Source organism: Eschrichtius robustus, chromosome 11 (assembly GCF_028021215.1).
Source record: "Eschrichtius robustus isolate mEscRob2 chromosome 11, mEscRob2.pri, whole genome shotgun sequence".
Taxonomy (NCBI): domain Eukaryota; kingdom Metazoa; phylum Chordata; class Mammalia; order Artiodactyla; family Eschrichtiidae; genus Eschrichtius; species Eschrichtius robustus.
This window is the reverse complement of record NC_090834.1, coordinates 21,661,165-21,733,253: the sequence shown is the minus strand read 5'-3', so window position 1 is coordinate 21,733,253 and position 72,089 is coordinate 21,661,165. Positions and strand designations below refer to the sequence as shown.

The 72,089-nt window shown below is 39.3% G+C and overlaps 1 protein-coding gene across 4 annotated transcripts; it reads right to left on the bottom strand.

Moving 5' to 3' along the window:
- Nucleotides 1-33,363: 33,363 nt before the first annotated feature.
- FDX1 (ferredoxin 1) lies at nt 33,364-68,647 on the bottom strand. Of its 4 annotated transcripts, none has more exons than XM_068555873.1 (6): nt 68,262-68,644; nt 63,477-63,601; nt 38,822-38,951; nt 38,206-38,251; nt 33,680-33,726; nt 33,426-33,572 (listed from the first exon to the last, which is right to left on the bottom strand). In XM_068555873.1, the coding sequence occupies exons 1-5, from the start codon at nt 68,459-68,461 to the stop codon at nt 33,694-33,696; spliced, it is 534 nt and encodes a 177-aa protein (XP_068411974.1). In that variant the 5' UTR covers nt 68,462-68,644; the 3' UTR covers nt 33,426-33,572; nt 33,680-33,693. The 4 variants fall into 4 exon arrangements, with proteins under 4 accessions (XP_068411973.1, XP_068411974.1, XP_068411975.1 ...); XM_068555874.1 differs by having other exon boundaries at nt 38,220-38,251; nt 68,262-68,643; XM_068555872.1 differs by lacking the exons at nt 33,680-33,726; nt 38,206-38,251 and having other exon boundaries at nt 33,364-33,572; nt 68,262-68,632.
- Between the last annotated feature and the right edge of the window lie 3,442 nt (nt 68,648-72,089).

Sequence of the window (72,089 nt, the reverse complement as noted above, 5' to 3'; positions counted from 1 at the left end):
ATGCAACAGATTTTGTGCTATGTGCTGAGATAGAGCGGTTGACAAAATTATGTGTGTCTGCTCTCATGGAGCTTGCATTCCAGAAGAGGGATGGGAGAAGAAAAAGTTCCCCAGGAATGAATGGTCTTACACCCACCCCTCTCCTCAACCCCTCTCCTCCCGCACACGGCACCACCACATCATACTCTTCTCTGACTGACTTTGTGGGTGTGGTAACCTGATCGTCAAGTGCCGGAACACTGCCTGTGTCGCTGCCTCGCCTCCAGCCTCTCCATCCACTGTGCCTCCCTGAGTGCCAATACTAGCCGGATTCTCTCCGAGTTTTCCAAGCCCTTTGGCACCCTGCTTGCTGTGTGAGCTAAGCCAGTGTCTCCCACCTCCATCCCACCATTTTCTCTGGAGCTATGATGAAGTTCACGCCCCAAGATGCTTCCTGCTTGAGCTTACATTAAAATAGTTCTGGCGCTTGAATATGCTTTATCAAGACTGGGCCATCTATTTCGTTTTCCTTTTCCTTTGGTCGTCCAAAAAAAAAATAAAATTAAAAAAAATAACTTGACTAGGATTTTCATTCCCAAGAATATTTCTCTCTCTAAATGCAACTTGAATCCAACCACCATCTCCCATGAGCTGATCACGCCCTCTTTGAAACATTACTATAAAACTTCTCACTACCCTCTCCAAGGGGGGACACAGTTTTTCGAGGCAGGAGCCCGATGACACACAGTTTTGAGTGCATTAGCCCGCTGTGGCCCCCTTTGCCTGGAAAAGCAATAAAGATATTCTTTTCTACTTCATCCAAAACTCTGTCTCCATGATTTGATTCAGCACCAGTGTACAGAGAAGCTGAACATTTGGCATCATTTTTGTAGAGATCCAGGTCTGATGAGGAATGATTGAGTTCTACAGCTTGAAGTCCTCACAGGGAGCAGAGCTGGACCAGTGTTCCCGCGAGCCAGGAAGCTCCAGAAGGTGTCCACAGGAGCAGGGAAGAGGGAAAGGGAATCTCTCCATCCCTCCCCCACAATCCTCAAACTCCACCAGCTGGATGGGTTTTTTTGTTTTGTTTTGTTTTTTTGGCTGTGTTGGGTCTTTGTTGCTGCACGCAGGCTTTCTCTAGTTGTGGCAAGCGGGGGCTACTCTTTGTTGTGGCACGCAGGCTTCTCATTGCGGTGGCTTCTCTTGTTGCGGAGCACGGTCTCTAGGAACGTGGGCTCAGTAGTTGTGGCACACGGGCTTAGTTGCTCCACAGCATGTGGGATTTTCCTGGACCAGGGCTCAAACCTGTGTCCCCTGCATTGGCAGGTGGATTCTTAACCACTGCGCCACCAGGGAATTCCTGGATGGGAGTTTTAACCTGGAGAGCTGCAGGCTCACAGATGTCATAAGGGGTTTCTCTTCAGATCTGGAGCTTAGAGGTAGAATGCGCTCAGGTCAGACAGCTCAATCATTCTCAAACCTGGCGGCGCAGTAAAACTTAAAAGACCAGAAAAGAGGGGAAAAAATTCCCAGTTCCCACTCCAGACCAACTGAAACAAACACTCTGGAATGAAGCCCAAACAACTATGTTTTTTAAAAGTGCCCCAGGTGATTCTAATGTGCAGTAAGGGTTGAGAACCACTTCTAATCCAACACGCTCATTTTGTAAATGAGAAAATCACGGCCCAGTGGAGTGGACAATAAAAGGCATTAGGCCAGTATAGGAGCCATTTTGGAAGAAATCAAATGAAATCCTCATCATGCACTACACAGCAAAATTAATTCCAGAAACTTAAATGTAAAAAACTCAATCCTTAAAAAAGAAAAGTAGAAAAAATATATGTGCATATTTATCTGCTAGAAAAATTATAAAGAAATGCTCAACTCCTTTAGTTAGAAAAAGAAATGTAAATTCAAGCAACACTGAAATGTCCTTTTCCATATAGTATATAAATAGGATTTTTAAAAGATGAATGCTGAATGGTGTGGGTGAGGCAGACACACACTATTTCTCCTCTTTTCTGAATGTCAGCTTGTGTCCTCTCACACATTGCTGCGAGGAATAGTCATTGTTAAGTCTTCTGAGAAGCAATTTGAAAATAGCTATCAAAAACTTTGAAAATATTCTAGTGAGAGTTAGGGTTTTCCAGAGAAACACAATTGATAGAATGTGCAAATCTATATATATATAGAAAGAGATATATTTTAGGGACTTGGCTCATGCAATTATGGAGGCTGAAAAGTCCAAAATCTATAGGGTGAGCTGGCAGGCTGGAGACACAGAAAAGCGCCAATGCTGCAGTTCAAGTTCAAAGGTCATTAAGCTGGAGACTCAGGAAAAAGCCAGGGGTTGCAGTTCGAGTCTGAAGACATCTGTTGCAAAATTACCTCTTGCTTGGGGGAGGATCAGTCTTCCCCCACCCCCAGGCCTTCAACTGATTGGATAAGACCCACCCACATTATGAAGGACAATCTGCTTTACTCAAAGTCTACCAATTTAAATGTAAATCTCATGCAAAAACACCCTCACAGAAACATCCAGAATAATGTTTGACCAAATATCTGGGCACTGTGGCCCAGCCAAGTTAACTCATTAAATTTGCCATCACAGATGTATTTTAGAATTAGACCAACCAGCATTTGAATCCCAATTTTGCCACTTAATAGCTGTGTGACTCTCTGAGCCTTCCTTTATCTGTAAAATATAAATAATAATACAGATCCTGCAGGATTATGAGAATTAAATTATGTAATGAATACAGAGTGCCTAGCATATAGTAAGTACTTAATAAATGGTAGACATTTTTATTACCTTTACTCATAGATTCCTCTTTTGGTACTCTATACTAAAAGAAATAACCTGATATGTGAAAAAGTTTTATCATCAAAGATGTTTATTGCTGTACTAGTTATAATACTGAAAAAATAAGAAATAGGAAATAACCTAAATGTCCACCCATTGAAGAATGGTTAAAGAAACTACAGTAGGAAAGAATATTAAGCAGCCATTAAAACTGATGAATGCAAAGTATCTTCAACACTACAGGAAAATACTCATGTCATATAAAGTAATAAAAGCAGGAAACAAAATTCATATACATTGTATGTGCTTAACTATATAAAAAAGGACAATGAAATATTAGTTATTAATTATTCAAATATTAGTGATTTCTTCTTTATTTTCTAATTCAACAATGAGCTTTCATGTTTTAATAATTAAGCAAAATTAAAATAATATAGCTTTACATTGCCCTCTGTGATGAACTCTCTTTGGTGTGGTGGCAGAGTGGTGACCAAGAACACCTTCTCCCTAGCCTGGACCTTCTCCTCTGAGCTGGGCTTGAGCTGTCCATGGGCAGACAAGGTAGGAACATCCCAGGCTGGCTGCCAGGTTCTTTGATGGTTTACAGCCAAGCTGCCCCATGGAAATTCTCCAAATATTTTTTCATTAGCTGGCTTTCTTGAAGAGTAAAGCCACATTTCTGACTCCGCAGGCGATATAGTAGTAGTTCCATTTTCTTAATTTCTTGAGAAAAAGTGCAAAGGTGCCCATAGGCATTAGGGCTGACTCCAGTCTCCTAACATTGGAGGTGCAGTTAGCAGATAAAGTTCCATACCCAGAGTCCCGGGCAGAACTCATGTGCTTGTGGCTTATGTCCAGCTGAAACTACCAACCCCTCCAGGCAACAAAGAGTTGGCTGACCAGAAACCCAGCACCCAAGAACTGAGAAAATGCCTTGCATTGCTTCACCTCATGAGCTCATGTGACCAGGAAAACAAATTCCTCACTGCAGAAATCACAAGGTAAGAGAAGCTCAGGAAAGGAGAAAAGAGGAAGGTTGTCTTCTCTCTGCAACTAAATACATATAACTAAAGCATAAACTAGGATCAAAATTCTGTCAGTGTGACCAAAACTGAATTTCTGCTGGGGATGGAAAGTCAGGAAATGATTTGTGTGTCATATTAATAATTTAATCATGGTATCTGTAATTATCATCATGAATGAGCAATGCCCTTTCCCACAGGCAAGGCCTCAAGCCAAAGAGAAATGTGTGAGTGGACACCATGGCATAACCCATGTCAACTACAAATTGGCATTTTCCATGGGCACTTGCCATCTAACTCTACAAAGATTAAATCAGGTGCTGCTGCAGCAGCCGACTTTCAACACCCTCTGAAAGGAGTTCAGGGTGGAGAGCAGAAATGAGGCGCTCTGTGCTCTGGAAAAAACTGGCAGAACAGGTCTTCAGATACTGATAGTTAGATATTTTCAGAAGCCAATTTTATGAGCCCAAGTCTTGTATCTCCTCATACCTAGAAAAGCTCTAAAATCCTTCATGGTGACGTCTGCTCCTTGTGACTAGCAGTAACCCTCATGAGACTAGAAAAAACCTTCAGCAAAAGAATATGTGCTTGATTGCACGTACTCCCCCTTCACCAAAATCACATACATCCTGACCACCCCCGCCCCTGCCACTTTGGAGCAGTTTCTCAGAGCTTTCTGAAATGCTGTCTCCTGGGCTACAGTCCTCATTTTGCCCCAAATAAAACACAACTCACAACTCTCACATCGTGCATTTTTTTAAAGTCGGCACCCCTAACTCTACCTTAGGGGTTTCGGCATAAGATGGCACCAGAGTGATTTTCAGGAATAGGCTGGCTGGACATGACCATGTGAGGGCAGGCAGGAGAGTGAATGCTTCTGGCTCCAGATGCAACAGGAAAGCATTTCCCACCTTCCTCACAGTATCCTCTTCCTCTTTCACACATCTCTTCTTTTATCCTCCCCCCTCCCGTTCTAACATATTCCTCCACCTTGGGTTGCACCATGCTGTTTCCTGCTAACAGCTTGTCTAGATAAGAGGTTAACCAGTAAAAGTGTATAGTGGCCACAGAGCTCCTACAGAGATTCACCAGTAATTAGACGATTGCTGTGAAAAAAAATTGTTTTTTCCATTATGAAAGATAACACTCAACATTTTGTTATAATTCCCTTCCTTCTTTACCCTGTGCATAATTTTCATTTGGACTTTTGAGTATAGCTGAGATGATTACGAAGCCTACTTTATTTTCATTTAACAAGCATTTTCCCCCAATTATTATAGACTCATAGGAAGAATCATTTTTTTCAGGTGCTTATAAATATTCCACTGAGTGGATAGGCCAGAAATCACTTAATTCCTTTTCTATTGTCATAATTCCTTTTTTCACATTAAAAAAATTATTGAGGTATAATTGACATATTACCTATTAGTTTCAGGTGTTCAACGTAATTATTTGATATTTGTATATATTGTGGAATGATTACCACAATAAGTCTATTTAACATCCATCACTGTACATAGTTATTAAAAAAATTTTAAGAGAAAGTTTAAGATTCACTTTTAGCAAATTTCAAATATTCATTATAGTATATTAACTATAGTAACCATGCTGTACATTACATTCCCATGAATTATTTATTTTATAACTAGAAGTTTGTACCTTTGACCCCCTTTACACACTTCTCCCACTCCCCACCCACTGCCTCTAGCAACTACCAATCTGTCCTCTATCTATAAGCTTGGTTTCTTTGTTTATTTTTACATTCCACATGTAAGTGAGATCATATGTTATTTGTCTTTCTCTGCCTGAATTGTTTCACTTAGCAGGTCCATCCATGTTATTACAAACAGCAAGATTTCTTCTTTTTTATGGCTGAATTGTATTCCATTGTGTATATATACCACAATCTCTAACCATTCACCCATCAATGGACATTTAGGTTTGGGGTGGGGGTATATATCTTTTTGAGTTACTATTTTCATTTTCCTCAGATAAATACCCAAAAGTGGAATTGCTGGATCATCTGGTAGTTTTATTTTTAATTTTTTGAATTAAAATAAAACTACTGCTTTCCAGAGTGGATGCTCCAATTTACATTCCCACCAACAGGGTATAAGGCATCTCTCTTCTCCACATCCTTGCCAACACTTGTTATTTCTTGTCTTTTTGATAATAGCCACTCTAAGAGGTGTGAGTTGAAAGCTCATTGTGCATTTCCTGATTTGATCAGTGATGTTGAGAATCTTTTCAGCTACCTATTGGCCATCTGTATGGCTGCTTTGGAAAAATATCTATTCATATCCTCTCCCCATTTTTTAATTGAATTCCTTAAGGAAGAACTGTCTGATCTTACAAAAATGCGTTTAAGTGCTAGAAGAAATAGTAACAGCTAACAAATATTGAATAGTGACATGCCCGGTATTCTACATTCATTAACTCATTTGACCCTCACAGCAAATCATGTAAGAATACTATTGATTTCACTGCCATTTGGTAGATAAGGAAACTTGAGCAGAGAGATGGTGAGTAACTTGCTGAAGCTTCCAGCTAGAAAGTGGAGAGCAGAGCTTCCAAACCCACGCACTTTGGCTCTGGAACTTGGGGACTGAACCACCATGAGAAGGATGGTAAAGGTCCAGGTTTGAACTGGAGTCAGAAGTTCAGAGTTCAGGGACAAGGGCAGAACTGCTCAGCATGAGACGAGGAAAGACATTTGTTGTTGAAGCAAGAGAAGGTGGTGGGGAGAAAGAATGGAGGCGAGGAGAGAAGAGCCAAAGGGTGATGTGGAAAAGGGCCGAGAGAAGAACTCCTCATGGTGGGGAAGCCTAAAACAGGTCTTCGGAGAACAGGAATGTTTACAATTTTTTTTTAACAACAGCTTTATTGAGGTATAATTGACATAAACTGTACATATTTAAAGTATACTATTTGATAACTTGAAACCATCACCACAATCTAGATAGTGAACACATCCATCACCCCCAAAGTTCCCTCATGTCCCCTTGTAATCCCCAACCCCCTGCCCTCCCAGGTAACCAATTATCTTCTCTCAGTCATTATAGGTTAATTGGCATTTTGTAGAATTTTATATAAATGAAATGATACAGTATGTACTCTTTTTCTGCCTGCTGTCTTTAACTCAGTGTAATTATTTTGAGATTCATTGTTGTTTTAATGTGTATCAATAGTTTATTTGTTTTTAACAGACATATGCTTTCATCCTACTAGGAGTGAAATGCCTGGGTCACATTTTAGGTTTATGTTTAACTTTTTAAGAAATTGTTTTCCAAAGTAGTTATACCAGCAGTGTATGAAAATTCTAATTCCTCCACATTCTTGAGGATACTTGGTATCATTAGTCTTTTTAATTTTAAACATTCTAAAGATGTGTATTTCATCTAGTAGTACCTCACTGTGATTTTAATTTGCATTTCTCTAATGACAAATGATGTTGAGCATCATTTCATGTGTTTACTTACCATCCACGTATCTTCCTTTATTAAATGTCCATGAAAATATTTCCCCATTTTTCTTATTGAGTTGTTTTATTGAGTTTTGAGAGTTATTTATATTTTTGGATACAAGTTCCTTATCAGATATGTAGTTTGCAAACATTTTCTTCCAGTCTGTGTCTTGACTTTTCATTCTATTAACAGTGTCTTTTGAAGCAGAAGTCCCCAATTTTAATGAAGTCCAATTAATTCATTTTTTTTTTCTTTCCTGGATCATGCTTTTGGTGTGATAGCTAAAAAATCTTTTCCTAACTCAAGGTCACAAAGATATTCTCTTATTTTTTCTTCTACAAGTTTTATACTTCTAGGTTTTACATTTAGATCCATGATCCATTTTGAATTCATTTTTTGACATGGAGCAATTATGGATCACAGATCATATTTTGCATATGGACATTAATTATTCCAGCACCATTTATTGAAGAACTATACTTCTTCCACTGAATTGCCTTTGTGCCTTTGTCAAAATCAATTGACCATTTATGTGTGACTCTATCTCTGAACTCTCTATTCTGTTCCATTGATCCATATATATCTATCTTTACACTAATATCACATTATCTTGATTACTGTAGGTTTATAATACATCTTTTTTTGTTTGTTTGTTTTGTTTTTTTGTTTTTTTATACTGCAGGTTCTTATTAGGCATCAATTTTATACACATCAGTGTATACATGTCAATCCCAATCGCCCAATTCAGCACAACACCATACCCACCCCACCACAGTTTTCCCCCCTTGGTGTCCATATGTCCGTTCTCTACATCTGTGTCTCAACCTCTGCCCTGCAAACTGGCTCATCTGTACCATTTTTCTAGGTTCCACATACATGCGTTAATATACGATATTTGTTTTTCTCTTTCTGACTTACTTCACTCTGTATGACAGTCTCTAGATCCATCCACGTCTCAACAAATGACTCAATTTCGTTCCTTTTTATGGCTGAGTAATATTCCATTGTATATATGTACCACATCTTCTTTATCCATTCGTCTGTTGATGGGCATTTAGGTTGCTTCCATGACCTGGCTATTGTAAATAGTGCTGCAATGAACATTCGGGTGCATGTGTCTTTTTGAATTACGGTTTTCTCTGGGTATATGCCCAGTAGTGGGATTGCTGGGTCATATGGTAATTCTATTTTTAGTTTTTTAAGGAACCACCATATTGTTCTCCATAGTGGCTGTATCAATTTACATTCCCACCAACAGTGCAAGAGGGTTCCCTTTTCTCCACACCCTCTCCAGCATTTGTTGTTTGTAGATTTTCTGATGATGCCCATTCTAACTGGTGTGAGGTGATACCTCATTGTAGTTTTGATTTGCATTTCTCTAATAATTAGTGATGTTGAGCATCTTTTCATGTGCTTCGTGGCCGTCTGTATGTCTTCTTTGGAGAAATGTCTATTTAGGTCTTCTGCCCATTTTTGGATTGGGTTGTTTGTTTCTTTAATATTGAGCTGAATGAGCTGTTTATATATTTTGGAGATTAATCCTTTGTCCGTTGATTCGTTTGCAAATATTTTCTCCCATTCTGAGGGTTGTCTTTTCGTCTTGTTTATGGTTTCCTTTGCTGTGCAAAAGCTTTTAAGTTTCATTAGGTCCCATTTGTTTATTTTTGTTTTTATTTCCATTACTCTAGGAGGTGGATCAAAAAAGATCTTGCTGTGATTTATGTCAAAGAGTGTTGTTCCTATGTTTTCCTCTAAGAGTTTTATAGTGTCCAGTCTTATATTTAGGTCTCTAATCCATTTTGAGTTTATTTTTGTGTATGGTGTTAGGGAGTATTCTAATTCCATTCTTTTACATGTAGCTGTCCAGTTTTCCCAGCACCACTTATTGAAGAGACTGTCTTTTCTCCATTGTATATCTTTGCCTCCTTTGTCATAGATTAGTTGACCATAGGTGTGTGGGTTTATCTCTGGGCTTTCTATCTTGTTCCATTGATCTATGTTTCTGTTTTTGTGCCAGTACCATATTGTCTTGATTACTGTAGCTTTGTAGTATAGTCTGAAGTCAGGGAGTCTGATTCCTCTAGCTCCGTTTTTTTCCTTCAAGACTGCTTTGGCTATTCGGGGTCTTTTGTGTCTCCATACAAATTTTAAGATGATTTGTTCTAGTTCCATAAAAAAATGCCATTGGTAATTTGATAGGGATTGCATTGAATCTGTAGATTGCTTTGGGTAGTATAGTCATTTTCACAATGTTGATTCTTCCAATCCAAGAACATGGTATATCTCTCCATCTGTTGGTATCATCTTTAATTTCTTTCATCAGTGTCTTATAGTTTTCTGCATACAGGTCTTTTGTCTCCCTAGGTAGGTTTATTCCTAGGTATTTTATTCTTTTTGTTGCAATGGTAAATGGGAGTGTTTCCATAATTTCTCTTTCAGATTTTTCATCATTAGTGTATAGGAATGCAAGAGATTTCTGTGCATTAATTTTGTATCCTGCAACTTTACCATATTCATTAATTAGCTCTAGCAGTTTTCTGGTGGCAGTTTTAGGATTCTCTATGTATAATATCATGTCATCCGCAAACAGTGACAGTTTTACTTCTTCTTTTCCAATTTGGATTTCTTTTATTTCTTTTTCTTCTCTGATTGCTGTGGCTAGGACTTCCAGAGCTATGTTGAATAATAGTGGTGAGAGTGGACATCCTTGTCTCGTTCCTGATCTTAGAGGAAATGCTTTCAGTTTTTCACCATTGAGAATGATGTTTGCTGTGGGTTTGTCATATATGGCCTTTATTATGTTGAGGTAGGTTCCCTCTATGCCCACTTTCTGGAGAGTTTTTATCGTAAATGGGTGTTGAATTTTGTCAAAAGCTTTTTCTGCATCTATTGAGATGATCATATGGTTTTTCTTCTTCAGTTTGTTAATATGGTGTATCACATTGATTGATTTGCATATATTGAAGAATCCTTGCATCCCTGGGATAAATCCCACTTGATCGTGGTGTATGATCCTTTTAATGTGTTGTTGGATTCTGTTTGCTAGTATTTTGTTGAGGATTTTTGCATCTATATTCATCAGTGATATCGGTCTGTAATTTTCTTTCTTTGTAGTGTCTTTGTCCGGTTTTGGTATCAGGGTGATGGTGGCCTCATAGAATGAGTTTGGGAGTGTTCCTTCCTCTGCAATTTTTTGGAAGAGTTTGAGAAGGATAGGTGTTAGCTCTTCTCTAAATGTTTGATAGAATTCACCTGTGAAGCCATCTGGTCCTGGACTTTGTTTGTTGGAAGATTTTTAATCACAGTTTCAATTTCATTGCTTGTGATTGGTCTGTTCATATTTTTTGTTTCTTCCTGGTTCAGTCTTGGAAGGTTATACCTTTCTAAGAATTTGTCCATTTCTTCCAGGTTGTCCATTTTATTGGCATAAAGTTGCTTGTAGTAGTCTCTTAGGATGCTTTGTATTTCTGCAGTGTCTGTTGTAACTTCTCCTTTTTCATTTCTGATTTTATTGATTTGAGTCCTCTCCCTCTTTTTCTTGATGAGTCTGGCTAATGGCTTATCGATTTTGTGTATCTTCTCAAAGAACCAACTTTTAGTTTTATTGATCTTTGCTATTGTTTTCTTTGTTTCTATTTCATTTATTTCTGCTCTGATCTTTATGATTTCTTTCCTTCTGCTAACCTTGGGTTTTGTTTTTTCTTCTTTCTCTAGTTTCTTTAGGTGTAAGGTTAGATTGTTTACTTGAGATTTTTCTTGTTTCTTTAGGTAGGCTTGTATAGCTATAAACTTCCCTCTTAGAACTGCTTTTGCTGCATCCCATAGGTTTTGGGTTGTCGTGTTTTCATTGTCATTTGTCTTTAGGTATTTTTTGATTTCTTCTTTGATTTCTTCAGTGATTCTTGGTTATTTAGTAACGTATTGTTTAGCCTCCATGTGTTTGTCTTTTTTACGTTTTTTTTCCTGTAATTCATTTCTAATCTCATAGCATTGTGGTCAGAAAAGACGCTTGATATGATTTCAATTTTCTTAAATTTACTGAGGCTTGATTTGTGACCCAAGATGTGATCTATCCTGGAGAATGTTCCGTGCACACTTGAGAAGACCGTGTAATCTGCTGTTTTTGGATGGAATGTCCTATAAATATCAATTAAATCTATCTGGTCTATTGTGTCATTTAAAGCTTCTGTTTCCTTATTTATTTTCATTTTGGATGATCTGTCCATTGGTGTAAGTGAGGTGTTAAAGTCCCCCACTATTATTGTGTTACTGTCAATTTCCTCTTTTATGGCTGTTAGCAGTTGCCTTATGTATTGATGTGCTCCTATGTTGGGTGCATATATATTTATAATTGTTATATCTTCTTCTTGGATTGATCCCTTGATCATTATGTAGTGTCCTTCTTTGTCTCTTGTAACATTCTTTACTTTAAAGTCTATTTTATCTGATATGAGTATAGCTACTCCAGCTTTCTTTTGATTTCCATTTGCATGGAATATCTTTTTCCATCCCCTCACTTTCAGTCTGTATGTGTCCCTAGGTCTAAAGTGGGTCTCTTGTAGACAGCATATATATGGGTCTTGTTTTTGTATCTATTCAGCAAGCCTGTGTCTTTTGGTTGGAGCATTTAATCCATTCACGTTTAAGGTAATTATCGATATGTATGTTCCTATGACCATTTTCTTAATTGTTTTGGGTTTGTTTTTGTAGGTCCTTTTCTTCTCTTGTGTTTCCCACTTAGAGAAGTTCCTTTAGCATTTGTTGTAGAGCTGGTTTGGTGGTGCTGAATTCTCTTAGCTTTTGCTTGTCTGTAAAGCTTTTGATTTCTCCATCAAATCTAAATGAGATCCTTGCCGGGTAGAGTAATCTTGGTTGTAGGTTCTTCCCTTTCATCACTTTAAGTATATCATGCCACTCCCTTCTGGCTTGTAGAGTTTCTGCTGAGAAATCAGCTGTTAACCTTATGGGAGTTCCCTTGTATGTTATTTGTCATTTTTCCCTTGCTGCTTTCAATAATTTTTCTTTGTCTTTAATTTTTGCCATTTTGATTACTATGTGTCTCGGCGTGTTTCTCCTTGGGTTTATCCTGTATGGGACTCTCTGCACTTCCTGGACTTGGGTGGCTATTTCCTTTCCCATGTTAGGGAAGTTTTCGACTATAATCTCTTCAAATATTTTCTCTGGTCCTTTCTCTCTCTCTTCTCCTTCTGGGACCCCTATAATGCGAATGTTGTTGTGTTTCATGTTGTCCCAGAGGTCTCTTAGTCTGTCTTCATTTCTTTTCATTCTTTTTTCTTTAGTCTGTTCCGCAGCAGTGAATTCCACCATTCTGTCTTCCAGGTCACTTATCCGTTCTTCTGCCTCAGTTATTCTGCTATTGATTCCTTCTAGTGTAGTTTTCATTTCAGTTATTGTATTGGTCAATACAATTGCTCTGTTTGTTTGTTCTTTAATTCTTCTAGGTCTTTGTTAATCATTTCTTGCATCTTCTCAATCTTTGCCTCCATTCTTATTCCGAGGTCCTGGATCATCTTCACTATCATTATTCTGAATTCTTTTTCTGGAAGGTTGCCTATCTTCACTTCATTTAGTTGTTTTTCTGGGGTTTTTTCTTGTTCCCTCATCTGATATATAGCCCTCTGCCTTTTCATCTTGTCTATCTTTCTGTAACTGTGGGTTTTGGTCCACAGGCTGCAGGATTGTAGTTTTTCTTGCTTCTGCTGTCTGCCCTCTGGTGGTTGAGAGCTATAATACATCTTAAACTAAGGTAATGTAAGTCCTCAAACTTTATTCTTCTCAAATTATTTTGGCTATTCTAGGTCCTCTGTATTTCCATATGCATGTTAGAATCAGCTTGTCAATTTCTATATAAAAACCTCTTGGAATTTTGACTGGGAGTGTGTTGAATCTATAGATCAATTTAGGGAGAATTCGCATTTTAAAAGTGTTGAGCCTTCCAATTCACAAAAGTGGAATATCTCTCCATAAAATGTATTTTTTAAATGTTATCTGTTGACTTCAGTAAAGTCATAAAGTTATAAATATATGCTCATAAATGTTTTGTGGGGTGCACGTGTGTGTTTGAAAACTGTTGAAAGAGCTAAGTTTCATGTTTTTTTAACACAGTAGGGGCCAAAGCAGCATGTGTGGAGCCAAGAGCATAGCACTATAGGAGGGTTAGTCCCTAAGCATTGATAGAAGTTTGGCAGTGGACCTCCACAGGCAGTAAAACTGATGTTATTATGTTATGTTAACATGTTATGGAAAGATACTACCTAGATCTTAGGGGCCAGAGTGCTTCTGGTGACATCTGGGTCATAGACTGAAAACCTATTGCAAGAGAAAGAAATGCCCCTCACCATGCCACCTCAGATCCAACCCCTCTCTCCAGGGCGACAAAAGAAAAAGCCCAACCATAGCACTTCAGAAAATCTATTCACCTCTACTCCATATGACATGAGGCTCTATCGCATTGTAATTATATATGTGCACTCAGCCACCTTATAATCCTACTCAGGTTTGGAAAGTTGCTAACTAGAAGTTAAAGAAGTCTCTCTTTCTTTCTCGCTCTTCCTTCTTTCCTTTCTTTCTCCCCTCATTTTTCTTTCCTTCTTCTTAAATTTAAGTTCTCCTTTGATAAATTAATAAATAAAAAGTCTTACATCTCCCTAACCATTCTCCCTCCAAGATTCTAATATGCCCTTGGAGGGTGCATTCCTCTCACTTAACTTCTCATTTATCATTCACAAGAAGTTGATGCACCAGGTGGAAAGTTCACCTATCTCTACTTGCTTCCCCAGCTGTAGAAGACTTCTGACTTCTAACTGGTGCTAAATTTTTCCCTGTCTGTACTTTTTTATGTGGCCAGTGTCAATCTCACAGTCTCTGGATCTGCCAGGGTACAGTCTGGAATTGCTGATAGGACAAGGATTCTATTTCATTTTTCAGTAGCGTCTATGCCACCTGAAACATTTTCTGTAGCTACTACCTTCTTTGTGTTCATGAGGAACTGAGCAACAGGATGACAAAATGCATCCTCCAGCTGGTACGAGTTGGAATCCTACCTCAACAGAGGAGTTAAATGAGCATATAAACAGCCACCAAACCGAGAACTGTGTTATTTTCATAGCTCCTTCCTTCTAGGAATGATTTTTGTTTCTTACAAAAGAACAGCATTCTTCTTGCCTTGAGCCTTGTGCAGAATAACATTCCTTCAGGACTAGGGCCCTGGTGTTCCCTGAAAGTCCTCCTGCCAGGACCCACAACCTATCCTGAACCCCACAATGGAGCTGGATATTTGGAGTGTGAAGAGTGGCTCTCTCTGAACCAAAACACATGAGGGAGAGCACTTCATGGTGCGTTCAGGGCTCTTGTCCTGACTTTAATTTATTCAACACTTTTGTCAGTGACTTGCTGGAAAACACAGAAAATCATGGAATTATGATAGTGAACGTAATACAGAAAATCAGTGCTCACCAGATATTTCATGTTTCCCAGCCTCCCTTGAAGGTAGGATGGGGTCACGTGACTAATTCTGGCCAATGGGCTATGAGTCAGGCACCTCCTCCATCTTTTCCTTCCCCTGCAGCAGAGACCCTGAGGTACCTCTGCTCCAGATGGCCCTGCCTCAAGGTAGAGGGGGGCAGCCAGACCCACACTGGACCTCGTGTAAATGAGAAATAAACCTTTCTGTATAAGTCACTGAGGTTTGCCGTTTTGTCTGTTAGGGCAGCTACTGTTATTATGTCAGTGAATATAGCCAAACTTCTTAATGCGGTTGAGAAACAGTCTTTTGGCCTAATACTGAATCAGGATGGGTAGAGCTTTCAGGTATCAGGTGCTATTAGCTAAAATGGAGGGAGTCACTAGAGCCACCTTTTTGCCTTAGAGGTTTCTGAGCTAGCAGGGTAAGTTAACTCAGAGACACCGTTCAGAGAACTATGACCAAGGGTGGTGGAAGCAGCCTTTCGGTGGATATATTTAATGATGTCTTGAAACAGGAATTTCAGTAACCCCTACATGAGAACTTCATCACCTACTGTTTACTGTGCTTTGAATTGCAGGCGTGGAGGTGCAGAAACCTCTGCTAGCCCTTAGGCAGAACCCAGATAAGCAGGCCTGCCTTCCAGAGACCCTCTGGTTTCTCATTCATGCCAAGGGCTGACATCAAAACTTTCTTGCAACAAAAAGAAAGTAGTGTGGTACTTGCCTCCTCACCATTGACAATCTCCAGCTCATTATTAGGAGGAAAGAGAAGTCCTCCCTCACTGGAAGGAGTGGGGGTGGTTTTTATCTGATGCAGTGGTTACATAATGCTGTCTCCCTCAGAAATTGAATTGTAATAGGAATATTGGCAGCACTACCAAAAATAAGTAAATAAATAAAGTTCCCTCTCTGGCTCCAAGCTTACCTTAGATTTGCCTTACAGTGATCACAAAGAATACATTAGGAGATTACATCGGGGTTAGAGTCTCATTCAAGGGGAACTGGTATTAATCTACAGAGAGAATTAGGAAGTGGCAGCTTGATTGTAGTGTCCTTTATATAACGATTGCTTTTTTTTTTTTTTTTTTTTGTAGCAGTGGTGAACCAGTCTATTTAGAGCTAATTGCTTAAGTAGCAAAGTGAGTTCTGGGAGAAAAGAAGAAAAGGAACTTTTAAATAGCACATTAGTCTCAAAATGGCAAAGACATCCACGTCTAAAAGAAGAAAAAATACTCAAGACAGTTTTCTGCTCACCATAGAGCTCAGGTACTTTAGAATTCTTTCAGATTTGGGGACGAAGAGCTTTGAAAAATTAGCCAAAATAATAGGCTGATGTGACAGGACCAAGTGACAATTTAGTCAAAGTGAGATTTTCTTTTTGCTGTCTGCCTATAGAGCTGCTACAACTCATTGCTGCTACCTAAAGGAGACCAGTTCTCATGAGGTCTCAGTGGCCTCCGAACCATCCCCAGACGAGCACCCTGGTTTCTTCTAGACAATCATGGCAGTGTGCCATGTGGACAGTTTTAGGTCTGGAGGCAGGCTTATAGAAGGAGAGCCTGGCTTTGCTGTGGCCTGGACCAGTCATCCCAGCCATCCTTATCCAACTTATCTGCACAAGACCGAGGCAAAAGAGATGGTTTTCCATTATGCTCTCCATCAGCCAGCCTTCTCACTTGGTGAGCAGAGGTGCTAAGCCTCATTCTTTCTCTAACTCCAGGGCCACCTGCAGCCTGACCGGTATCAGCTTATCAGCAGGCTGAGAAGGATGGTTCAGAAGTTGAAAGACAAGAATGGCAACAACAACAGGAAAGGTGTTTGACTGTGTTTCTTATCCAGAACCCAGTTTGTTTACTTAGATTAGAATAACTTCAGATGTGGTGAAGCTATCAAAACATTATAAGACATATCAATATTCCATATCTGGGGTCTGCTTGAAACTAACTAGGGGGTGGGACTGGGGGTAGGGGTGTCAATTAAGGAATGTCACTCACCACCCAGTTCTACAAGAATCGAGTCATTAGCCACTGCACCCACTGACCTACAACACACCCTGGAAAGAATTCAGGGTGAAGATCAGCGATGACGCCTTCTGTGCTCTGGGAAAACTGGCAGAACAGATAGATATTTTCAGGAGAAAATTCCATGAACCCAGATTCTTGCATCTTCCCATACTTGGAAAAGCACTAAAATCATTAGCTGAGAGACCCGTTCCTCATGACTAACAGTAACCTTCTACCAAGATGTGTGCTTGATTGCACATACCCCTTCTCCAAAATCACATATCTATCTACTGACCTCCTCACACCCAGCCTCTCTGGAGAATCTCCTCTGAGCTATTTGAGAGGCGTCTCCTGGGCTATAGTCCTCGGTAAGTCCCCAAATAAAACTGAAACTCTCGGCTCTCACGTTATGCATTTTTATTTCAGTTGACAGGGGCGTGGAGGGTGGGGGTTTGAGGGGTTGAGGTTATACATGGAACAGTCATCACTGAGAGCTGATACTTGTTGAAACTGGGTGATGGGTATACGGGGGTAGTATTCTTATAGGATGGTTGTTTGGCTCATACAATTTAATGGATGCAAAGTGCTCAGCATATAGTAAATGCTCAATAAATAGTAGCTATTATCCCCACTTTATACATGAAGATGTGAGGCTCAGAGAAATTAAGTATTTTGCCTGAGGTCACAAATCTGCGAGGCAGTGGAGCGAGGTCTCTAAACCACACCTATTGCATCTGAAAGCCTGGACTCTTAGGCGCTCTCCTCTGTGTCTCTTTCCTCTACCCTTCTCCAGGTTTCTGTGGTTTCCCATCGTTTGGCTCCTTTCTTCCCTTTCAAAGTTACAGTTGCTTAAACCCCCCTCCATTCAGAGTCCTGAGCGGACCAAGCCTGGTTATAAAGTCAAATTTCTCAATGATTCATTCAACTCACATTTGAGTGACTGGCACTGCACAAGGTGCTGGTGTAACAGAGATAAAGCCCCAGCTCTCAGGGAGCTCACGGTCTAGAGATGCAGACAGTTCATGGACAGAGTTATCGAGCATCTACCATGTGCCAGGCCCTCTTGCAGATGCTTGGGATGGAGCACACGGGAACATAAAACATGCCGAGTCCCTTGTGTTCAAAATGAGGAGCCTGAGGTAGAGCTGAACTAAAGCAAGCAGGACATGGGGTAGTGGCAGGAAAACCACCAACTGTAATAAATGTTGGTAGGTGCTGTTCCTGTGTTAGAAGCGAGAGCTGGATGCTCCAGAAACACAAGGAAGTGATACCTGCATGGAGTCCTAATGCCGGGAGGCTTGGTGAAGAAGGTGTGCGGTCCCCGGGGCAGCGTTCAGAAGAAAAGGTGTGGAGTCGTGCCACAAGGTGGCACACGTGTGTGGTATGGCTGGAGTCAAAAGGGTGTGCGAGAAACGGTGGAATCTGCAGCCAGGCCACAGAAAGCCTTGTCTGCGGGTCTAGGGTGCCTAGACTCTACCTTGTTGGCGCATGTGTTTCCTAAATGTGCCCGATAAGAATCACCCAGGTGCTTGTTAAAAGCTGCTTTTCAAGTCCTACACCAGGCCTGCTGCATCAGAGTCTTAGAGGAGAGGCTCTGACTGAGGCCTTCTAACAAGCCCTCAGGTGGTTCTTATGACCTAACAAATTTGGAAACAGCCTGGAGGTGATATTGGGCAATGAGAGCTAATTCTAGACCAGTTCTTAACTAAATGAATCCTCATCTCCCCAGCCCCCCACCCCCCTTTGCAGAAGTGCACACCCTTGAATCTTCCTAAGTGTATGCAGGGCAAGCAGGGGTTGGTACACTGACCCGGTCTGAAGACTTCTGGACCTCATGACCCGATGAGGCTGTGTGTGACCTTTGCCACCAGCAACATCACTGCAGAGCAGTATATTCCCACAGGCAGAAATCAAACAGCAGACATAGAAGCAATAGAATATATTGTTCCTTGTTTTCACTGTTGTTTTTTTCTTTTCTTTTTATTAGGGCTTGTGTTTGCAATGTGCACTAGCTATAGCCTGACTGAATATTGCAATCATAAAAGGAGTAGAAGGGAGAGAGGAGGAATCCTGGAAGAGGGGTTGGAGCGGTGAATAGAAATTTCTATGGGTCAGAAAACTATGTTTGTAGCCATCTGGAAAACTGTAATAGAACATGCCTTGATGAAGAGACAAATATCTCCTCCTTCTAGCATTCTCAAGGAGTGTTGGCAAAACCTTCCTCAGAGAGAGAGTGGTGAGAGATTTGACAATACAGATTTTATACATGCTGTGCGTAAGTGGGCTAGGGATTAGGTTTCCTAATACCAAGTTAGTGTTGCTAAAGCTTCCCATGATGGAAAAATGCTCTCGATGTTAAATATCTTGGCTTCAGACAGTTCAGAAAGGATTAGTGAGAAACTCTACTGCAATTCATGGTTGATACCAAATAAGGGTGGGGGGAGGAGAGAACAGAGAAAAGAGAGACAATGCCAAAAAATGAAAACACATTTTAGCTCTTCTATTAAAGCCAGATGTATTTTAGGCCCTGTTTCTAAGCAACTGCATAACGGTAATATTCCTGAATCTTTTTTAAAGACTCACAACTGTCAGAGTCAGTAAAGGTCAGAAGGTAATTATAAAGTAATAAGGATGACATACGAGAGGCAGAATCACCCCAGCATCGTTGGGGAAGCAGTGACATTTTGTATTTTGCATTCACAGGAACTCTAAGATCTTCCTTGGGGCACTCAGACATGCCCCTCTGGGAAGACCACTGACCCAATCAAACTTGAGGGGGACATTGGCATTTAGCCTGCCCATCCCATCATCGCCCATCTCCAATCACCCATGGAGACGTATGGAGCTCCCACAGTGCGCACACGCCTCCACTGGTTGCTGAGGGGGTGTAATAACCCTCTCAGACAATGTAGAACCAATAAAGAACTTTCTAACTGGAAATGCCTTAGAGAGCAGTCCAACAGGCGCCATAGATAGATATGGAAACTGAACCCACAGACAGGAGGGGAAAAGGAGAGAGAAGGAAACTAAGATCTATGAAGTGCGTGCATGTGCCCGCTTCAGGCTCTCTGAATGTGGAGGCCTTTTATCTAGCATCGACTTTGTTCTTAATTATGAGTGCAACCTTGGGACAAAGAAGGAAATTAGCATTCATTGTGTTCCTCAAGCGCTTTTAGGCCCTTTATATACATTAGCATTTGATTTTCACAATAACTGCATAGGGTTTATAGAAATCATTCCTATTTTGCAGAGGATGAATCCAGGGCTTACACAGAGGTCAAGTCTCCCTGACTCGCCCACTTACTGCATGTTTGACTTTGAAAAAGGTCCTACGAGCTCTCGCCTACAAAATGATGATACTACCACACACCTTGCAGGGTGCTTTACAAGATTAAATGGGGTAGTTTATGTGAACACCCAGCACAGAAAGCTGGGCATACGATGAGTCATAACAACACACTGCTTTTCTCAAAACCCGCCTGCGGCTTCCATCCCACAGCAATAAAACCGAGTCCAGGGCTTCCCTGGTGGCGCAGTGTTTGAGAATCTGCCTGCCAATGCAGGGGACACGGGTACGAGCCCTGGTCTGGGAAGATCCCACATGCCGCGGAGCAACTGGGCCCGTGAGCCACAGTTGCTGAGCCTGCGCATCTGGAGCCTGTGCTCCGCAACAGGGAGAGGCCGCGGTATTGAGAGGCCCGCGCACCGCGATGAAGAGCGGCCCCCGCTTGCCGCAACTAGAGAAAGCCCTCGCACGGAAACGAAGACCCAACACAGCTATAAATAAATAAATAAATAAATGAATGAATGAATGAATAAATAAACCCAAAAGTTAAAAAAAAAAAAAAACCGAGTCCATGCCAGCCTCCAGGGCCTGCTCCCTCTGGAAACGCACCTTCACTCACAGACCTTTTAACCCATCCTGGTCCTTCCCGGGCCCGTCCACCTCACTGGTATGCTCTCCACCTCAGAGACCACCTCATTTAAAATTCAGCTCCTGACTCTCCCCACCTCAATGCCTTTATCTCCCCTCTGCTTTGTTGTTCCCCAAAGCACTTACCGCCATCTAAAATATCCTATATTTTCACTTATTTTCTATCCTACCCCTGCCCTGAAAAGTAAGCTGTGAGGACAGGAATTTGGGTTATTTTCATTTGCTTGGTTTTTGTCCTCGCTGAATCCCCAGCACCTAGTAGATGCTCAATAAATATTTGCTAAATGAATAAATGGATATTATCCTCCTTTCTCCTTCCCTTCCTTTCTCTTTCAAGGTCACACACCTTATTAGATCAAAAGTCTCTGCCCTTCCAAAATATGAAAAAGACAAGAACAAAACTTAACCATAAGTAACTATGAAACACATTTAAAGGGCTCCAAGACAAAGAACATGTCCAAACCAGGGACAAGCCATGTTACCAGGGCTTCTTTATTCATACTATAACTCCTTGCTGAGTTTCGGATGTTTAGGATTTTATGGGTTTTGGGTTTTGTCTTTAGTGTTCACATGGCTTATCTCCCTAGCATGAAGGCACCCACTCCCTGCCTTCCAACACTTCAGAAAAAGCATCTATTGACTGATGAGTGTGTGTCAGGCACCATGTTCTGGGCACTATGATACACAGGATGGGGCTTAGTGGCAGACAAACACCAATAGCCAACCTCAGCACATTCTAATATGACAAATACCCTGGGGGGACCCAGAAAGGGGGAATTTAACCCCAGCTGGGAATCCAGAGAAGACTTCCCAGAGACATCTAGAAGAGGATCAAGAGTTAGCCAGGCCAGGAAGGGGCAGGAGGGTGCTCCAGGGATCAGTCTAAATGCAGTTATGAAACTGCATGATGTATTCAGGGAACTACCAGGGAGTTTGTGCTACTAGAGCATAAGCTATGAGGCTCAGAGTCTCTTACATGCTATATGCAGGGGCACGGACTTCACCTGTGGAACATGAAACGATCTGATTTGCTTGCAGACTGATCATCCTAATGGAGGATAGTTTTAATCCAGGCTTGTGGAAGGTTTCTTAGGTCTATGAAAGCAAGACTTGGTGAGATCTTGGATGACACACCTAGCCCTTTCCATATGATGACAGGAGAGGATACAGACCCTTCAGAAGCCCCTGTAGCCTGGAGGCCTTCTTAGAATCAGGCAGAATACCTAGAGAGGCTGGGTGATCCACTCCAGCCCATAGTCAGTCTGCAGGCTCACCCCAGGTCTGGCAAGCCTCCTAACACTGGAGATTCCTTAGCAAGCGAATCAACTTTGAGGCTCCTTGAAAATCAGATTCACTGAAAGAGACCCATGTTGACATTTCAGAGCTTTTTGAGTATAATGAAAGTCCTAATAGTTAGGACCCAACTGACTCACTTCCCGGGGATTCTTAGACCAGAGGTTGCAAGGTGGCCGCCCACTTTATCTGCTCATGGCTGTTTTATTTATCCCATATAATATTAAAAACAAACGCTAAAACAACTTAAAATCCTTGCAAACATGTCACAGTCAGGAGATTTCACATGAAAATATGGGTCCCAGCTTCTCTTGGAGAAAAAAATAAATCTGAAAATACTGGCCTGCCTTCCGACTGGGCAACAACTGGCTGGAGTGAAATAGCAGCTGCGGCCACCCTCCTGTCCTCCTCCCTAGACAGGCCATGACCTCATGTGCCCTCATGTGCAGGGGAGCCTACAGGTGACTTCTGAGACTTCAGAAACTGACCCTAAACATTCTTAAATGTCTCCACCTTAGTCAAAATCATAGCCCCTCATCTCCAGTCTGGGTTTACCAGGTGATCAAATTGAAAAATTCTTTCAAGACTAATGAGTCCTACCAATAAGCTCTCTCCAGCCAAGTACTCAGTGCTAGTATTGGGTTAGACATGGAAGTTACCTTAGTAAAGGAGTATATAATGGGCACTAACAAAGAGGAGGAAAGAGACAAGGTAGGGTCAGGTAGGAGTCGGGGTAGGCAGAGCACCCCAAAGAATCAGATCAGAGGGCTTTAAGGAGCTGGTTTAAAAAAAAAAAAAAAAGACATGAAGTGGGGAGGGGCAGGACGGGCTGGAGAGAAGGAGCTAGTGCGGAATTAATATCTTGGCAGGAGGTGGGAGTGGGACGGGGAGGGATTCCTCTCCTTCTCAAACCTCATGGTCAAATGTTTAAAAGAAAAGCATTAATAGCCATGTACTTCTAAGTTTTATTATGAATTAGAATTTAACATGCTTGGGAGTTTGGGACGAGGTGATAAGTACAAAGTATGTTAACTTAGGCAGGGGTGAGATTTTTCCAGTTCAAAATTAATGCCCCTACAAAAAATGAGAGCAATGGAATGTTTCACCCAGATGGTTTGGCTCTTTAATATCTACAAACATTTTGAAAACACTTAAAATATTTTTCAACTTTTCTGTGCAGTTGCATTAGTTGATGACTGCTGACTTTCTTATTTCCTGTTCAGTTTTTCCTTTGCTCTCTCCCCAAACAACTTTTAGTTTGGAAGGCTGTAGTCAGTCCACAAAATTGGACTTGTGGCATAAAAAACTTGTGTGGGGACTTCCCTGGTGGCGCAGTGGTTAAGAATCCACCTGTCAATGTGGGGGACACGGGTTCGAGCCCTGGTCCTGGAAGATCCCACATGCTGCGGAGCAACTAAGCCGGTGCACCACAACTACTGAGCCCGCACCCCACAACTACCGAAGCCCACGTGCCTAGAACCTGTGCTCCACAACAAGAGAAGCCACCCCAATGAGAAGCCCGCGCACCGCAAAGAAGAGTAGCCCCCGCTCGCCGCAACTAGAGAAAGCCCACGCACAGAAACGAAGACCCAACACAGCCAAAAATAAAATAAACAAATTTATTTAAAAAAAAAAAAACCTGTGTGGGACTTCCCTGGCGGTCCAGTGATTAAGACTCTGTGCTCCCAAAGCACGGGGCACAGGTTCGATCCCTAGTTGGGGAACTAAGATCCCACATGCCGCAAGGTGCAGCCAAAAAAAAAAAAAGTTGTGTAATAATGGAGACACATGAGTGCCAACAGGTGGTTTCACGATCTAACGCGTTGTGATAAATTCTGTTATCCTGCTGCTCGGCATGAATTCTGAGCTTGAGGATGGATGTTTGGAGGTGTGCACATTAACCACATCAAGATGAGGCTCTCACCTGCAGGGGATGGGGTTTCACTGGGGCTATGGAAGAGCTCCAAGACTGCAGATGATGACTGCACAAAGGTAACCAGCCGGCTGGCTGAGAGCTGCTGCAACTGTTAGACAGACGTTTTAGTCCCTGGTGGAGAAAGGAAAAGCCAGGGAAGTCAGCTTCTTACCGCCCTCTCTTCGTCCTCTACTATAAAAGAAGCCTCCATACCCAAAAAGTGTGATCGCGAGGCGGGGCACCCCAGGACACACAGTAGAAGCTGGTAGAGCTAGTTGTCAGGTCAAAGTATGTCCACTCCCCTGCTGGGTATATGAACACTTTATTTTCAGTTTTTTAATTCTGGCAGCATCCTTAAAACAAATAATCATTTTGTCTTCCTGAAGAGTTCAACTGTCTGGTAAAAGTAATGAAGACTAAAAAAACACTTGAGAGTTTGTCTCCTCATCATCCTGAAAAGAGCTATAACTCAAAGACTTTAACCTCAGAAGCTGTTGATGGTACATAACCTTTTTGCTTTTCTGTTTGGTTTCTCGAACTCATTTAACATAATCACACTTATTCAATCCAAAACACTAACCCGAGATTTTCTCCTCTCAAGCCCCTCCTATTTCTACCCCAGAAACCTTTCAGGGCACAGTGGTGGGCAAAGGAAGTAGGTCCTTTCAGAGGAGCTTCATTCAATAAATTCAACCAATATTGACTGACCACCTATTATGCCTCAGATACTCCCCTCAAGCCATTTGGAATGTAACAATGAATAAAAGAGACTGAATTTTTAAAAAAACACCACAGGAGCTATGGAGCCGTGGTCTTGAAATCTGATCTTAAGTAGATCTCATCACCTGAAATTACTGTATACATGAGAATCTGACTGGCAAGTTCACTTGGTTGCCAGGACCCAGCTGAAAACTGAGCAGCCAGAGCACGCTACTCCCTATAATAGAATTACAAAAATTTCCCCAAAGTGTTTTAGCTTTTGTTTGAAGAATGGTTTACCTATCATGCAAGATCTATCCAACGATCATACTTTAAAAAATTAGATTGGGCTGTCAAGAAATATGTAAAAAATTTTTTTGAGCTTGATTTAAAAACTATATTAAAACTCTTATGTATATCCCAATTTAGTGGGTGGGGAGTAAGCTGATCACGGTAGTGCTGTTACCCCTTTTAAAACAGGTTTCCATACAGCAATTTGTATTTCAGTATTATGAGGAACTACGTGGTTTGAAAGAATTGATGTTGCTCTAAAAACCAAACAATTTTTTTAACAACTTTATTGGAGTATAATTGCTTTACAATGTTGTGTTAGTTGCTGCTGTATAACAAAGTGAATCAGCTAAACGTATACATATATCCCCATATCTCCTCCCTCTTGCGTCTCCCTCCCACCCTCCATATCCCACCCCTCTAGGTGGTCACAAAGCACCGAGCTGATCTCCCTGTGCTATGCGGCTGCTTCCCACTAGCTATCTATTTTACGTTTAGTAGTGTATATATGTCCATGCCACTCTCTCACTTGGTCCCAGCTTACCCTTCCCCCTCCCCGTGTCCTCAAGTCCATTCTCTACGGCTGCATCTTTATTCCTGTCCTGCCCCTAGGTTCTTCAGAACCATTTAAAAAACCAAACACACACTGGTCAGAATGGCCATCATCAAAAAATCTAGAAACAATAAATGCTGGAGAGGGTGTGGAGAAAAGGGAACACTCTTGCACTGTTGGTGGGAATGTAAATTGATACAGCCACTATGGAGAACAGTATGGACGTTCCTTAAAAAACTAAAAATAGAACTACCATACGACCCAGCAATCCCACTACTGGGCATATACCCTGAGAAAACCATAATTCAAAAAGAGTCATGTACTAAATTGTTCATTGCAGCTCTATTTACAATAGCCAGGACATGGAAGTAACCTGTCCATCATCGGATGAATGGATAAAGAAGATGTGGCACATATATACAATGGAATATTACTCAGCCATAAAAAGAAACGAAATTGAGTTATTTGTAGTGAGGTGGATGGACCTAGAGACTGTCATACAGAGTGAAGTAAGTCAGAAAGAGAAAAACAAATACCGTATGCTAACACATGTATATGGAATCTAAGGGAAAAAAAAAAAAAGGTCATGAAGAACCTAGTGGTAAGACGGGAATAAAGACACAGACCTACTAGAGAATGGACTTGAGGATATGGGGAGGGGGAGGGGTAAGCTGTGACAAAGTGAGAGAGTGGCATGGACATATATACACTACCAAACATAAAATGGATTGCTAGTGGGAAGCAGCTGCATAGCACAGAGAGATCAGCTCGGTGCTTTGTGACCACCTAGAGGGGTGGGATAGGGAGGGTGGGAGGGAGGGAGATGCAAGAGGGAAGAGATATGGGGACATATGTATATGTATAACTGATTCACTTTATGTTATAAAGCAGAAACTAACACACCATTGTAAACCAATTATACTCCAATAAAGATGTTAAAAAAAAAAATTTATACTTCCACTTTCAACAAGTCCTTCCCTTCTTTCACTTTTATTGGAAGTTGCTCCTTGCTTTTTCTATCAATAAAAAGGCAGAGTTATTTCCAGACCACATACACAGCTGTATTCTTATTTGCTTCCTTTTGTAGTTATTACAGCCTAGAAATTTTCAACTCATAACTACTTCTTGAGAATTTAATATATGTGGTTATCAATGGAATATGTCTCTAACATAAAATATTATAATAAAGCACTTCCATATTTAGTGCATTTATCAGATGGGTAGTTAAGTTTTAAATTAATCCCTTTATACATCTGCTCTTTAAAAATAACTACTCTGAATATAAAAGTCAAATAATCAAGTCTCAGTTTGCAATTCATACATAATAGGAATTCTATGTTTTAATACCTAAGGGTTGAATTTTGTCAAGAAGCAACAACCAAAAACCACAGTGCTTTCCAGTTGACAAAGGTGTTTACACGCATCATTTTTGAATTTAAATAATTACTAAACTTTGTCCAGTGGATATTACTATACGGATGAGAGAGTAGTTTGGCTTAAGTATGGGTATCATCATCTCTACTTAACAGATAAGTAACCAGAGACCCAGTAGGGTTAAGTGACTATCTCAAGATGGAACATTCATGAGGAGGCATAGCCAGGCCTCAAGCGGTCACTGTACAATTTTCTATAAATTATAAAGAACTCTCTTACAAATATATAGTGATCACATGTCAAAGATTTAACTCATTAGCAAGGGGGTCAGCAGAATGACAAGGCTGGTTCAAAGACATGAGAAACTGATACACAAATACACACACACACACACACACACGCGCGCGCATGCACAGAGGAGAAAAAGAAGGCTGTAGTAAGACTGCAGAGATAGATACAAAACTGGATAATGCCTTACAAGGCAAGAAAACCATAACTCTTGGAGTTACCGTTTTTAGCAAACAAATCCTTTGCAACTTATCAAGCTTCTCTAAGTTACTTAACATCTAACTTCAGAGGGACTGGGTCCTAGTCAATAGTAAGTACCAAGTTAACGTTACCTCCTCTGGAGCAGAAGTCAGCAAACTTTTTCTGTATGTGGCCAGAGAACAAATACTTTAGGCGTTACAGGCCATTTAGTCCCTGTCACAGCTACTCAACTCTGTTGTTGTAGCATCAAAGCAGCAAAAGGCAATAAATAATGCATGAGAATGGCTATGTTGCCATAAGCCATTATTTACATAAAACAGGTGATGGGCTTGATTTGACCCACAGGATAGTTTGTCAACTCCCCTGCCCCAGAACATCAGATGATCCGTAGATGGACCAGTTAGGCCATCCTCTAAGTACAACTTTGAAGAGACCTGCAGTAATCGTTTTGCTTTATTTCCAAGTTTTAGATAATTTTTTAAAACATACCCAGGTTTTCAAACGATAACTTTTGTAGTGCTTTTCCCGCACTACATAAGAGAGCTTACTTTGCTGTCTCTCTAAGGCTCATTCAGACTTTGGACTTCTGTTACAAAACAAAGTAAGGCTCTACTAAAGAACATTAAAACAAAATTACTGAGTGTTTTTCAACATGTCTTCGACTTGCTTGGTTTGGTAAGATTTCTGCGACTCCCTACCCCTTTTCCACAGCCCTGAAGAATGCCCATCGGGACCAACAGGAAACATAATGCCGATGAGAACTTGCTGAGTGCTATCAGACATACAGGATGCCAGACACTTCCAAGATGAAGCAGCACTGATTTGCAGACGTGGTTGTAACAGTGTCACATGATTCAAAGGGATGGAGTCCATGTACCACCTATAGGACCTCAGCACTCAGACTTCAGGAACCAGTGACCTACAAGATTTAAGACCCGGCAGATGGACCTGCATTCAGCTCATTCAAAAACTGTTTCAGCCAAGATGTTAAAAAAAAAAAGACAAAATTTCATTCTTTTTATGGCTGAGTAGTATTCCATTGTATATATACACTACATCTTCCTTATCCATTCATCTGTTGATGGGCATTTAGGTTGCTTCCATACCTTGGCTATTATAAATAATGCTGCTATGAACACTGGGGTACACGTATCTTTTTGAATTAAGAGTTTTCATCTTTTCTGGTTATATGCCCAGGAGTGGGATTGCTGGATCATATGTAGTTCTATTTTTACTCTTTTGAGAAACCTCCATACTGTTTTCCACAGTGGCTGCACCACCAACACTGTACAAGGGTTCCCTTTTCTCCACATCCTTGCTGACACTTGTTGTGTTCTTTTTGCTGATAGCCATTCTGACAGGTGTGAGGTGATATCTCATTGTGGTTTTGATTTGAATTTCCCTGATTAGCAAGGTTGAGCATCTTTTCGTGTGTCTGTTGGCCATGTGCAAGTCCTCTTTGGAAAAATGGTTATCCATGTCTTCTGCCCATTTTTTAATTGAATTGTTTTTTTGATGTTGATGTGTAGAGGGTGTTCATATGTTTTGGATATTAACCCCTTAGCAGTCGTATCATTTGCAAATATTTTCTCCCATTCAGTAGGGTGTCTTTTCATTTTGTCGATGGTTTCCTTTGCTGTGCAAAAGCTTTTAAGTTTAATTAGGTCCCATTTGTTTATTTTTGCTTTTATTTCTTTTGCTTTAGGAGACGGATCCAAAAAATTTTGCAATGATTTAAGTCAAATTTTGCCATTTACAACAACAACATGGACGGACTTGGAGGATACCATGCTAAGTAAGTCAGACAGACAAATACTGTATAGTATCACTTACATGTGAAATCCAAAAAATACAACAAACTAGTGAATATAACAAAAAAGAAACAAACTCACAGATACAGAGAACAAACTAGTGGTTACCAGTGGAGAGAGGGAAGTGGGGAGAGGCAAGATAAGGGTAGTGGATTAAACAGTACAAACTATTATGTATAAGCTACAAGGATATATTGTACAACACAGGGAATATAGCCAGTATTTTATTATAACTATAAATGGACTATAAGCTTTAAAATTGTGAATCACTACATTGTACACCTGTAACTTACATTATATTGTACATGAACTATACTTCAATAAAAAAAAAAAAAAATTAAAAAGATGGCAAGTTGAACACCGTCCTTTTAAATATAGTGGAGACTACCTGACCTCTCAAGAAAACACTCGTATGTATCCGGACTCCTGTTAAGTTAGAGTTAAGATTCAGGCACAGTGTAAGTCCTATATTGAGCTCATGTAATCTCATCAATAGCAGGTGACTGCAAAGAGCAAAATGCTAGAAGCATAAGACCAGGTTTTGATTAATTCAACTATGTATTATATACCTACTGTGGGCTAAATACCACAAAAGAAACTGCAGTTACAAAGTTGAACACAACCCAGTCCTTACTCTTAAAAAGCTTAACCTATCAGGAGAAAAATGTAGGAAGTGCCACATGTAACAAATACTAAAAAGGACAGTCTGAGACAGAGGACTGGGAAAGATGAGGGAGCAGTGAAACCCACTGGAGTAAATCAAACTGAGTGTTAATGGCTTCAGAAATGACTAGCAGACAAAGGAAGCCAGAAAGGCACAATGGCTCTGCTTAATTTTATAAATTACTACCAAATCAAGTCTAAAACTTAAATGACAAATAATACATCCAGATAATAAGATAAGCAAATGGGAGTCAAAAGGAAAGAGGAATAAGACATTGATTAGGTTATTACTAACAGTTTTTGGAGAGGTAATGCCTCTCACTGTAAAGATCTTTCCCACCAACTTCTCTCTTAAGTTGCTTCTGGTAGACTTAAATTATCTTTTAACTTCCTATTTCTGTTGTTATAGCCACATTTATTTCTGTCTGCAAGTGATCATGCCTTCCTCCCTCCAGCTGGTTTTCTAATTTTTCAGCTTCTAGAAACTTTTAAACAGAAGAAAATCTGATAAAAATAACTTGATATCATGTGATGTGTTGACATATTAAAGGAATCCTGTTGTTGCTTAACCAAGATCATATTTCTATTCTTAAATGTTTCTCCAATAGGCAACAAGGTTTATGTGTAATATTTGAACATCTCTGAATGGTTTACACTTAGAATAAAGTTTCACAGGCTATTTTTAGAAATGTAATACAATTATTTGTCTTTTCATTTAGAGTGATGTTATCCTATACATAAGAAAGCCATTTAAGAAAGTCTGATCCCAAAATGTGGTTTACCACAAAATTTCAAGTAGTTATAAAAAGGAAAAGCAATTAAAAGAGTTGTAAAAAGGAAGAAAAAGAAGAGATGGGAAAACATATACTGAATCTAAATTTCCCTTAGAAAACATTTTTCCAAGTGAAACGTAATTATTCTATTGCTGAATGACCATTATAAAAATCACATGGATCACCATATGATACTTAAATAGTTATTTAAAAAATAGGAAAGCAGTCCTTTAAGACAAAAATTAGACAGTATTTTCACAATGAAAGTTAATCAAAAGGTTTTGGAAATTTTTAGAATGGTTCACTTAAAAAAAAAACAAATTCAGCAATTCTGAATTACTTATATAATTACAGGCTGGTTTTATCGGTGAAAACCAAATACAACATTAAGTATTAGCACGTAACCAACAATGATATGGAGTACTATACCAAAGGAAGATGCCTTTCTTGATGACAGAATGACAGAAAAATGTAAACTAAAATTATACAGCATTGAAAGGAAACCCACCACTCTTCCCTCTGATTTAAATCAACTGTCAAGAAGAAAACTGCGAGGAGTCAGAGAATAAAACAAGTGAACCATCATAACAAAGACGACACAGGAATCTTCTGAAACACAATACAAGAGTAAAATCTAACCCCTCTTCAAAAGTTTAGAACACTGTTAGTTAAAAGGCCCGTTTTCACAGGCAATGATGTGCCAGTAAATTAACCTGAAAATAACGGTTACTGTGATGGCTTTAAAACATGTCTGCAAATCATTTGGCACCCCTCAATTCAAATGATGGGTCAGACTTGATGCCTCACTTCTAATGAAAAAAACGGGCAGAAGTGATACTGTGTGACGTTCAGCTTCTGCCTAGCAATGCTTATACGCTCTCTTAGGGCACTGGCTCTCAGAAGCCAGCCACCATGTTGTGAGGAAGCCCAGGCCACGTGCAGGGGCCATATATGGGTGTTTCGGTCAACAGCCCCTGCAAGACCCCCAGCTGATACCAGCATCAACTTGCTAGTCACATGAGGGAATCATAAGCCTTCAGATGATTCCAGCACCTGGCCTTGAAGTCCTCTAGCTTAGGCCACAGACATCGTGAAGCAGAGATGAGCCACCCTTGCTCTGCACTCTCTGAATTCCTGACCCATAGAAACTGAGACAATAAAACTGCAGCAACAGATAACTGAATACCATTACCTAGAACGCACACACATCTAACATGGATTTTTTTTCAAACTGAAAAAAATAACTTTTATACAAAACAATTATAGGCTATATGCTCCACTTAATAAAGTTTAGTAGGTTTTATTTAAGTAATACAATTAAACTTCACTAATAAGAAGCTCTCTTAATTTGAAATCTGAGACAATTAGACTAAAGTGTAGAGTCTTAAGCTGGGTCTCATCATTAAAGTGCCCTGGAAAGGAGAATTTAGGGAATCCATGCAAGAACACGTGGAGAATATGGAAGCTAGCTAAGAGGTCAGACTGTTCTGAAGTGCTCTAAAAGTGGGACACTCTCCACGAAGAAGGCACTCGATGGTTATCAAGTGTCAGATGAACATTAGAAGCCCCGAGTTCTTCCTTAATCACTTTATACATGTTAATTAGTTTAAAAGTATTCTATTTGGCAAATTGGTCAGTTTAGTTGAAGCAAATGATTTGTGCATACATATATATTATCTTTTCCTAATAAAAAGTGAGCTCCCTGAGGGCATTCCTGATCATGTTCATCTCTGTACCCCGATGGACAATTAACACAACGTTGTAGGTCCAACACCATACTTGACAAGTATTTGTGCAAATGCTCAAAGTGCACAGATGTACCTGAAGCTAACTCAACTTTATAATTCACTTTTAACTAGTTTTTTCTGCCCTTCCCCACCATTAGTCCAAACTAATGTTTTATTATACTTCCAAGAGCATACTTTGTACCCCTTTATTATCATTTACCAGTGTATTCACAGTAAAGATAAAGTACAAAGGCCTGCCATGCGCAGATAGTGATCTGAGGTGCTCGAGCCCCCCCCCCACCCCCCCCAGGACCGTGCCCATAGTGCTCAGTGCACAATGTGAGGCTCTGTCCTCGCCGAGGGGATGGCAGCCCACTCGCTTCCTTCTGCAGCTCAGGACAGAGAAAACCTAATCCATAAGATGTCCATTCTGTCACAGGCATTATTTTTAAAAGATTACAAAGACAGGACATTCTGATTAGGATAAAAAAATAAAGACATCTAATTTTTAGTTTATTCCTCCAGTTCAGTCAGAACTGACACCAAACATCTTTGACAGCACTCCATTACCTGTGCTCAGACGTACACTTTTCACTGAATCAAAATTCTGAAATATTGATTTATAAGGTCATAACTATCTTTGAAATTAATCAGCTTACTGAGCAATTTAATACACATCCATATTTAACTACAGCTATAACTATGATATTCCTAATTTCTCCACTTTCGATCTCAACACATAACTTGTAATAACAAGATACAGTTCTAGTACTGAACTTCTAATTTGTTGTATGGCCCTAGACAAGCCATTTTACATCTCTGCCTCCACCACATCTAACAGAGATAATGATACCTTTTTTTAACCTATTTTATAGGTAAGTAGGCATAAGATTTATGTGAAAACATTTTGCTAACGCTGCTAATCAAACACAGATAAAATATATAAGGTTTTTTCATATTAACTACTTTCTAATATTTGATTTGTTTTTATAATTTAATCAAAATAAAGATGATTCTTTCAGAACTAAAAAATTCAGCAGTTACACAAGGTGAATTAAAGTAATAAATCTAGTCATAACAATAAATGCATTCATCCATGTTCTCATTTAATTACATTAAGAAATAATAATTATAAAAATAGGTAAAATGTTGTGAAAATATTCCTATTTATTCTAGCTTAGAGGAGTTCATGCCCATATCAATGGACTCTCTGGCATCAGACACAGCATCAGGTACTCGAACAGTCATATTGTCCATAGCCTTTGTCAAACAGATTTGGCAGCCCAACCGCGATCTGTGTAAAAAAGGGGGGAGGTATGATTTAGTATTAAGTATATATTATTCACAAGGCAATGCAGTTACCAGGACCTTTTCTTACCCAAAGCATAGGGATTTATTTACCTTTTAAATTTCCATTAAGTAGAAAAAGATACATCCAACCCTTTCAACTAGAGGAAAACAGAATGTAAATATGAAAAACAAAAAGTGTGATACGCCAAAGCTTCATTTTAATCTTTCTACTAATTGTTTCACTGGAACTACTGCTTTTTGGTGACAGGACTGACAAGCAATGAAATGATGAGAAGGCACAACAGTGGAGAAGAGAACTGAGGTTTTAGCAATGCCAAGAGAATGACTAATCAATTCCCAGATAATTAAAACCATACAGTCTATAAAAGAAAGCTACACTTTTTAAAGCCTTTAAAACAAGAAATTTGGAATAAACACATAGATGTAAGTCATCAATTATCAGATGCATATTTTTCCCACAATTTTAACATCTCTGAAACCAAAGGCATCTTAAAATCAATGGCATCTTACAATCACAGCTACACTGTGAGGTGGCAGTCACATCAGAGGTGTCTCTTCAATTGAGTTATGGGAACTATGTTAATACTATGTGTTGAATTTTATTACCATTCAAAATAAGTCCAAAAAGATTACAAAACAAAAATTAACAATACAGAGACCCAGCATAAATTGATATTAGGAAAGTAAATATTTGTCCTTGAAAGAATAACTGTAATTCCATTTTCTTTTTTTTTTTCAGTATTATGACCAATTTTATTCATATTTTCATATTTGTACAGTGATGTACGAATCTGTCTAAATAGCTCTAAATCTAAGTATAAATAGCTCTTTCAATATGCATAAAATGCTAAGTGATAAGATCATTTTACACCATATTTTAATCAGCAAAGCTTTTTCTTTCTTAATGGCACATAAAAATAAATACTATATTAGTCTTATAATCAAATTGTCTTCAGTTTGATGGAATGTGGTATGTAGGTCTTGGTTTTGTCAACATATTCGTCAAGCACCTGCTGAGCATCAAAAGGCACAGAACTAAATGTCAGTGGGTTTGCAAAAGAACAGCAACTCACTTTGATCCTTACTGAACACCTCTTACATGCTGGGTGCCAGGGATGCAGGGGTTAGAGCCAAACAGACCAGTGGTCCAGAATCCAACACTGAACATGACGTGTTCACAAGCAACTTTCTTAACCCTGCCAAATATTAGTTTCCCAACCTCATCCTAAAGATGGATAATAAGTGGGTTCCTCACAGGACTGCCATGAGGATTAGTTGCTAATATCAGTACTAAGGCGTGAACTTTCAATCAAATAGAAGAGCTGAGACACATTTGCAGATAATTAACACGTGAGACTGTGACAAATGCCACAGAGAGAGAAAGCTGAAAGGGCTGAGGAGAAAGCACTGACTTCTGACGGGGGAGATGGTGTTTCTAATGGGCTTTGAAGGCTGGCTAGAACTTAATATTTTAAAAAAGATAAAGGAGAAAGGCATTTGAGGCAAAGCTAATAGGGATTCAAGGCATGTTTGAGGCAGTATGGGTTTTTGGCCTGGCTGCTGTGCAGGCCAGACGAGGACAGGGGAGTGATGGGCTAGAAAGGTGGCCAAGCCATGCACAGCTCTGAACACCAGTGAAGGGGTTCAGGTTCTTACTGGTGAGCAATGAGGGACCACTGGGAGGTTTCTGAGTAAGGAGTAAGTACTACTGCCATGGGAAATATTGATTGCTGATAGAAAAAAATCCCCTTTTACCAATAATTCCTATTTGTTGAATAGAAACAGCCCTGACAATACTCAATTATGCATTAAGCTCTGTCTGCAAGAGAAAAAATAAGGCAAGCCAATTTAGACAAATTCATTAGGACTGTGGTGAGCCCTAGAGAGACTGTTGGTTACTCTTGGTGTTCGTACAAAGATGAGTAGGGTAATGCTAGCCTTCAAGGAACTTTTAGTAAGGGGCACAGGACAGAAAGAGCTACCAGTGATACAGGGCAGAATAAAGTAAGTGTAGTAACAGAAGAACAAGAACTGTGTGGGGGAACACAGGGAGGGGTGGCACCGAAAGCCCTTGCTGGTTCTATAGCCCTAGAAGATAAGGCAGTGGCACTGTGGCTGTTCTCACTCCCCTACTTCCTCCTGGAAGGTCTCCGGCTCTAGGGTCTACCAGTGTAGAAAGTGTCTTACACCTCTACAGAAGGAGACGGACAGCAAGTCTTCCTTGACTTCACTATTAATCCTACAAAATCTCACACTTGTGCAAACCTTGAAGACATTTTCTCCATATACACCTGACAGTGGAAATATACTAGGTGTTAACGTTAACTTTACTTCTAAAGTTTGGTTTTCAATGCAGAGAAGAAGCGTCAAATAGTAAAAAACCAAGGGTTTTGGGGTCCAATGTAACTGATCCAAACCAGGGCTCTGTCATTCTCTGTGTGGCCTTGAGCAAATCTACAAGAACTAAGCTTTGTTTTATAAAATGGTGATAATACTGCCTAACTCTGAAGGTTAGAAATAATCTTTGTTAAGTTTGTAGGCATTATATTAAGTTTCTGGCATTTGAATTAATATTATTATAGTCAGAATGCCAACAAAAACCATTTAATGAATGCTTTCTTCACCAGACACTGTTCAAGGAGCTTCACGTACATTTATTAGTTGACACGACACAACAACCCTATGAGGTAGGTACTATTATTATCCTCATTTTACAAATATGGAAACTGAGGCCTCTGTGTAGATTATCCATGGAAACTGGTAGCAGGGAGCAATGACAACTATCAAAAATAGATTCACAGATAATTCCTGAATCTCTCTACCAACCATTAATTCCAAAAACAGTTGGTGACGCCTTTGGTGAATCAGGCACTGGAGACACAATGATGAAATAAGACATGGCCCCTGCTCCAATGGGGAAAAGGAGACATGTAACCAGTACAATAAGTGCCATATGAGCCCGTGTATCAACAATCCATCATTAGTCAAGGTTAAGTACACCCTAAAATAAACATTAAAATGATGCTGTTTTATCTTAAAAATTATAGACACTTACATAGCACTTAATTTTAAAAATAAACCTATGGGACTGCCCTGGTGGTCAAGTGGTTAAGACTCCACGCTCCCAATGCAGAGGGCCCGGGTTTGATCCCTGGTCAGGGAACTAGATCCCACATGGATGCCACAGCTAAGAATTTGCAAGCCACAACTAAAGATCCCCCATGTTGCAATGAAGATCCCGCACGTGGCAATGAAGATCCCACGTGCCTCAACTAAGACCTGGTGCAGCCAAATAAGTAAGTAAGTAAGTAAGTAAGTAAATAAATAAATAAATAAAATAAACCTAAGAACTAAAGACTGAGTTTCCTTGTTTCTTTGTTTGGATGTATATGGTACCCTAGAAATAGAAGTTTACATGCAGTTACTATCTTTGAGCAAAATTATTTTCACTCCAAATATGTCAGTGTTTTCTAAATCCTACCTGTGAAAAGCATTACACTCTTTCTCCACAAAGCATTTCTACAAAAATTCTGTGTACTTAAGAATATCAGCTATAAAATGCCATAAAAGCTATTTCCTGCTTTCCATTATCTTGTTCTAAAACTTCTGAATTTTATTATCAAAGTTCTTGGCTAGTTTACATTTACAACAGGTCTCTTGTATCTTCTCACACTCATGTACCTCTCCTAAATGCAGCTCTCCAATTCCTCTCATTTTTTTTTTCTTTTCATTCAGAATATTATCTGTTACATGTGCCTACAAATTTCATCTGAATAAAAGGGCAAGCAGTTAGCTATGATTTACCCCTCACATTGAAAGAAACAATTTTCAGAACCAAATTAACACAACATTGAGTGTATTCTGTGTGTTATCCTTTAGAAAAAAAAAAGGAGGTGTTGATAGAGAACGTGGCACCTGAAGATGTGAGGGGAGACAGGCAGATGGCAGCCACAATAAATACCAATGACCTAAAAACTTTTTGAGGATTATTAGATAAGAGGGTTTATCTTAAGGATCTAATAAAATTGTGGTTACACGATACACATGAAATAAAGCTATTATTATTACTATTATTTCTTATTTTTTTTAACTATTTTTCATTAGGGCCACCAAATTACAGTTAAACACCAAAGCCAACCTTAATTAAATAAACTCTTATCTTGTCCCTTGAAACAGTAAATTAACTACCTATCTTCCCTAACTCAAACCAAAAGACTAGATAATTAAAAAAAAAAATAAGGTATCACTTGATATCTCTTGCTACTATAAACCTTACCACTTTTAAGATTAATTCTACTGGGCTTCCCTGGTGGTGCAGTGGTTGAGAATCCGCCTGCCAATGCAGGGGACACGGGTTCGAGCCCTGGTCTGGGAAGATCCCACATGCCACGGAGCAACTGGGCCCGTGAGCCACAACTACTGAGCCTGCGCGTCTGGAGCCTGTGCTCCGCAAAAAGAGAGGCCGCGATAGTGAGAGGCCAGCGCACTGCGATGAAGAGTGGCCCCCGCTCTCCACAACTGGAGAAAGCCCTCGCACAGAAACGAAGACCCAACACAGCCAAAAATAAATAAATAAATTTATAAAAAAAACCCAAACAAACAAAAAAACCATTCACTGAGTCCAGTTGACCTCCTCTGTTGTCCTTCTTGACGTCCTCCTTGCTTTGCCATTTAAAAAAAAAAAAAAAGAGTAATTCTACTTATTAATAACAAGAATAAGCTCTGATTAATTTACTTTAATGTACAGTTAGAAATAGAAGTATTCATTTTAACATAATTACTATTATATATTAAGTTTTTTTAAAAATTGTATTCTCTCAAGTAGGTAAAATTTTCCATTATAATTTCTTTCAATTATCAAATCTGTCCTTCAAGAATACCATAAAAAGCATTAAATTTAATCCCAACTCATTAAATTGTGATAAATATTAATTCCTGGAATAAAAATAGATGAAAAAAGATTTATTAGGATCTAGAACTTATGCTTCTAATACTTCCAATTAATCTTTTTTTTTACTTTTGTTAAAAGTTTCATAAGGGTTAAACTGTAGAATACATAACAGAAATGTCACATATTTGATATTCAAAATCTGTGACTATTATCTATCTACACTGGGAGAACCCTATTACATGCATGCATATTACATGTCTCTGGTCAGAGACAGACATGAACTAATAAAACTTTTATCCTCCTAGATTATTATTACAACGGAAGTGGTCCAAAAATCTTACCTATCTGTTAGTCCATATGCCAGATCAAGCATGTCATTCTCCTCATCACTGATTGCTTCTAATTTCTCAAATACATGCTGTTCAAAGATGAGGTGACAGGTGGAGCAAGCCAGGGTTCCCTCACATGCACCTACAAAAGCAACAAACATTGACTATGCTCCCCTCTACATTCAACACAATTCAAAATTGACTTGAATTAATTAAATAATTTCTAAATTTAAAAATCAGCATTAGCATACATCAATGATAGGACTTTATTTCTGAATGACGATGAGAATTAGGGACAACCCCCCCATACCCAACACACACACACACGCACACACACACAATTTGAAATCACTTTCAAATATTATTTTTAAAAGGTATGAACTAGATGCTGTGAGGGGAAACATAAAAATACAAATCCTAATACCAAAGAGCTTACAAGTTAATAATAAACTCAGATATGCATACATACAAAAATGTATGCATTTTAAACTTATATAGTAATGATTTATATAACAGCTATGCAAGTTACTTACCTTTTCCTGGAGAACGCAACACAATTTATAAAGCCGCACAGTATATAAGAGGAACCAGAAAGTAACCAAACCAACATCTAAAGTTAAATATTTTTCTCTCTCAATCTCTCCTTATAATCAGGACAGAATCAAATAAGTCACTTTAAGAGTCACATTGGTTTGGGACTTCCCTGGTGGCACAGTGGTTAAGAATCCACCTGCCAATGCAGGGGACATGGGTTCGACCCCTGGTCCGGGAAGATCCCACATGCTGTGGAGCAACTAAGTCTGTGTGCCACAACTACTAAGCCTGAGCTCTAGAGCCCGCAAGCCACAACTACTGAGCCCATGTGCCACAACTACTGAAGCCCACGCACCTAGAGCCCGTGCTCTGCAACGAGAGAAGCCACTGCGATGAGAAGCCCGCCCACCGCAATGAAGAGTAGCCCCCGCTTGACGCAACTAGAGAAAGCCCACACGCAGCAACTAAGACCCAACACAGCCGAAAATTAATTAATTAATTTAAAAAGAGTTCTTTGTACATTAAAAAAAGAGAGTCACACTGGTTTAAAATAAAGAGAGAAGAATATTTCTCCCGTTCCATGTTTTTAAAAGTCACTAATTTAACAGTTATTTATTGAGTGCATATTAATATGCCAGGGACTGTTAAAAGGGAACTGAAAAGTCATCCAGTCCAACTAAACTATGAATCTGCTCTGCAACATCCTTTTCCCAGGGGTTACCCAGCTTTTGCTTGAAAACTTCCTGACAAAGAAATCCTCACTGCTTAAGCCAGCCAATTTCACACTCGGTTTCTACTGAGCTAAAAGTCTGTCACTCTGTAACCTTCCACCTACTGCTCCAATTCTATCCCATGAAGTCAAATCCTTTTTTTCTCTCTGGCTCTACCGAGGTATAACGGACAAATAAAATTGTAAGATATTTAAAGCATACATCGTGATGATTTGATATACGTATATACTGTGAAAGGACTCCTCTCATTTAGTTAACACATCTGTAACCTCATATATTTACTTATTTATTTTTAGTGAGAACATGTAAGTTCTGCTCTCTCAGCAATACAGTGCTATCACTGCAGTCACCATGATTTACATTAGATCCTCAGTCCTTAATCATCTCAGAGCTGAAATTTTATACCCTTTTACCTATTCACCTCCCTATTTCCCGACCTCCCCCAAGCCCCTGGCAACCACTTTTCTATTCTCTGTTTCTATGAGTTTAGTTAGTGAATCCTTCTAAACAATAGCTGTTCATATATTTGAGAATGTTCTTTCTTCTCCAGGTTGAGCGTACCCAGGCCCTCCAAATTTTTCTTACGTAATGACATAGTTCTAAATCCCTTCCCTCAGTCTGGTTGGGCTTTTCTTAAAATACATCCAGAAGAGGATCTGACAAAACAGAATCATCCAGAATCATGTTCTCATTAAATTCTACCTAAAAAAGTTATTCTGGTTTGTTTTTGAATAATAATTTTTAAAGCCACTATACAACTGTAAAGATTATAGAGTCCTAGGAGTAACTTCAGTTTGATTTAGATTCTTTTGGTCAATAAACACTATATAAAATATTAATAGAACTACTATCAATAATTAGTGAACTTCTTAATTTTCCTCGGAACAAATTTATCATTTTAACAAGAGTTGTTCTTTTATAAGTTAAACATTTGTTACTCATATTTTATTTTTTAAAACGTCAAGAAAGAAGAAAGAGGCTTCCTTAAACATTCATTTTTATTAAATCTCATTCAAAGCAGTAACAAGATAAAGCACAGAGACACCATATAGTGATGTACAGGGGTCATAAGCATGGACTGTGGAGCCAGATTCCCTGGCTTCCATCTCAGCTCCACTTTTTACTAATGGCATCACCTTGGGCCACTACACCCTCCTGCCTTAATTTCCTCAATAGTAACTGTACCAACCTCACATAATAGTTGCAAGAATTACATATGAGTGTGTACTTAACATAGGTACTTGCAACCACAACTGACTGGTAGAAAATAAGAACTATTCAAGCGCTGGTAATTATTATGATTTGGAAGTTATAAGAAAACTTAAGAGTCATTCAACTTTTTTAAACGTAAGAGTAAGAATTAAACCCAAGAAGTTAAATGAATCAACTATGAATTCCTGCCACTCAATAATCTAATCCACTTTATGTGAATATTAAACATATAAACATTATATATACATATATTCAGTACATTTATGTAATACACAAATATATACCCACACCAACTGGTTATTTGAACAAGTACTTTCCTTTTCTATTTTTGTATAAATTTGAGGCATTTCACAGAAAAAGGTAAATGGATATATTTTACTTAAAAAGAAGTAAGCTTGGGGCTTCCCTGGTGGCGCAGTGGTTGAGAATCTGCCTGCCAATGCAGGGGACACGGGTTCGAGCCCTGGTCTGGGAAGATCCCACATGCCGCGGAGCAACTGGGCCCGTGAGCCACAATTGCTGAGCCTGCGCATCTGGAGCCTGTGCTCCGCAACAGGGAGAGGCCGCGGTATTGAGAGGCCCGCGCACCGTGATGAAGAGTGGCCCCCGCTTGCCGCAACTAGAGAAAGCCCTCGCATAGAGACGAAGACCCAACACAGCCATAAAATAAAAAATTAATTAATTAATTAATTTAAAAAAAAATTAAAAAAAAAAAAAGAAGTAAGCTTCCTCTGCTTAAAAAAATACAGATAGGTAGGTAGGTAGGAAGAAAGAAAGAGAGGGAAGGAGAGAGGAAAAGAGGGAGGGAGGGAGGGAGAGAGAGGGAGGGAGGGAGGGAGAGAGAGGGAGGGAGGGAGGGAGAGAGAGGGAGGGAGGGAGGGAGAGAGAGGGAGGGAGGGAGGGAGAGAGAGGGAGGGAGGGAGGGAGGGAGGAAACCCCTGCAGTAAAAGGAGAACTGGTGTAGTACAACCCTGAGGCCATCTGGGCTCTAGATGCATCTGCCATACTGTCTGCTGTGTCCTGGGCAAGCCTCTCAAGGGCCTCGGTTTTCTTTCATCTGTACCATGAGAGACTGAAGCAGATGATATCTAAGGGCCTGTTCTCTCTAACATTTTATGACTCCACAAAGAAGAATTACAGTTCTTAATGGATTTGTTCCCTAGTATTCAATAAATATATACTAACTTTGTTTTCTGTTTTTATCTCATCAATACCCAATCAAGACAAACTCAAAACTAAAATGGCAAATCGCTCTGAAGATACTATGGGACAAAATTCAGGAAATCCAGCATTTTTTGTCTTAAAAAGTATGTAAAACCTCCTTATAAAGTATACCAAGCAACTCTCCTAATTTAAAAAGCTTATAACTTTCCTTCATAGTTTTATTATTAAAAAAAAGACAAATCCTGAGAACTGCAAGCCATGTGTAACAGAAGATGCAACAAAAACAAAACTCACAGTCCAGGGCGGGATGCGGCGCTAGGGGCTACAGAGGCAGACAGGGGACCAAGCACGGAGGTCTCTCATGTTCTCCTAAAGGAGCTTGAGCTGTCCTATAAGCGCACTCCCTGCTTCCTGGCACGGTGGGTAAACTAGCATGCTCGTAGTGGGTGGGTTGACACAGAGATGTTTCTGGCCAGGGGTTATGAGCACCTGTCACTTCACTGCCCCTCTCCTGGATCCAGACCCTGGAGGACAGTGGTTGCTGTTGAAGTTACGGGAAGCTTCTAAAGGATTCTGAGTAGGAAAGTGACATGGTATGTTTATTCTGGATAGATCTTGCTGGTGCCTGTGTGTAAAGGATGGATTTGACATGAACAAGACAGAAGCAAAAGTCAGGAGGTTTCACCAAGGAGGAGGGGGAAAAAGAAGAAAAGAAGGATAAGAAACTGAGAGAGTCAAGGAGAGACCCGCCCCCTCCAAGAAAAGGAGTCAAAATACAAATGTGTCAAATGGTAGAGAGAGAACCAGAAAAGTGTGACATCAGAAAAGCCCAGGGAAGAAGAGAGTGCATACAATATGGTCTCAATCATCTCGGAATGCAGAGTAAAGTTCACATGTTAATAAATCCCTCCAGAAAATTTAGGACATTCCTTTTTTTTGCCATCTGGTCAGTCAAAATGAAGAGTTACCATCCGTGTTCCAGCTCTTCACTTTCTTCCCTAGGAAACCTCAATTCTTTTAACCTTCTCTTAAAGGCTTTATTTTCATTCTCTAACAATTTTCATTGCTCCTCTCAGGAACCTTGCCAACTATTTCCACATCTTGCTTAAGTTGCCAAGTTCAGAGCTGAAGAGAGTATTCTAGTAAGAATTTGACAAATGTTGAATATATACAGAAGATTAACTTTTGGTTCCTACACTCAAGTTCCTATTATACATTCTAGTCCCATATTTATTCTTCAGATAAACGCACCATGCTCAGGATTCCTCCTTATTTTACAGTTCCTTTCAAACTTTTTCTAGCACAAGTTGTCAACAGGTATGCTTTTCTTATTCTTTGTACTAGGAAGAAACTCAAATATAATAGAAACTTTAAAACTCAGAATGAAATCAACTCAGCATGCATAAGATGGCTACCACTGAACCAGAGACACATATGGTCATATAGTGGTACAAGTATCACTACAGAAAAAAATCTGGAGCAAAGATTTACAAACCCTGTGGATAGTACTTATAAGGAGAAATAGTCAATCCTGAAAAACTCCAAAATAATAAGACAATCTGAGCAGTTTTTTGGAGGGTTTTTTTTTTTAGATTTAAACTATATGTTCTATAAAAAATATGTTCTATAAAAAAGAAAAAACTTTTAGAGAACAGTGAAGACATGTCTCTGAAAAGGTATTAGGAGGAAAAAAGATTTTAACAGTGAGCCTAAAACTGTGAGAAGAAAACTTTAAGAAAAAGTTACTCCGTTTTTTTTTTTCATCTCATGATTTCATGATGGGTATTTCTGCCAATTTATTTGTTTCCTGGTCTTGAAATTAGAGGGAGCTCCCCAATTAATAAGCATCTGACTTTTGCCTTTTTGGCATACAGGTCTATGAATCTTAACACATGTATAAGTTTGTGTACCCACTATCATAACCAGGATACAAAATAGGTTCATCATCCAAAAGAAACTCCCCTGTGTTGCTGTGCCTTTGGAGTCACAGCCTGCATTTCTATATAGTAACAACGAACCACAAAGACAAATTAAGGAAAACAATTCCATTTACAATCGCATCAAAAAGAATAAAATACCTAGGGGTAAATGTACCTAAGGAAGTAAAAGACCTGTACTCAGAAAACTATAAGACACTGATCAAAGAAATTAAAGACAACACAAACAGATATAAACATACACTGTGTTCATGGGTTCGAAGAATTAATATTGTTAAAATGACCATACTACCCAAGGCAATCTACAGATTCAATGCAATCCCTATCAAACTACCAGGGGCATTTTTCACAAAACTAGAACAAAATTTTTTTTAATTTGTATGGAAACACAAAAGATCCCAAAGAGCCAAAATAACTTGAGAAAGAAGAACAGAACTGGAAGTATCAATCTCCTTGACTCAGACTATACTACAAAGCTACAGTAACCAAAACAGTATGGTACTGGCATAAAAACAGACACATAGATTAATGGAACAGAATAGAGAGCCCAGAAACAAACCCACACACCTATGGTCAATTAATCTATGACAAAGAAGACAAGAATATACAACGGAGAAAAGACAGTCTCTTCAGTAAATGGTGCTGGGAAAACTGGATACTACATGTAAAAGAATGAAATTAGAACATTCTCTAACACCATATACAAAAATAAACTCAAAATGGATTAAAGACCTAACTGTAAGACCTGAAACCATAAAACTCCCAGAAGAAAACAGAACACTCTTAGACACCACAGCAATACTTTTTAAATCTGTCTCATAAAGCAAAGGAAATAAAAGCAAAAATAAACAAATGGGACCTACTTAAACTTAAAAGCTTTTGCACATAGCAAAGAAAACCACTGACAAAATAAAAAGACAATCTACTGAATGGGAGAAAATATCTGCAAATGATACGACTAATAAGGAGTTAATCTCCAAAATATATAAACAGCTCATACAAGTCAACATCAAAAAAAACAAACATCCCAATTTAAAAATGGGCAGAAGATCTGAAGAGTATAGCCACAATGTAATACAGTATGGAGGTTCCTCAAAAAATTAAAAATAGAACTACCATGTGATCTAAGCAATCCGATTTCTAGGCATACATTTAAAGGAAATGAAATAACTATGTCAAAGAAATATCTGCACTCCCATGTTCACTGCAGCATTATTCACAATAGCCAAGATATGGAGACAACCCAAGTGTATGTCCATGGATGAATGAATAAGATGTGGGGTGTGTGTGTGTGTGTGTGTGTGTATAGATACACACACAATGGAAGGCTATTCAGCAATAAAATAGAAAATCCTGCCATTTGTGAAACATAAATAGACTTTGAGGGGATTATGCTAAGTGAAATAAGTAAGACAGAGATAGACAAACAGTGTATGACCTCACTTATATGTGGAATCTAAAAAAGTCAAACTCGTAGAAACAGAGAGTAGTGGTGGGGGCTAAAGGAAATGGGGAGGGTGGTCAAAGAGTGTAAACTTTCCACTATAAGATGAATAGGGTCTGAGGATCTACTGTAAAACATGGTGACTACAGATATAATACTGTATTATACACTTGAAATTTGCTGAGAGTAATCTTAAATGTTTTAACCACACACACACAAAAAAGGAATGATGTGAGGTTAACCCTATTGTGGTAATCATTTTGCAACTGAGATGTGTAACAAACCATCACGTTGTACATCTTAAACTTACACAATGTTAATTGCCAATTATATCTCAATAAAGCTAGAAAATAAATAAAACAAAACCGTGGTGATGGTTGCACAACTCTCTGAATATACTAAAAAAACAACGTATACTTTCAATGAGTAAACTGTATGGTATGTGAATTATATCTCAGTAAAGCTCTTCCAAAAAAAAAAACTCAACTAGATATATTTTTAATGGGTCTACCACTGAACTCTTAATTCTATTTCACTCATCTGCATGTCTATGTTTTTGCTAATATTACACTGTCTTGATTACTGTAGCATCAAGTTTTAAGATCTGTACTATACATATGTCTTCCAGCTTTATCTTTCTCTTCTAAAATTGTTTGGCTATTCTAGTTCATTTGTTTTTCCGTAAAAAGTTTAGAATCATCTTGTCTGTATCTAGAAAAAATCCTGCTGAGATTTTAATGGGAAATGTATTAAATCTATATATCAATAAAAACTGACATCTTTACTATGTTGTCTTCCAATCCATGAACACAGTATGTCTCTCCACTACTTAGGTCTTTGCTCTCTTTCATCAGAGTTTTATAACTCACAGGATACTGATGCTATACATATTTTATTAGATTTAAACCTAAAAATTTCATTTTGAGGAGCTATTGTAAATGTTCTTTTTTTTGTAAATGTTCTTTTAAAAAATTTTTTTGGTTTCCAACTGTTCATTGCTGGTACACAGAAATACAACTGATTTTTGTGTGTTGACCTTGTATCCTAGGACCTTGTTAAACTCACTTAGTTCCAAGATTTTTTTTATAGATTCTTTGTGATTTTCTATGTAAATAATCATCTAAAAACAAAAGTTTTATTTCTTTTCAATCTGTATGCCTTTTAATTTTTTTCTTTTTTCATTATTTTATTTTTATTTTATTTTACTTATTTATTTAAATTTTATTTATTTTTGGCTGCACTGGGTTTTCGTTGCTGCGCACAGGCTTTCTCTAGTTGCGATGAGCAGGGGCTACTCTTCGTTGCGGCACGCAGGCTTCTCATTGCGGTGGCTTCTCTTGTTGTGGAGCACGGGCTCTAGGTGTGCGGGCTTCAGTAGTTGTAGCACACGGGCTCAGTAGCTGTGGCACACGGGCCCTAGAGCACACGGGCTTCAGCAGTTGTGGTGGGCTCAGTAGTTGCGGCACGCAGGCTCTAGGGCACACGGGCTTCAGCAGTTGCGGCGCACAGGCTCACTAGTTGTGGCTCGTGGGCTCTAGAGCGCAGGCTCAGTAGTTGTGGCGCACGGGCTTAGTTGCTCCACAGCATGTGGGATCTTCCTGGACCAGGGATCGAACCCATGTCCCCTGCATTGGCAGGCGGATACTTAACCACTGTGCCACCAGGGAAGTCCTCTTTTTTCTTTTTTTGCTTCATTACACAAAGAGTTCCAGCATGATGTTAGTAGGGTGGTGAGAATAGATATCCTTGCCTTGTTCCTAATCTTAGGAGAAAGGCATTTCATCCTTCAGCATTAAGCATGACGTTAACTGTAGGCTTTTCATAGATATCCTTTATCAGCATCTGATTTTGCACCACAGCTGATCTGGCACTGCCCACTTGTTTTCAGTTAAAACACGGGAGCTGCCACCAATTCTATATCCCATTTGAACAGAGTTCACATCCTTATTGAACGTCCCTGCTGCTCCCAACTGCACTAGAGCCACAACCCAAAGGCTATAGGCAAGAACAAAGTGGATGACGTTCCTGGTGGGCCTCATCTTCTAACTGCTTTTCAGCATCACAGAATTCCCAGGCTCCTATCCAACATGAAATTATCTGCATTGAAAATCAGCAGTATATATATTCCCAATGCCAGACTGCAAAGTGGAGTCCCCATAGTGTATGTGGGGTGTGTGCATTGTGTGTGTGCAGTAGGTGGGCCCAAGGAGTTAAGGAGTTCTTGATCTGGTATTAAAAGTTAGAAGTTGCAATGCATTTTCTCATAGAAACCAGGCTATAAATGGTGATTAAGTTAGTTGTGAAGAAACAGGTTCTATGGGTTGGCCCAAAAAATTCAGCCACCGTGTATAACAGTATTTCCATGGGAAAACAAATTCCAAATGCCAACTAGTTGACCTGAAAATGGATTTGGTAAAAAAAACCTATCCCTAAAATGGGAAGTGTTTGTTGTTTTTTATGCTTATCACATACACAGGGAACAACTCTACAAAACACACAGTGGGAGGCAATCTATCAAAGGAAAAGGGATACAAAAGCAACAACTATAGAACCTTCAATCTAAAACTGATAGCTGATCAAAGTATGGGTACACTGATATAATAATACATGTGGATAGTTGGGGATTGAAAGCACAAAAGTTATGTGACTTATGCTTATATACAGCCCCAAAGCAGCACTGACAGCTGTCAGCTTTTAGTGTCTTTATAAGTGGTTGGTTATATAAGAGTAAATTAATAGGGTAAATGTGTATATATGCGTGTGTATATACATATGTAAATATAGATACATACACATATATTAAACATAAAGTGAACACATTTTATGAATAATACATTCTCAAAGATTTTGAAATTGCTGAAGTCTCATAATTCGAATTATATTCTCAATGAAACAAAATGTAAAGTAGGGAGTGGGTTCTTATAGTTTGTAAGTCTATAATCCTCATATTTTTGTTGCAAAATATACTCAGAACAAACATTTGAAGTGAAACTTTTTACATTACTATGTCCACTTTTCAAATAATCAAAAATACTCCATGGCTTACAACAGACGATAATCTGAACTGACTTAGGGACACATTACAGCCGTATTAGTCCCTGATGCCAGCATTTTATCCATCATCCTTGCTTGGTTACACAACAACTGTCATGAACTTAAAGGTATGTACAGTTTAGTGCCGCTTTAATATTGTTGGCATTCTGGCTAATGATTCAGAGTTCTGTCTCCTGAATTAACAGTAATACAAATCATGATAGGTTTTTGGCTTTCTTCATTGCATTCTGTCACATTTAACTTCTGTCCCGAAATAACTCGCTTTTGGATGCATTTTTCGGCATTAACACTTAATGAATGCTTGGCTGAAACTGTCATAGGCTTTAAAATGACATTAAATTATAACCACAGTTTAAAATATCAGCACTACAGTCAACAAAAATCACACAGACATCAGATGTCTGGAAACAGCACGGTTCACATGATACTGACAAAGGCTGACAGGTATTTGTTTACAATTGTAAACGGCATGGAAGCAAATGTAAAATTTATAATTCGCACAGCCTGCCAGCTTGAAATTATGGGATTCTTGACAAAAGTTTTGGTTTTCACAGTACTTCTGATTTTACTAGAGTGAGAACTTTAATATTGTTAACCTGTACAATTTCAAATTTGCATAATTTAAAAATTACATTAAGAATAAATAAGGCATGGTTACTGGCTAATTTCAAGGTTGATGATGAATAAAACTCTGAACTGAGGTGTTCTTTTTTAAAACAAGACTGATACTAAGCTTTTGCACAAAAACTTAGAAATTCCTGCCATAAAACTAATTCCCAGAGAAAATTAGCTATCTGCAGACTATTGCTCCTTTCATGTAATTTGAGAGTTTTCCACCAGGAAAAGATCGTTTCATGTTGTGTGTAACCATACTAAGATAAGTTGGAGATCTGTAATGATGCTGACAAGATAGACTGCCTAACCCCTTTCCCAAACAAAACTCCAGGGGATAGCTATGTGGAAATATTATACATTAAAAATATGAAACTATATAAAAATATAAAACCTAATTTTCTAGAGTAAACCTTGATCCACCAGAGCTGGAAATACATTATGTTAATAAGGAGTCAATAAACATGATACAAATAAATAGAGATTTATATGATCATTATCACGGTCACCCAATTTGAATAATTTCCCTCCAAACAGACACATGAAGGAAATACGTAATATTTAAGAAGAAAACAAAGTCTGAGATAATAAACTAGGTAAATTTGATCAGAGAGGTGTAACTGCCCCCTAGTGACAGAATACTATAATACACTCTGAAAACTTGAAGATCATCCAAAAAATCTACACTGATTTAAAAGTTGGATAGGAATGTTCATAAATTTATTGCTTCCAAAATTTACAATTGTCCCTTTTTACTCAGTTATCCATTCATTACTTCACTTCATATATAAATAAAACAAGGATGATTTTATCCTTCATCACAGTCTCTTAGGAGAAAAATGCACAAGTAGACAAATATATAATTAACAGATTGTGATGAATGCCATGAAAAAAATGAACAGGATGCTGCGATGGAGAATAACAGGTTCAGGGTAATGAAAGAACTATTTTGGATTGGGTGGTTGGGCAAAAGCCCCACTAAGGAAGTATTGCAATGTAAGATAAACTGAGACCAGATGGATAAAAAGCAAACACATACAGGATATTCAGGGTGGAGTGAGAGGGAAGTGTCCCAGGCAGAAAAAAATGCAAAGCGTGTACAAAGTCTCCAAGCTAGAAATTCTGGGTGAGTTCAGCTCTTGATAAAAGACCAGTGTGGCCAAAGTGAGAGAAAGAACAATGAGAAATGGGGGAGAGGAAGAAAGGCAGATGGGGCCAGTTAATGCAAAACCTTTTAGGCTAGGGTAAGGAATGTGGATTTTATCCTAAATGAAAAGTTATTCATGGATTTAAATCAAGGAACCTGTCTGATGTGCATTATGATGAATCACCCTAGCTGCTGGGCTCAAGAGCAGAAGCAGAGTAGTGCAGTTCCTGGAACACAGTAACTAGCCAGCCCCAAGTAGTGACTGCAGGGATGGTGAACACAGGACACATTGGAGACATACATGGAGCACATCTGACAGGAGCTGCTGATGGACTGAAGGTAGAGGATAGAGAAGAAGAAAGAATAAAAGACGCTCTCCAGTTTCAGGCTGGAGCACCTGAGTGATGCTTGCTACTGGCAGAAAAGATTCTCAGAAAGATAAGCTTCAGTGGTGGGGGGGAAAGAATCAAAATCTGTTTAAATATGTTGACTTGTTTAAATGCCTGTGCAATTTCCAACAAAGATATAAAGTAGGAAGTTGAATCTATAAGTCCAGGGCCCAGAGGAATGGTGTGAGCTAACAATGTAAACTTAAGAGTCTATGAGCATCTGCACACCAGTCAGAATGGCCATCATCAAAAATACTACAAACAATAAATGCTGGAGAGGGTGTAGAGAAAGGGAACCCTCTTGCACTGTTGGTGGGAATGTAAACTGATACAGCCACTATGGAGAAGAGTATGGACATTCCTTAAAAAACTAAAAATAGAACTACCATACGACCCAGCAATCACACTACTGGGCATATACCCTGAGAAAAACCATAATTCAAAAAGAGTCATGTACCAAAATGTTCACTGCAGCTCTACTTACAATAGCCAGGACATGGAAGCAACCTAAGTGTCCATCAACAGATGAATGAATAAAGAAGATGTGGCACATATATACAATGGAATATTACTCAGCCATAAAAAGGAATGAAACTGAAGTATTGTAGTGAGGTGGATGGACCTAGAGACTGTCATACAGAGTGAAGTAAGTTAGAAAAACAAACACCGTATGCTAACACATATATATGGAATCTAAAAAAAAAAAAAAAAAAATGGTCATGAAGAACCTAGGGGCAAGACGGGAATACAGATGCAGACCTACATGGACTTGAGGATACGGGGAGGGGGAAGGGTAAGCTGGGACAAAGTAAGAGAGTGGCATGGACATATATACACTACTAAACGTAAAACAGCTAGCTAGTGGGAAGCAGCCGCATAGCACAGGGAGATCAGCTCGGTGCTTTGTGATCACCTAGATGGGTGGGATAGGGAGGGTGGGAGCGAGGGAGATGCAAGAGGGAAGAGATATGGGGACATATGTATATGTATAACTGATTCACTTTGTTATAAAGCAGAAACTAACACACCATTGTAAAGCAATTATATGCCAATAAAGATGTTAAAAAAAAAACAAAGTAAATTTTATACAAAAAAAAAAAAAGTGTCTATGAGCATCTGGATGGGATTTAAGGTCACAGTAGGGATAAGATCACCCAGGGAGAAACTGTACAGACACTCTGTACTTGGCCAGCCTCGTCTGCATATGGTGTTCACCTGTGAGCATGACTACAACAAAGGCAATACGTAAAGGGCGTTCTGTATTCGACTTTAGAAATGAATGAAATAGTTGCCCCTATAATGTTGTTATCACAACCTCTTCTGTATAAACATAATATTTCAGACTTCTTGACTGCATTTCTGTCATCTATGTTCTAGAAAGTGGCTGAGTCTTAACTCTATCATTTGTGAACCTAGTTTAGCTTACCTCAAATGTGTATTTACATGCCAAAATTTCTGAACACATTAGGATCCTTGATGTTTAAAGTTTCTCTTCTAAGTCGGTATAAATGAATGCAGAATTCTTATCAAACTACTGAAGACTGTATTGGCATTAAATTTTCTGTATTTCTGGGGCATCAGGGGAAAAAGATTCTGTTCATGGTTATCTCTGTGTGATAAGACTATAGGGAGAAGCAAGAGGAACTACAGTCCTGCAGCCTGTGGAACAAAAACCATTCACAGAAAGATAGACAAGATGAAAAGGCAGACGGCTATGTACCAGATGAAGGAACAAGATAAAACTCCAGAAAAACAACTAAATGAAGTGGAGATAGGCAACCTTCCAGAAAAAGAATTCAGAATAATGATAGTGAAGATGATCCAGGACCTTGGAAAAAGAATGGAGGCAAAGATCGAGAAGATGTAAGAAATGTTAAACAAAGACCTAGAAGAATTAAAGAACAAACAAACAGAGATGAACAATACAATAACTGAAATGAAAACTACACTAGAAGGAATCAATAGCAGAATAACTGAGGCAGAAGAACGGATAAGTGACCTGGAAAACAGAATGGTGGAATTCACTGCTGCAGAACAGAATAAAGAAAAAAGCATGAAAAGAAATGAAGACAGCCTAAGAGACCTCTGGGACAACATTAAACAGAACATTTGCATTATAGGGGTCCCAGAAGAAGAGAGAGAGAAAGGACCCGAGAAAACATTTGAAGAGATTACAGTCGAAAACTTCCCTAACATGGGAAAGGAAATAGCCACCCAAGTCCAGGAAGTGCAGAGAGTCCCATACAGGATAAACCCAAGGAGAAACACACCGAGACACATAGTAATCAAATTGGCAAAAATTAAAGACAAAGAAAAATTATTGAAAGCAGCAAGGGAAAAACGACAAATAACATACAAGGGAACTCCAATAACGTTAACAGCTGATGTCTCAGCAGAAACTCTACAAGCCAGAAGGGAGTCACATGATATACTTAAAGTGATGAAAGGGAAGAACCTACTACCGAGATTAATCTACCTGGCAAGGATCTCATTTAGATTTGATGGAGAAATCAAAAGCTTTACAGACAAGAAAAAGCTAAGAGGATTCAGCACCACCAAACCAGCTCTACAACACATGCTAAAAGAACTTCTCTAAGTGGGAAACACAAGAGAACAAAAGGACCTACAAAAACAAACCCAAAACAATTAAGAAAATCGTAATAGGAACATACATATCAATAACTACCTTAAACGTGAATGGATTAAACGCTCCAACCAAAAGACACAGTCTCGTTGAATGGATACAAAAACAAGACCCATATATATGCTGTCTACAAGAGACCCACTTCAGACCTAAGGACACACACAGACTGAAAGTGAGGGGATGGAAAAAGATACTCCATGGAAATGGAAATAAAAGAAAGCTGAAGTAGCAATACTCATATCAGATAAAATAGACTTTAAAATAAAGAATGTTACAAGAGACAAGGAAGGACACTATACAATGATCAAGGGATCAATCCAAGAAGAAGATTTAACAATTATAAATATATATGCACCCAACATAGGAGCACCTCAATACATAAGGCAACTGCTAACAGCTATAAAAGAGGAAATCGACAGTAACACAATAATAGTGGGGGACTTTAACACCTCACTTACACCAATGGACAGATCATCCAAACAAAAAATTAATAAGGAAACACAAGCTTTAAATGATACAATAGACCAGAGAGATTTAATTGATATTTATAGGACGTTCCATCCAAAAACAGCAGATTACACTTTCATCTCAAGTGTGCACAAAACATTCTCCAGGATAGATCACATCTTGGGTCACAAATCAAGCCTCAGTAAATTTAAGGAAACAAATCATATCAAGCACCTTTTCTGACCTCAGTGCTATGAGATTACAAATCAATTACAGGGGAAAAAACGTAAAAAACACAAACACATGGAGACTAAACTATACGTTACTAAATAACCAAGAGATCACTGAAGAAAACAAAGAGGAAATCAAAAAATACCTAGAGACAAATGACAATGAAAACATGATGATCCAAAACCTATGGGATGCAGCAAAAGCAGTTCCAAGAGGGAAGTTTATAGCAATACAAGTCTACCTCAAGAAACAAGAAAAATCTCAAATAAACAATCTAACCTTACACCTAAAGGAACTAGACAAAGAAGAACAAACAAAACCCAAAGTTAGCAGTTGGAAAGAAATCATAACGATCAGAGCAGAAATAAATGAAATAGAAACAAAGAAAACAATAGCAAAGATCAATAAAACTAAAAGCTGGTTCTTTGAGAAGATAAACAAAATTTGATAAACCATTAGCCAGACTCATCAAGAAAAAGAGGGAGAGGACTCAAATCAATAAACTTAGAAATGAAAAAGGAGAAGTTACAACAGACACCGCAGAAATACAAAGCATCCTAATAGACTACTACAAGCAACTCTATGCAAATAAAATGGACAACCCGGAAGAAATGGACAAATTCTTAGAAAGGTATAACCTTCCACGACTGAACCAGGAAGAAACAGAAAATATGAACACACCAATCACAAGTAATGAAATTGAAACTGTGATTAAAAATCTTCCAACAAACAAAAGCCCAGGGCCAGATGGCTTCACAGGTGAATTCTATCAAACATTTAGATAAGAGCTAACACCTATCCTTCTCAAACTCTTCCAAAAAATTGCAGAGGAAGGAACACTCCCAAACTCATTCTATGAGGCCACCATCACCCTGATACCAAAACTAGACAAAGATACTACAAAAAAAGAAAATTACAGACCAATATCACTGATGAATATAGATGCAAATATCCTCAAAATAGTAGCAAACCGAATCCAACAACACATTAAAAGGATCATACACCATGATCAAGTGGGATTTATCCCAGGGATGCAAGGATTCTTCAATACACGCAAATCAATCAATGTGATACACATTAACAAATTGAAGAATAAAAACCATATGATCATCTCAATAGATGCAGAAAAAGCTTTTGACAAAATTCAACACCCATTTATGATAAAAACTCTCCAGAAAGTGGGCACAGAGAGAACCTACCTCAAAATAATAAAGGCCATATATGACAAACCCACAGCAAACATCATTCTCAATGGTGAAAAACTGAAAGCATTTCCACTAAGATCAGGAACAAGACAAGGATATCCACTCTCACCACTATTATTCAACATAGTTTTGGAAGTTTTAGCCACAGCAATCAGAGAAGAAAAAGAAATAAAAGGAATCCAAATTGGAAAAGAAGAAGTAAAGCTGTCACTGTTTGCAAATGACATGATACTATACATAGAGAATCTTAAAGATGCCACCAGAAAACTACTAGAGCTAATCAGTGAATTTGGTAAAGTTGCAGGATACAAAATTAATGCACAGAAATCTCTTGCATTCCTATACACTAATGATGAAAAATCTGAAAGAGAAATTAAGGAAACACTCCCATTTACCACTGCAACAAAAAGAATAAAATACCTAGGAATAAACCTACCTAAGGAGACAAAAGACCTGTATGCAGAAAACTATAAGACACTCATGACAGAAATTAAAGATGATACAAACGGAGATATACCATGTTCTTGGATGGAAGAATCAATACTGTGAAAATGACTACACTACCCAAAGCAATCTACAGATTCAATGCAATCCCTATCAAATTACCAATGGCATTTTTTACAGAACTAGAACAAAAAAATCTTAAAATCTGTATGGAGACACAAAAGACCCGAGTAGCCAAAGCAGTATTGAGGGAAAAAAACAGAGCTGGAGGAATCAGACTCCCTGACTCCAGACTATACTACAAAGCTACAGTAATCAAGACAATATGGTACTGGCACAAAAACAGAAATATAGATCAATGGAACAGGATAGAAAGCCCAGAGATAAACCCACACACCTATGGTCAACTAATCTATGACAAAGGAGGCAAGGATATACAATGGAGAAAAGACAGTCTCCTCAATAAGTGGTGCTGGGAAAACTGGACAGCTACATGCAAAAGAATGAAATTAGAAGACTCCCTAACACCATACACAAAAACAAACTCAAAATGGATTAGAGACCTAAATGTAACACCGGACACTATAAAACTCTTAGAGGAAAACACAGGAAGAACACTCTTTGACATAAATCACAGCAACATCTTTTTTGATCCACCTCCTAGAGTAATGGAAATAAAAACAAAAATAAACAAATGGGACCTAATGAAACTTAAAAGTTTTGCAAAGCAAAGGAAACTACAAACAAGACGAAAAGACAACCCTCAGAATGAGAGAAAATATTTGCAAACGAATCAATGGACAAAGGATTAATCTCCAAAATATATAAACAGCTCATGCAGCTCAATATTAAAAAAACAAAAAACCCAATCGAAAAATGGGCAAAAGACCTAAACAGACATTTCTCCAAAGAAGACATACAGATGGCCAAGAAGCACATGAAAAGATGCTCAACATCACTAATTATTAGAGAAATGGAAATCAAAACTACAATGAGGTATCACCTTACACCAGTGAGAATGGGCATCATCAGAAAATCTACAAACAACAAATGCTGGAGAGCATGTGGAGAAAAGGGAACCCTCTTGCACTGTTGGTGGGAATGTAAATTGATACAGCCACTATGGAGAACAGTATGGAAGTTCCTTAAAAAACTAAAAATAGAATTACCATATGACCCAGCAATCCCACTACTGGGCATATACCCAGAGAAAACCATATTTCAAAAAGACACATGCACCCCAATGTTCACTGCAGCACTACTTACAATAGCCAGGTCATGGAAGCAACCTAAATGCCCATCAAGAGACGAATGGAGGGGGCTTCCCTGGTGGCGCAGTGGTTGAGAATCTGCCTGCCAATGCAGGGGACACGGGTTCGAGCCCTGGTCTGGGAAGATCCCACATGCCACGGAGCAACTGGGCCCGTGAGCCACAATTACTGAGCCTGTGCGTCTGGAGCCTGTGCTCCGCAACAAGAGAGGCCGCGATGGTGAGAGGCCCGCGCACCGCGATGAGGAGTGGTCCCCACTTGCCACAGCTAGAGAAAGCCCTCGCAGAGAAACGGGGACCCAACACAGTCATAAATAAATAAATAAATAAATAAAAGAACGTGAATTTCTTTTAAAAAAAAAAGAGACGAATGGATAAAGGAGATGTGTTACATCTATACAATGGAATATTACTCAGCCATAAAAAGGAACGAAATTGGGTCATTTGTAGAGACGTGGATGAATCTAGAGACTGTCATACAGAGTGAAGTCAGAAAGAGAAAAACAAATATTGTATATTAACGCATATATGTGGAACCTAGAAAAATGGTACAGATGAACCGGTTTGCAGGGCAGAAATTGAGACACAGATGTAGAGAACAAACGTATGGACACCAAGGGGGGGAAGCGGCGGGGGGTGGGTGTGGTGGTGTGATGAATTAGGAGATTGGGATTGACATATATACACTAATATGTATAAAATGGATAACTAATAAGAACCTGCTGTATAAAAAGATAAATAAAATAAAATTCAACAATTCAAAAATAAAAATCTCACCCCCAAAATAAAAAAAATGCTATAGGAAGTTCTGATTTTTTTTTTAATGTACTTTTTAAATTTGTTATAATGAACAATGAGCCTGTAGTAATAACTATGTTAACAAAAATAGCTAACATCTATTTAGCCTTGCTTAGATAAACTCATCGGATCTTTACAGCAACCTTACGAGGTGGATACTAACATAATTCCCATTTTACCCTTAAGGAGACAAGGTATGAAGGGGTTAGAGACCTAACCCAAGGTCACAAAGCTGGCAAAGTGACAGAGCTGAGGAACAAATCCAGGCAGGAAGACTCCATTCTTAATCATTCTAACCAATGGCTTCCAAAAAGAATGTTTTAAATTTTGAGTTCCATTTTACATCACAACCTAGTATACATCTACTTTGTAAAATAGCTAAACAAGCAGTTCATGGAATAATACAAAAGACGGTCTGTTTTTACATGTTCTTTTTAATTACTTTAAATTCTAGTTGAAAGCTATTGATTATATGACCCACAAATGGTTGCAACCTGCAGTTTGAAAAACAGTGTACTACAATATATACCTTTTAAAAATTAAAGAAAAACACTTTTTAAAAATTTTAAAGATACTTTCAAGTATTAAGGTCAAAATACTTACACTTTTATTTCAAAGAAATGGAAAGCAACTCATGAAAATTATCTACTATAAATAAAGTAATGTAAAATACTTTATGTAGCTACTGAATGTAGCTTCATGTAAAACAGAAGTTAAAAGCTTTTCAAATAAATGTTTAAAATTAATTTTCTTTTCTTTTTTTTTTTTTTTTTGCACATTTGAAGAGCCTTTCCTAACGGCTGAAAATAAACACTACCTCATTTGAAAAACAGGCAAACAGTTTGAGCAAACAATTTATAAAACAAACTTTACTAAGTAATTCCATCCCCAGGAATTTAAGGCAAGAAAATTATAGAACATAAACATAGAAAGGTATTTCTGGGGATGTTCGCCTTAAGGTTATTTACAATAGTTGAAAATTGGAAGCCACCTAAATGTCCAAAGAAAGAGATGGATTAAATACACCATGGCACTTAAAGTCTACCCTCTGCCTCCCTCCTATCAACAGGTAATCACTGATATTTGTTTTTAAGACTCCTTTCAGAGATTTTTTTTCTTTTTTAAACACAGCCACATAGTATTCCCTTGTAGGACTATATATATCAGTCCTCTATTGATGGGCATTTGCTTATTTCAAATCTTTCGCTGTTACAAACATCTTTGCAGTAAACAGCTTAGTATACATGTCCTTTCCTAAAGCTGAGATGGAATCTGTGAAGAAATTTATAGAAAGAGATTTACCGGTTCACAGCCTCCACATTAGCCTTCCCAGAGCACAAGAGATCAGCTTTCTCAAGGGCAGAAACAAAGTTCACTCTTTCTTTTATATACCCTCACACAGAGTGGTAACAGGGTCCACACACACAGATGTGCAAAGGCCCAAGAATATCTCCACATACTTTCCTTAAGCTCTCTGAACTTTTATAACAGCTGATTTAACATCTTTGCCTAGTAAGTCTAATGCCTGGGCCTCCTTGGGGACAGTCTCTATTGACTGCTTTTTTTTTCTGAGTATGGACCATACTTCCCTGTTTCTTTGGGTGTCTTGCATTTTTTTGCTGCCAAGTGGACATTCTAAGTAATATAATATGGTAACTCTGGAAGTCAGATCACCACTGTCTCCCCTGGGTTTGTTGTTGTGGCTGGCTTTTTGGTTTTTGTTGTTGTTGCTATTTGTTTCTCTAGTGACTTTCCCAGACTAACTCTGAGGTCTGTATTCCCTGTAGCATGTGACCACCAATGTCTCCACTCAGTGAGCTTAGTGGTCAGCTAGATGACTGGATGGAGGTTTCCCTTCAGTGCTCTGAACCAATACGGCTTCTACCCTTTGCTGAGGAGCTCGGTGCGTGATTTGGCGCACCTTCAGCGTTCAAGCAGTCTACATGTCTGTCTTGGCCTTCACCTGCATGGGACCTCAAAGTCAGCCAGAGATGAGAGACTGGGGCCCTGTCGGGTCTTTCCTGGGCACAAACACAGTCCTGCATTTGTGCGTGGTCTTCTAGATCCCTGAAGCATTTCAAAGCCCACTACAGACATCTCGTTCCCCAGATCTACTTTTAGATTTTTGGCCAGGCTCTTGTTTGCTCCAAGTGGCATCACAGCCTCAGGCAGCACAGTGTTCAACAACTGCAGGTAATTATTTTAGACGGAAGTCCTAGGGACAGAGCCTCCCCACAGAGCAATCTCTGAGGCAGGTCAAGTAACAACGCCCTGGAACAGAGCTTTTCTGAGAAGCTGCAAGACAAGTGACAACGTTCTGGAGATGGGACCTTCTGAGGAACTCAAACCAGTTTGCCCCTCCAGTGGCCACAAGGCTGCTGGTTTTTAAGGCTACTGTTGAACTGGGGAGAGGAGAAGGCGAACAGGGCAAGTTAAAATGTCACAAATCCTACTGTTCTTACCAACGTAGCCACTATGCTAAGCACTTCACTTCCAATATCCTATTTAATCTTTAACAACCCTATGAGGTTAGAACTATCACAATCCCATTTTACAGAAGAGGAAACTGAGGCATACAGACGTAAAGTAGCTTGCTCCAGGTCTCATGGCTAGTAAGTGACAATGTTGGTTTATGAACCACAATTTGTCTGATTCCAGAGTCTGTTCTCAATTACTGTGCAATGTAATACTTTTCATTTGTGAGAGAATAATTCAGAGAAACCAAGCTTAGTCAAAAGTGTTGCTGAATATGAACTCATGAGGGAGATCAATAAAATATAAATTTCATAGAATATATATATAAATTATCAATGGGTTCTTTTCCATAAATTAGTTGTTCTTAACCATGGTATGGATCTGAACCAGGTGGAGCTTTTTAAAAGGATACCTGCACAACTTCCCTCTCTCCCTTACCATCAAGGATGTAACATTTTTAAAAGTTCTGCAGAATTCTGAAACTCAGTCCTAGCCAAGAACCACTGCATTAGAGTAAAAAATTCCTTAAAACTAGAACTATATCAACTATTTCATCACCTAATTTCTGTAACAAGTGTTCACAAAGGAAAGATGCTTCTTAGAGAAAAAGGCATAAAGGAAAAAGCAGAGGTTTAGGAGTTAGAGAGACTTAGGTTTGAATCTTAGCCTTCTCACTTTCTACCTGTATGACCCAGGGAACATTAATTTCTCTGAACTTTAGTTTCTTCATCTATAAAATGGAAGTTAAAAAAAAATCTACCTCTTAGAGTTGTTACAATAATAGATAACACATGCTGGGATGTAGTATGCACTCAAATGGTATTTGTTACAGTTATCCCTGAAACTGACATTAGATTCAGAAATTCAGCAAATATTACTGAGTGCCAACTCTGGTTACCTGAGTGATAACAGTCTTCCAAAAGCACAAACTCTAATAAAGGAAAGGGATATTCCCTCTAAAAAGGAAAACTGAGATGAATATCAACATAGAGAAGTATATTTAATATATCATGGGAGAATGGAGGAGGAGAAATAATTCTGATATGAAAAGTGTTCTTAAAAGTGCAATGTGGGGGCTTCCCTGGTGGCGCAGTGGTTGAGAATCTGCCTGCCGATGCAGGGGACACGGGTTCGAGCCCTCGTCTGGGAAGATCCCACATGCTGCAGAGCAACTGGGCCCGTGAGCCACAATTACTGAGCCTGCGCGTCTGGAGCCTGTGCTCCGCAACAACAGAGGCCACAACAGTGAGAGGCCCGCGCACCGCGATGAAGAGTGGTCCCTGCTTGCCGCAACTAGAGAAAGCCCTTGCACAGAAACGAAGACCCAACACAGCCAAAAATAAATAAAATAAATAAATAATAATAATAAAATTAAAAAAAAAAAAGTGCAATATGAACAGTGCCTTGAAAGAATAGTCAGATATGCTCCTTGGACCTGACTGCAGACCAATGGTTCTCAAACTTTAACATGCAACCAAATCACATGGAGGGCTTGTTAAAACACACATTTCTGGGCCACACCCCAGACTTTCTGAATCACTAGGTCTGGAGTGGGGCCTGAGAATGTGCATTTCCCAAGTGACACTGATGGAATCCTCTTAAAGAACCACCGTTCTAGACAGAGAGAATGCTCGAGCAAAACTGACAAGTGATATACAGGGTATCCCTGAGCTCTAAGATGGCAGCTTCCAGGACATGGGCTTTGTGTGAGTGGTTAAGGAATACGGTCAAAAGCCTAGAAATGAAAACTTTCTAAACAAAACACTTCCTTCTCTAGTAAGACGTAGATTAATTACCCTTTCTAGGAAGGTGAGCTGGCGTTCAAGACTATGTATGGTGATGAATGCTAACTAGACTTACTGTTCAGGTGATCACTTCACAGTGTATACAAATATCAAACCATCATGTTGTATACCTGAAACTAACATGTCAATTATATCTCAATAAAAATAAAATAAAATAAGAAAGTCGTAAGTAAAATAAAACTCACTTAAAATAAAAAGAATGCACAAGCTCAATGTAATTAAGAAAACACCAGTCTGGGAATTCCCTGGAGGTCCAGTGGTTAGGACTCGATGCTTTCACTGCCAAGGGCCCAGGTTCAATCCCCAGTTGAGAACTAAGATCCCATAAGCCACATGGTGCAGACATACATAAATAAATAAATAAAATAATTTTTAAAAAATTAAATTAAAAAAAAAGAGAGAAAGAAAACACCAGTCAAACCCAAATTGAGGAACATTTTACAAAATACTTACCAGTACTTTTCAAAAGTATCAAGGTCATGAAAAACAAGACTGAGGAAATGTCAGACTGAAGGAGACTAAGGAGATATGATAACTAAATGCGATGTGGGATCCTGGATTGAATCCCAAAACAGAGACATTAGTGGAAAAGCTAGCAAAATTCTATAAATCTGTAGTTTTTTAGTTATTGAACCAATGTTAATTTCTGCATTTTGATTATTGTATTATGGTTATATAAATTGTTATCAGTAGGGGAAGCTGCGTGAAGATTATACAGAAACTCTCTGTACTATTTTTGCAACTTTTCTATAAGTCTAAGATTATGTCAAAATAAAGTTTAAAAAAAAAAAAAGACTAACTTAAAATGATTTAACTACCCCCGTGATATGACATTTATTATCTCAACCTGGTATCTTTCAATTCCACTTCCTACTCCCAGCTTTGCATTGCACACATAATCAATAACATAATGAAGCAACAGACTTCGGGGCATATAGCTAATTAAATGTTCAAAGAAGAGAAACACGGTGTCACTCTTATTCTTTATAGGTGAGAATAACACTAACACATCCTGAATTTTAATATTTCACTTAGCATACTCTAGTTAAAATTCTTCGAAAAAACAAAGCTGAAACCTATTCAATAGTTTCACTTATAAATTTTAAAGAATGTTCCATACTCACCAAAACCATCAATATCTAGATTATTTTCAACCACAACATCTAGTAGAGTGTCACCAACTTTTCCTTTGCTTGTTAATGTTTCACCATCACGGTTTATAAAGTGGACTGTTATTTTATCTTCTGAGCTGGAAAAGGAAGCAGTCCTTTATTATTTTTAGTAATTTCAAAAGATACTTTAAAATAATTGTTTTAAGAACCTGTAACGTCAAAAAAATAGGTTGTTTGTGTGTGTGTGTGTGTGTGTGTGTGTGTGTGCAAATATCCTCCTTTACAGTATTTTCTTTTCTTTCCCAAGTTTATTTGGGAAGGAGACACCACAAATCAGAGGCATATCTATCTACCCATCTACCAGGAGGGAAGCTCTGCCACCTTAAAGGAAATAGCAAGTACGTCACTATCAAGGCCACCTTGTAGTATGTGTCTCCCCAGTGGTCACTGTCAGGTCACAGTTACATGAAATGCTTAGCAATCATGATCACTCGTGAAGTTTGCTTTGCTCTCACATAGCTCTCTGAAAAACAATGTCTCCATGAATGTGTCCCTAAAAGACTAGGTGACGGTAGTGGAGAGCTTTAAAAACAAATCATTCTGCTATTGATAAGGCAATTGTTATGCAAGTGTCTGATAAGTACGGTCACTGAGAGCCAGCAGTTTGATAGTTTTCTGAGTATTTGAACATCTCATTTTGGTCCATATAGTGTACTCGAAAAACAAAGGGATTAGAAAAAAGGTATTCTTTGTTTGAATATGTGGGAAAATAAATATAATACCTCCTTACATGTTTCATTACTATAGGATATCTATCAGCTAGTTATCAGTTAGCTAACTAACTTAAATTTCTTACCCTTCTCACAAACATCAGTCCAAACTTTGGGAAAAGAAATCATATTATCAACTAGATACTTATCCTCCACTACTGGTCATTTAAATTTGTACCTCACAATTGAAAAGATGTACTTCAGCTTAAACGAATTAGTTGTAATTTTCACTACTGCCAATAGATGGTAATAGTCCATCAAAGAAAACGTTGTTTAGTGTGAGTAAAACCTAGAATTACATAATTTCAGAGCTATAAATATCTTGCAAATTACCAAGTCCATCATCTCATTTCCCAAACAAGGCAGCTGAGGCCTTATCAGATAATGTCATCCTTGATAACTCAATGTTGAAAAAAGAGGATCCTAGTAATTAAAAATTTTGATCAGAAGTGTGTGTGTGTGTGTGTGTGTGTGAGAGAGAGAGAAAGAGATAGAGAATGTCCCTTAAATGGGCATATGTTCTCCTACTTCTTTTCATAGCAAAAAATGCTTTAAAGCAAGTATTCCCAAACATTCATGATTTTCAACTAGGCAACTGCTATTTTTTCGAAGAAGAATGACTAGGAATGAAGATACTCTGGAGGCAGGGAGACCACACTGGAGGTTATTGAAAGGGCATACACAAAGCAAAGATGTAGGAGACACTGATTTAAGAGATATTCAGGAGGCAGAATTAAAAGGTTTTGGAGAGGGAAGAAATAATGTTGAAATTTCTAGCTCGGGCAATGAGGGAGTACAGTTTAACTTAAGGTTAACTTAGGAGGAGAAGGAGCTTTGGGGAAGATTGCAAATGAGTTCAACTTTAGACCTGTTTGATTTAATAATAAACAGACGCAGATGTCCAGAAGCCTGATGGAAATATGGGTCTGAGCCCTGCAGAAGTCTAGAGATTTGACATCCAAAAATGCCTGGCAGCCTAAGGTACAAGAAGTCCAGCAGAAAGAATTCCATCATTTATACACACTACTGAAGGCCGGAGGTTTGGGCACTGCTGCTCTTCTGCAGCACTCTAGAGCTGAGCTGCAGCCAAGGAATTGCAACTCTGACGTCAGACTCCTCTTCTGTAAAATCCGGGTAACATTTATCTCATAGTTTTGACAACATATGCAAAATTCCTAACATACTGTAGAGCTCAACAAACACTGATTGATAACTTTTATTTAAAGCCCCGGTCCTTTTGTTAAGGAGCCTGAACTGCTGCTACACATTAAAAAAGGTGTACAGCCCCAGAAAAGAACTGTAGAGTAAGAGTAATAATAGGTTTATCAAAGAACAGGAGAGGAAGCAGAAATGAGAGAGAAAAAGTAATTTTGCAGCTGAGAAAGTATGGAATGTAAGAGTCAGAACACGTAGATTCTAGCCCTGGTTCTGACATACGTGTACTCATTGGGTGACCATGGGTAAAATGGCAATAACAGTGACTTCACCAAGCTGCTGAGAGAATTAAAGGAGAGAAAGTTTGTGGAAACATTTTGTTCCTTAAAGCATTATACACATGTACTTTATCCAGGTAACTTTATCCATTCACTATTAACAAGTGGTATTTGTGGGTTTTGTACAGATTTCTTCCCCAATTCTAAGAACTAGCAAAAACCTTCTAGCTGTTCCCAAAAAGGATAAGATTTCATGCACTGGGAAATAATTAGGATCCTTCTAAATTCTCTGTCATCATCAATGAATCAGCCAGCACCACAAACAACTATTTTCTTCACTTGTTACCCTTTATGCACCGCCATTTATTCTGCTCAACCACAGCAGATATTTTGACAAAGCTGTCCAGGGGCTGCTGTGGTAAAGCCCTCAACAGGCTTCTAATAGGGAGAGGAGTTACGGCTGCTGATGCCCACCCTTTCACTATGTGGGGTAGCCTGGGGTAGTTGGTCCAAGAAAAGGGCGCCGTCTAGGGCTCCCCACTTCCATAGCCACCTTAACTCTTCCAAATGACCCTATGGGCTAAAGAATTATCAACTCTAATGGTGCTCAAAAAACAAACAGAAACTATGTGAGTTCTAGTCGTAGTTTTGCATGCTACTTAATATAAATTTTTATTCTCGTTTATCTACCTCACCTATCTCAGAGGATTTTCTTAAGAGTCAAGGGAAATAATACACGTAAAAGCCCTTTGCAACCTAAATCACTACAAAATATCAAGTACTATATCAGGGTATTTTGGAGTAAAAGGAGTTTTTCGACACTCAATTACTGAAAGCTTATCTAAATGTTAAACTTAAAGTCAGAACTACAGCTTCTAGACTGTTCTGTCCAAACTTTGTGCAATAACAGAGATGTTCTATAGCTGTGATGTCCCAGACAGTAGCTACTAGCCACATGTGGTTATCCAGTACTTGCAATGTGGCCAGTGGGACTGGGAAAATGATTCTTTAATTTTATTTAACTTTAATTATCTTAAACTTAAATGACTACATGTGGTTAGTAGTGACCATATTGGATAGCATAAGTCTTAGATAATCAGTCAGCAAACCTTGTTGTAGCTCCAAAGTCTGCGATAGGAAGCACAGGCCACCAATGGAAACCGTGCCAATGAGGGGGAAAGCAAGTTTATAAGGGAACAGACAGATGTGCTCCCCTTTAAGACAACCTGATGTACCAATTCAAACAGTAACTTTGGGGGAGATAATTCCCATTTACAAAAGCAATCATGTTCCTTTAAATACCAGTTACACAAATATGTTCAACATATGTCCCAATTTACACACAAATTTTCAAGAAAGCATACAGTGCAGAAAACAAGGCATCCAGGCAGAGGAAGGTCAAAGACAGGAAAGTGTAATGGAAACAGGGACAAATAACCCCTGCTTGCCTTCCCCATTATCTCCCTCGCAGTTCATGCAACAAAAATGTATTGAGCACCCACTATATTATGGGATTACAGGGGAAAAGACGAGTAACAATTCCACCCTATTCTCAGGAACCTCATGAAGAAGAAACTAGAGAGGAATACACATCCAACCCTTTCTCCCTGCAGCTCCTTCTTGCTGCTACACAACAGCAGGGAGTCAAAGACCTGCATTATATAAGGCGCCAACACAGTGCTATACTCTGAAATTATGAGGAAATTTTATCTCTACTGTATGTAAGGGGATTCTGTCTTTGAGAAACGAATCTGCCCAATAATATAAGACTGCAACATATTTTGGGCAAATTTTCTCTCACCTCTTTCGACGCTTAATACAAAACACAACGCTGTGAGCCTAGGAGGCAGCTGACGCTCACAGGTGGGATCTACTGAGTCCTCGCTACGGGCCAGACACAAGACTCCTTGCATTACCTGTATGCTCTCGTTTGTTCTTCAAATAATCCTGTGAGGCCGACACGATTGTTATCCTCTAACAGTTTGTCTGTTAGACAAACTGGACAATAAGTGTCAAAGCCCAGTATAAAACCCTGCCTTGCCAGTCCAACGCAGGGGCTTTTACCCCGACAGCAACCAGAAGAGAGCACACAGGGAAGCTCGGGGACGGAGCGGGTGTATCCTAAATGGACAGGGACTTGGAGACAGAACGTCCTGACCTAGCAGGAGGAAGGCACGATAAGAAACTGCAGGCCAGGACATGAACGGGGCGCATCTTACGAAGGTCACCGCGGTTTCGGTCATAGCAAAGGTTAGATCCTCGCCAAACCGCACGGAGAACCAGCGGCAGCCAAGTGCCCGGCTTTCCTGAGGGTACAGAAGGCACTGGGACAAGGAGATCGGGGATCCCGGGCCCCCATTCCCCGCCAGGCGTCAGTGGATCTGAAAGGCAACTTGTTAGCGGTAAGGAAAGGAGGCCGCGACCACACCGAGCGACCAGCCAGGGACACGGAGAAGGCGGAGCAAGAGGCGGGCGGGGCCGGGCGTGTGGCCCGCACGCCGTCGCCGGGAGAAGCCGACGGAACCGGAAAGCGGGCGGAAGGAGCGCGGCCGTTCTGCCAGGGACCCAACGCCCACGCGCCCCCCGCGCCTCACCTGCTCTGCGCGCGCGCCGACACGCTCAGCGTCCGCGTTGCCGCCGCTGCGCCGCCGCCCAGGCCCGGCCTGGCGCTCCCGCCCTGCCCCCGGCTCCCCCGGAGGCCGCCGGCTCCCGCGCGGGGTCCGGCGAGGAGCAGCCACCGGCCGGCTGTGTCGCCGAGGGCGGCGGAGGCGACACGCAGGAGACGAGCGGCCATTGCCGGTCGAATAACTACGGGAGGCGACGCAGGCCGCAAGGCAGCGGCCACGGGAGGGAGGCTCCAAGAGTGTGGGCGGGCTGACGCTGCGCCTGCCTGACGCCCTGGGTCCCGGCGAGGGCCTGCTCAGTGCACCGCCAAGGCCTCGCGCGCCTTCCGGGTGGCCTATAAGTCCCGAGCGCCGCTAGCGCGGCCCCGCCTCCCGGGCGTGGTAATAGAGGCGGGGCTACGCGCCTGTGTTGTTCTACTTACTGACCAGGTTTTGTATTGATCTTGCTGCTCTGTTAGCTTCTGGAGTTGCCAAGCAGGAACAATAAATTTTACAAGATAGCTAAACGCCTGACGGAAAGATACAGTAAAACAATCCCCAGTTAACTAAACCACTTTCTTTTGTCCTGCGCTTCCCTCCTCCTCCTGCCCGTTAAGAAAAAAAAAATGGGAGAGTGTCATCTTGGATTTCAAGAACTACGATAAAAGGGAATTCTAGCCATTGTCAACAAGGACAGTGGGAAATTTCAGAAAGCCAATAGGCAGACACCCAGGAGAATAACTGTGACTATAAAGTTATAAATGATCCCGGTAATGAATAAACGAGGATACCGAAGAAGGCAGATAATGATCCTAGGCTTTGAATGGCAAATAGATGCTCGTTGAGCACCTGAAATCCGTGAGCCTGAACAGGAAACTTCGGTGAACTGAGATTTTTTAAAAGAATTTTACAAAGCCAGGAAGATGAATTTTAAAATACACTTTATCACGGTTAATACGTTGTGGTGGGAAAAGCATGGGCTTTGAGGTCAGAAATAACGATGTTCAAATCCAAGGTCTACCACTTTTGAGCTCTGAGACCTTGGATAAATTATTCTTTTAGAGGGTCAGAATCTCCATAACAGTTTTACATGGATAAGATGTTCCATCCTTCAGGGCCATCCTGAGGGTTAGAAAAACTGACAGGCAGGATGGGATAGTGCGTCACAAAGAGCCATAACTCTTCCTGGGCCTTCCTGCCTAAGGCTACTCTTCAAAGGCTAAAGTCAGGTGGATATTGCAAATATGCTAAATACAATAGAAGATACTTTAAAGAATATTCAGAACAAGAAAGTACAGGCCTGAGTAAAGTCCCTCAGACAATGTGTGGTGAGTACTGAACCTGAGGGCAGAGAGTCAGCAGTCATTCGGCTCCTAAATTGCCTCAGTCTTCTGGTGAAGAGAAAGACGTTCGAGTTGAACCGGTCACAACAAACCCTGCAAGTAATCTGGAAGAGGAGGTTGTAAAAGAACAGTTAATCTTTTTTTTATAAGATCAAATCTCCAAAGTCAGATGAATGACTTGTAGGAGAACTGGAAAACAAAACAAAAAACAAACAAAAAAACCCCGCTGCAGATGATCCCTCTCTTCTCAGCCCTCCTAGTGTAAATCCAGCTTCAGCTCCGTTAGGGCACTTACAGCTCTCTGCTTTGTGGGGTAGTTGCTTGTATACATAGTTCATCTTAGTAGGCCCCGCACTGCCAGGGACAAGGCCTTGAGCATATCAAGATTTCAATAAGTATTTGTGAATAAATGAATACTGTCATGTAATTTCCATTAGTAATCATCAGAATTCATGAATCATGTGCCTGAATATTAAAGATGAATAAAAAAAGGTTTTCCAGATTTTCAAAGGCCAGTAAGGGTAGATTCCAAAAATTACAGATATCAAGATTCGGCACTATTCCAGAGGGAATTTATAAACATATGGTTTGTGAACACAGATAAAAAAGTGATACGGAATTACGGAGGACACGCTTTTGCTTGCGTATTTCTCTGTCTTCTAAAACTCCCACCCTTCCATCTTTCACTCCTGTCAAAATCCATCTGTATTCTGAAACTCAACTAAAATTCCATCTTTCCCATGAAGTCATGCTTACTCATCACAAAAGATCATCCCTCCCTCTGCTGAATGCCTAAGACTTTTGTTTATTCTTGTAAAATTTATGGTACCCATTGTTTCAAATAGGATAATGTTCATGAAAGTGCTTTGTAAACTGTAAAGTGTTATAAAATTAAGGTTCAATGTTTATAGAGCACCTACTCTGAGTTTCGCAGTACCATGTGCCCCATCACAAATACTTTGTGTAGCTCGTTTAGACTGAAGATCCCAAGAGTAGGAAGGCTGTCTTATTCATCTTCATATCCCCAGCAGCTGGCATAGTGCCTGGCACAAAGCAGCCATTTAATAGTATCTTTGTTAAGAACTGTGTTAGGAACTTTCACAATTTTTTAAAATTAAAGTATATTTGATTTACAAAATTGTGATTGTTTCAGGTATACAGAAAAGTGATTCAGTTATATATATTTTTTCAGATTATTTTCCATTATATGTTATTAGAAGATATTGAATATAGTTCCTTTTGCTACACAGTAAATCCTTTTTGCTTATCTATTTTATGTATAGTAGTTTGTATCTGTTAATCCCATACCCCTAATTTATCCCTCCCACCCTCCCTTTCCCCTTTGGTAACCATAAGTTTGTTTTCTATGTCTGTGAGTCTCTTTCTGTTTTGTATATAGATTCATTGGTATTACTTTTTAAATTCCACATATAAGTGATATCATGTAATACTTGTCTTTCTCTGCCTGACTTACTTCACTAAGTATAATAATCTCTAGGTCCATCCATGTTGCCACAGATGGCAATATTGCATTCTGTTTTATGGCTGAGTAATATTCTATTTTATATATGATAACCAGATCTTCTTAAACCAGTTGTCTGTTGATGGGCACTTCGGTTGTTACCGTGTCTTGGCTATTGTAAATAGTGCTGCTATGAACATTGGGGTACATGTATATTTTTGAATTCGAGTTTTCATCTTTTCTGGATATATACTCAGGAGCAGATTGCTGGGTCACATGGTAGCTCTATTTTTAGTTTTTTAAGGAATCTCCATACTGTTTTCCATAGTGGCTGCACCAATTTACATTCCCACCAACAGTGTAGGAGGGTTCCCTTTTCTCCACACCCTCTCCAGCATTTATTGTTTGTAGATTTTTTGATGATGGCCATTCTGACTGGTGTGAGATGATATCTCATTGTAGTTTTGATTTGCATTTCTCTAATGATTAATGATGTTGAGCATTCTTTCATGTGTTTGTTGGCAATCTGTATATCTTCTTTGGAGAAATGTCTATTTAGGTCTTCTGCCCATTTCTGGATTGGGTTGTTTGTTTTTTTGATATTGAGCTGCATTAGCTGCTTGTAAATTTTGGAGATTAATCCTTTGTCAGTTGCTTCATTTGCAAATATTTTCTCCCTTTCTGAGGGTTGTCTTTTGGTCTTATTTATGGTTTCCTTTGCTGTGCAAACGCTTTGAAGTTTCATTAGGTCCCATTTGTTTATTTTTGTTTTTATTTCCATTGCTCTAGGAGGTGGGTCAAAAAGGATCTTGCTGTGATTTAGGTCATAGAGTGTTCTGCCTATGTCTTCCTCTAAGAGTTTGATAGTGTCTGGCCTTACATGTAGGTCTTTAATCCATTTTGAGTTTATTTTTGTGTATGGTATGACGAAGTGTTCTAATTTCATTGATTTACATGTAGCTGTCCTGCTTTCCCAACACCACTTATTGAAAAGACTGTCTTTTCTCCATTGTA

Excerpts from the sequence above, each read along its gene's own strand:
- FDX1 (XM_068555871.1), bottom strand. The coding sequence starts at position 68,461 with ATGGCCGCTCGTCTCCTGCGTGTCGCCTCCGCCGCCCTCGGCGACACA. Across the intron at positions 63,602-68,261 it reads TCGGCGCGCGCGCAGAGCAG|CTCAGAAGATAAAATAACAG; the intron begins GTGAGGCGCGGG and ends TTCCTTTTCCAG. Across the intron at positions 38,952-63,476 it reads TCTAGATATTGATGGTTTTG|GTGCATGTGAGGGAACCCTG; the intron begins GTGAGTATGGAA and ends TTGCTTTTGTAG.